General features: G+C 44.7%; 1 protein-coding gene and 1 non-coding gene across 2 annotated transcripts; one reads left to right on the plus strand and one right to left on the minus strand.

Annotated features, from left to right (window-relative positions):
• Window positions 1-12,433: 12,433 nt before the first annotated feature.
• Window positions 12,434-54,371, minus strand: LOC122447277 (protocadherin-8-like). Its single transcript, XM_043477791.1, is given in 7 exon segments — window positions 12,434-12,785; window positions 26,270-26,377; window positions 35,922-36,036; window positions 48,258-48,391; window positions 49,166-49,250; window positions 49,355-51,419; window positions 54,324-54,371. Coding segments are annotated over 7 exon segments (2,907 nt in total).
• On the plus strand, window positions 26,247-26,386 carry LOC122447682. Its single transcript, XR_006271341.1, has one exon. It is a non-coding gene; the product is annotated as a U8 small nucleolar RNA (small nucleolar RNA).
• Window positions 54,372-72,089: the final 17,718 nt, after the last annotated feature.

Here is a 72,089-nt window from a genome sequence, read left to right on the forward strand (position 1 = left end):
CCTTCAGCTTGTATTACATACTCTAAAAATGGGAAACATTTTCAAATATTTTAAATATCACCGATAATTTTATTCAGCTCATAATCTCCTTCTGGAAAGATAAATAAAAATAATTTTTTCTAAAAGGCAACATTGTTCTCCGTGCTTGCCTTTTCATAAATAGCTAAAATCTGCCACCTTCTGGATTTTCCAGGACGGCTAAGACATCAACTAGCCTTATTTTCTGGAACCCCCGCCTAGATCTCCCTCAGCTATGCAGTGACATTGCCATCTAGTGGGCCTTTCCCAGACTGTTCATTCAGTAGAAACAAAAGAACAGGGTTTTTAGAGGGAAGCAAATATTCATTTAGGGCAATTTACTCAAATTACAATTACTAAAAGAAAATGAAACTTACACAGTGTATTGATATTTGCAACTAAAAGTTGGCATTTATTAAATAAATTTGCAAAAGGAAAGTAAAAGGATATGTTTGCTCAAATTAATGCAGCCTCATCTGAAAAATGCATTTTTACTTCAAATTGAACAATACCTGTATTAGAACCACAGTAAGCTCATTCATCCTCCACATTAACCTGAAAGAAGATGGAGAAATTGAGCTATTTCTCAGTCTTTCTATCCTCTTTGTGTGAGGCATAGATGGAAACATTCTGGTTTCTATTCAATAATTTTTAGCCCTCCTATTGCAAAGAAAAGAAGACAGACACTTCTGCATTTTTAACAGTTCCTAGGCTCTGCAGTTGAAACCCTTCCTGGAATCTCCTCCATGCCGGGGAGAATCCATTTGGCAGAACTCTGGAGACTGACTGACGGCGTGTTCATTACCCACCGCCTCATCCCCGGGATCCCAGTCACAGTGAGAGCAGAACTTCGGATCAGATGGGTCCCTCCTTGTGAGGTCTCAGGGATGGAATTCCATTGCTCTCTCTCCTCTGCTGTGTTTTGAAATCTCCCCAGAGTCCTCCTTTAGTGAGATGAAAGGGTGTGGGGTGGGATGGATTATTTCCCCCATAGTCAGAAGCTATCTCTGCAGTGAGCTCCATTTGGGGGCCTGTCAGGAATCTGACAAACGATCTCCATGGCTGTAAATCTACTTTGTGCTGAAATGCTGTGAAGTGCCTACTGTAGCTTCGCCATGTGGTACCAAATTTAGTTTCAGAAAATCGAAACCAGTTTAAAGCTCTTACTGAACTGAAGGGAACCTCATTACCCCCGTCCTTTCTCCTTCCTTCCTTCCCTCCCTTCAAGGCATCCCCCCACCTCCTCTTCCCACGGGCCCCAGCCCTGAATGTGGACCGGGAAGCTCTGCGCTTCACAGTGAACGTTTGATGCTGGAGATGAAAATTGATGGGCGTGTCCTTCACGGATGTACAGGTAACCGCAGGTCATCGGTCAGCCCCACCAAGGCAGCTGCAGGAAAGGCTTTCCCCTTGGTGCCAAGGACCTCACCAAATCCTTATGTGTTTGTTGTTTATTGGGTGGGGTGGCGGGTTAGAAAAGGACTGAGGCTGAACCTAGGAAGTCAGTTGATCTGATCGCCCCAGAGAAAGAAATGCTGCATCTAAACCCAGCCTCCAACCTCACAGCCCTTTAAAATTTGGCACTCCAAGCTGCAGAGGCCTGGTCTGGCCCAACTCCCAAGCTGTTTGGGAACCAGAGCACAAGATTTCAGTAATGCTCCTGGCTAGGATACCATTAGCAAGACCATCTCCAGGCGGACATTGATCACAGAGGAACTACTCTAGGGTATTCATCCCCCGCTCTCTCCCCCCTCTCTCCCCTCTCTCCCAGGCAGACGAGCTGCCCCATAGCACCCTCAGGCCAGACTTGGAGGAGGATAAAAGTACCAGCAGAATGGGATGGGGGACCAGGGAGGGGACCTGGGGCTGGACCAGCAGCCCCAGAGCTTGGGTGACATTCCGACTGCGCAGATGGGGCTTAGAGTTTTAGCTGCTGCCGCTGTCTTACCTGGGATGGCTGGAGCCTCCTGCTCTTGGGGGCCAGGGTCCTCACACATCTGCGTATCTTACCACACCCTCCAAAAGGGAGAGTCAAACAGAGGCCAGAATGTTACTTCAGTTCACTAAACCTTAGATGCCCCTCCAGCTCCTGGCGATCAGATCAATTGGCTCTTGTAATGGAGATGAGAGACACAAGCTGGAGGCAAGAATACATTCTATGGACCAGAGACTCAAGAGCTGATGCCCACAGTGGGCTGAGCTGGTGGCAAGAAGGGTCAGGGCCTCAGAAAGTGCTTTTGCTGGAAAGAACATGATGTCATATAGAAACATACACGTCTAATGTACATATTAGAAATCATTCTTCTGTGCCCACTCCTTCTGCACCTGCCTCTGCTAAACAGCAAAGATTCCAAAAACACAGAAAGGGGCAAAGTGCTTTCAGGCTAGAAGGAGACACAGCAGTGATATAACCAGCTGAGGAGCAACACAGTCAATAGAGAAACAAAGGCCACAGGAGGTAAATGGACCAAGGAGTTCATTTTGGGGGGAAGGGTCAGGGAGAATCTTACTGAGAAGGTAATACCTATAGGGGCTTGAGGAACAAGAGAAGGGAAGGGAAGAAAATGCAGGAAAAGCCCCAGAGCAAAGATGGGGAGACCAGGACAACCAAGCAGGTCCATGGAACTGAGCAGAGTCCACGTGGTGGGTGGCAGGCCTCCAGGAGTCAGCCGGTCCATGCTGGTTGGAAACTGTCTTGTCAAGAGGTAGTAGCAGGGAGCTGGCAGAACTCTTTAAGCAAGGACGCGCTGCAGAGATGAACTTTGGCAGTAGTGATGAGCAAGGTGAAAGAGGAGAAAAGCGGCCAGGAATAGCAGGTAAGACGTTGCCAAGCGGGAAAGGGTGAGATCCTTCACCGAGGACAGAGATTTAGAAATGAAAAGAAAAACAGAGATCTGGGAGAGAAATCTGAAGCCAAACTGGAAGAATCTATTGAAACTGAGGAGAAAGGACATTCCACATGACTAACTTGAGTAGAACAGAGAGTAGCAGGCGTTGCGGGGTCTCGGGGGGCGCGGGGGGCGGGTAATGTCCTACTTTCAGAAGGAGAGAGAAGAGTTGGGTTTGGGTCCTAACGAATTGTGGTTCAGATGTGATGAGCTTGCAGGGCATGTGGGGCCTTCATTGGGAAACCAGAATTACAGCTCTGGAGGCCAGGCAAGGAGCTGAGAGCAGAGATCTGATCCCAGAGAAACATCGTCTTAACACGGGCGTCAATCCCTACATACTTTGTTCACTAGTACATTTCATGCCTAGAGCGGGTCTTAGCACAGACTAAGGACTCAGGAAATGTTTGTCAAACAAATGAATGAATTCGATGCTGATCGATCTATGGGGGAGGCTGAGTGCACCGGAGGTGGACAAGATTTCTCAGACAATGGGGAACAAGGATTCGGGACAATCGAGAAGGACAGCTTAAATATGTGCAGGACACTTCGGGAAGCTTGCTGTGAAGAGAGGATAGAGAAAATTCTATACACTGAGGTTTCTTTAAGATAGGCACCATGTAGGGTTCATCTGGGTGCTTCCCAGGTGGCCCAGTGAGTAAAGAATCCACCTGCAATGCAAGAGATGCAAGAGATGCATGTCCGATCCCTGGGTTGGGAAGATCCCCAGGAGGAGGGCACCCACTCCAGTATTCTTCCCTGAGGAATCCTATGACAGAGGAATCTAGTGGGCCACAGTCCACGGGGCCACAAAAAATCATACATGGCTGAAGCGACTGAGCACACGGCATTCATCGGTGTCCCAGCAACCACAGAATTCCATCAGATAGCTCAAGTAAGAGACTTCACTATGAGATTGTTTGCGGAAGTCCAGGGACTGTTAAGGGAACCACAAGGAGTGACGTGTCACCAAGAGATGAAACAGCAAGAAACCACTGCCATTCCTGAGTCTGAAGGAGCAGCAGGAGAGGGCATCCCCAGAGCTGGAGCCTTGAAGCAGTACCATCAGGCTGCAGCTACAGAGGTAGGGGGATAGCTCCATCGCCAGACCGCGGTGCCAAAGCAGAGACTGAGGGGGACGAAAAACCTTCATCTACCATCTCCCACCCTCTGATCTCTTGCCAACACCTCACACTGGCAGGACCCAAGCGGTGACCAAAGGGCAAGGGGCCAAGGGTGGGGCCAGCCTCCCGGGGCACAGGGCGGGATGGGGAAGGGAAGGAACCCGGAGCTGGTGGAGGGCAGGGCAGATGGAGGGGCACCAGCACAGACTGAAGAAAATCAGCCAGGAAACGTGGCAAGCTTGCAGGTACCAGGATGAATGCAGGTGCTTGGAATCAGGGGACCTTCCTAGGAGGTGGCAGACTCAGGAGCCCAAGGGCAGATGACTGCAGGTCAGGGAGAGGTCGAAGACACCAAATGCCCCTCTCCAGACTCTGCAAGTAATGGCACCCCCGAGATCTCGCACCTGCTGCCCCAGAGGACACGGATGCTTTGAGCGGCAGGCGTGTGGTTCAACCGGCTCATTCCAGGTGCCCCTCTGAGTGTATTCTAAAAGCCTCTCGTCTCCTCCGAAGGGCTTCCCAGGTGGTGCTAATGGTAAAGAACCCAGCTGCCAGTGCAGGAGGCATAAGAGACGCAGGTTCGATCCCTGTGTCAGGAAGACACCCTGAAGAGGGCATGGCAACCCACTCCAGTCTTCTTGCCTGGAGAATCCCAATGGACAGAGGAGCCTGGAGGGCTGCAGTCCATGGAGTCACATCGAGTCAGACATGACAGAAGTGATCTTGCACGCACACACACACTCCCCTGAAACCACCACCACCTGCAATCTCTCTAGAGCCCACACAGGCTGTATCTTCAGAGTGAGACAAGGAAAAGGCAAAAACCCCCAAAAGCCCTGCTGCCCCCACAGGTCCTGAAGCTGAGGTTCTACCAGCAGATCCCCAGCAAGCATCTATCTGTGAAGGATGCCGGAGGCGGGAACCAAGGCCATGCCTCAGTTCTTCAGATGTCCTGAAGAGAAGGCTAGAAAGTCACTGTATCGCCATTCCTCACTCAGGGATGCAGGAACTGCTGCTGAATATTATTAAAAACTTGCCCGAGGGCACCCTTGAACAATCTCGTTTGGATCCCTTTCTTTCAAGCAACTCGTATTCACTGCACACCCAGGATGCGCCAGGAACAGCCGTGGACACTGGGAAGGGAGAAGTGAACAAGGCGGACAGCTTGCCCTCCCTCTGAGAGCTCCCATCCAAGCTGGGGCGGGCAGACAGCACGCACGCAAGCAAGCAGGACTCGCCGTGAGCTTCTCCGAAGCCTGGCCGTCCACACTTGGACACCCTCTGAAGCCAAACTCCGAGCATGCCCCATCACACACCGAGCCTGTTTGTTCCGAAGGCAACACACCCACACAGCAGGCCCGTCTGCTGTTTGCACCGCACCCTCCCACCAAGCCCTTGAAACACGTTAAATCATCACTGCCATTCCACTGCGAGTGCATTTCTCTTTTATTTTAATCCTATTATAGAATTTTTTGATGGCAACCTGCTGTTAGAGTACATCTAACTATGTTAAAGCTCCCCAGGCCTTGAGCATGAAAGAACCTCTTTAGAACACACGCTAGGACAGGTCTGCCTTGTTAGCATGGAAATGAAAATAAAAAGAGCTGCTCTGGGGCGAAGAGGAGGAGGCGGGTGTTCTAATACCAACACTTAGGAGGCCATCTGGCCTTGTTCTCGCCGTCAGGATTCGGGTGGTGGAGGCCGGATGGCGACAAGCCTGCTCTGTATTCTGCTCATGCCTGGCACTTGGTTTAGAGCCCCCGTGGCTAGCAGCATAGCTTGCAACCCTGGCGCTAAAGGGCATCTCTGGTGCATTTAGGCCACAGTTGCATTTTGGTGCAAGGGCATCAGTCGCCAGGAAAACCTGTAGGTTCCCTCCTGAGCTTTGGTGACACTTCATTAGTGAAAAGGAAATATATATAATTGAAATAAGCAGGCGGGCACCTTCCTTCATCTGCAGTTATGCAAACAGGAGCCACCCCGGCGTGGTCCAAGTAACAGCGTCCCAGAGAAGACTGCCTCCACAGTCCTTAAACAAAGTTCCACTTGCGGGCTGCCACAAGAATGTGTACCTTGGGTAATTATTTCACTCTAGAAAATAGTAATACGCACACCATCGTTTCTTGGCGGTATGAATTAGAAATATGCAAGGCAGCAGAGCCTTCTGGGCCTCAGCCTTCAGGCCCAGAAGAATAGCGTGGATGCAGTAAATAAAATCAATAATCGAAGTCTGTCTGAATAACAGATGGGTAGACTTGTTTGCGCTAGTGGAGGAGGCGACGGTCATTAGCCACCCCTCACGTGTTCCAGAAGGCCAGCCCCTGTGGAAATTGTCTGTAACGATCAGCCTCTCCTGGGAGGATGATGCGTTTTTTAGGATGTTTGGGGTCCAGGATCCAATGTTAGGTCTCGCTGTTCATTCAGGAGTCCATATAAGGAGTTAGAATCATTAACATCTTCTAAACATTGTTTATGGACTTTTTATACTATTAATAACAACAGAAATTGCACCAAGAAGAGCAGATTGTTTTCGAGAGAGTTTGGCCAAATGATTTCCATGTGTGGGTGGGCGTTGTATGTATGCACGCAACCCCAAGACTCCTCACTGATATGGGAGAGCAATATACAATTCATCCCCTTAAAGGAAAACATACTGAGTCAGTCCTTCAACCCAGGCGGGGGCGGCGGGTGGGGGGGCATGTATATTTAACAGCCACTGAGGCACGAGGCATTCAGAATGGACTCTGGCCTTACCAATACATTTGTCATGAGCACAAGTCCTAAATTGTGTGTCCCCCCTAAATTCCTATATGTTGAAGCCTGCACTCCCACCCCCCCATGATAGTATTTGCTGGTGGGGCCTTTGGTGGGCAATTAAGTGTTGATGAAGTCATGAGTGTGAGGCTGCCATGAAGGGATCCGCATCCTTACAAGAACAGGAAAAGCCCAGAGCGGTCTCTCGCCTCCTTATGCGCACACATAGCAAGACGGCAGCTGTCTGCAAGGCAGGAACCAAATCTGCCGTACCCTGATCTTGGATTTCTCAGCCTCCAGAACTGCAAGGAGCCAATATCTATTGTTGAAGGCACCCAGTCGATGGCATTTTGTTCCAGCAGCCCAAGCAACCGAAGACAGATGTGGACAGGCGGGAAAATGAGCATCCCAGGGGAGGGACAAATGGAAGCAGTCGTACAGAAGTGGGAAAGCGCTGGGGCAGATTCAGAGGGAGCGATTCAGCTTGCCTGCCTCCCAGGACTCGCGAAGCCTGGTAATCAGAAACTCAACTGGGCAGGTGGATGGGGGTCAGACCGTGACGAGCCACGAACAGCAAGGGAAGGCTTCTGACCTGGCCCTGGAGAGCCTGGAGCACAGTCAGAAATTATTTCAGCGGGAGAGTAACGCGATCGGAGCTTCATCATCAGTCAACTCAACCGTATTTTCACCTTAACAGGTAGCAGTGGCAGCGAGCTGACCCCAGAGAACCAAGCTCAGCTGCATAAGGTCAGGCAGTGGGTGGCCTGTGCCCCCACACGCCTGAGCCGGAGAAATAACCGCTTATTCAAGCTGTCAGTCACCAAGTCGCTCGAAGCACCCTCCACGTGGGAATGACAGGGAACACTTCTCCTGCTTAGTTCTTAGCAGCAGGATTTGCCCTGCTCCACGGCTGTCATCCGGGACCAGGACAAAGAGGAAGCTTAAGAGGATCTGAGACAGGAGCCTGCAGACGCTCCCATTCTCACTGGCCACTTCCGTGAGCTTGGCTGACCATGCCGGTCAATGTTGACTTTTTTTTTTCCTGCATGAAATAGAAAAGCAGAACTCTGTTGATTTTTGTGTTTTATGGCTGATCGATGTGGGTCAGAGTGAAGGCTTTGAGACATGCCGAGGGGGAGGAACTGGGCTGCTTTTTGATGGCCTCATTTGTGGCGTGTCTTCTTCTGGGAGAGAGGGAGGTCAAGGTGAATCCCTCTTTCAGACTCAGATGACTCAGGCGACGTCACCCCTGGGCAGAAGAGGCAATGGTGGGGGCGTTTCCAGCCAGGCTGAGTGAGGCGAGGTGACATTTAAGGGCTTTGAAGAAACGCAGCACTTCCGGCAGAGGGACCCTAAATTGCACCTGCGTTTCTGCAGGCTCTTCACTTGCTTTTTATATCCTTGCAGGCTGTCTCTGGAATTGCTGAAAGGTGGAAAAATCTGCACACTCCTTAGGCGTTTGGCAGCCAGGCGGGGAAGAGAGTGGTGAGAACCAGGCTCTTCAGGAAACAGGTACATATTATTCTAACCCCAACCGTGGTACCACTGGCCAAGCCTCAAAATCTTGATTTCTGGAACAACACTGCTAATAATAATAATAGATTCCAACTGTTATTTAGCCTCTAGACTAAGTGTTTTGAAAGAAAAGTGAAAGTGTTAGTCACTTAGTCGTGTCCAACTCTTTGCAACTTCACGGACTGTAGCCCACCAGGCTCCACTGTCCATGGGATTCTCCAGGCAAGAATACCAGAGTGGGTTGCCATGCCCTCTTCCAGGGGATCTTCCTGAACCAGGGATCAAACCCAGCTGTCCTACATTGCAGGCAGATTCTTTACCGTCTGAGCCGCCAGGGAAGCCCCAGTAAATGCTTTGCTGCTGCTAAGTCACTTCAGTCATGTCCGACTCTGCGACCCCATAGACAGCAGCCCACCAGGCTCCTCTGTCCTGGGATTCTCCAGGCAAGAACACTGGAGTGGGCTGCCATTTCCTTCTCCAACTAAATGCTTTACTTATGTCCAATTGCATTTAATCCTCCAAGTAACCTCTGAGGAAGTGATGACTGCTTCCACTTTATGGGAGAAACCGGAGCTCTGACAGGTTGCGTCGCTGATCCAAGGTCACAGGGAAGCAAGCTGCAGAAGGCACTTGCGCCCAAGCCCCACCCTCTCAGCACCAGCCATGCTGTCTCCTCGCTTCACTCTTCTCACCTGTATTATGGGGATGACCATCACAAGGATCAAAACCCCACACAGCCACAGTGTGAGTCAACAGACCCTGCAAACCATGGAGGCTGGTGAATACACAACATCACCGCCCTCCAAGCCACTCTGCTCTCTTTTGTTAGGGACACATAGGATTTAGATGAGAACGTGCTTCCAAACAGCAACCCACTCCAGTATTTTTGCCTGGAGAATCCCATGGATAGAGGAGCCTGGCTGTCTACAGTCCATAGGGTTGCAGAGAGTCAGGCAAAACTGAAGCAATGTGGCATGCACAGGTGCTTCCAAAAGCCAAAAGGTGTTACAAACACAAGTGTTACTATCATGCACATTTCAAGATTCCGCGAGCCTGACGCTCTATTGTATGAAGGCAACAGGGAAGCAGGAGGGCCTTCTCTGGGATCCCCAGGAATCATCTGACTAGGTAAGGAGGTTAAATGGCCTCTTGAGCAAAAGCAAGAGGGAAGGGACATGTGCAGAGATCCATCTGCTGCATTCGACAGATGGAGCAGAGACGGATGCGCCTGGACCCCAGCATCGCCCTCCCCTTCAGCCCAGTGGAAGCTTTTTCCATTGTTCTATCCCCTCCACACGGTTTGCATGGGAACCCAGCACGGTATGGACATCATTAAAAGTATTGTGACTGGAGGCTGAAATGAGACACTGATCATCCAATTAAGCAACGGATTTCATAAACAAATGCGATTCATTCTGCCTGCAGCCTGACATCGCTGTCTGAGGAGCACTGCTGAAAATAATGTGTCTGCCTATGTTCTACTTAAGCTTTCCGGTGCCGAGGAGCCCCACTAAGTCACAGAGAAAGGAGTCTGCAGATGGCTTGCTGCAGCCACGCAGCGGTGAACGAGCCCACACTCCCACACATCAGCCCCCCTTCCCTGGCCCCCCAGAAAGCCTCCAAGTGTCCCAGTTGCTGTTACACTGCCATGGCTACAAAGCCACCGGTGCAGCCAACTGGAGCAACGGCCTCCCGAGAAATGACAGATTTAAAGGAAGAAATACCGTGCACTTGCTGGAGGCGAGTTATTTTAATATAATGCCAAGATGACAGCTCTCCACATTTAATCATCAGACTCCCGATTTTTTTTTTTTTTTTTCCACGACATTAGACTTTCTCACAATTTGAGAGAAGGCATCTTTTCCACTCATGCCTGACAGTTGCATGTTGGCAAGAAATGTATGTAAACTTCTCCAATTATTTTTAATAAAATGTAAAAGCCTGTCTGCAGAAGCCCCCTCCACCCCTCCGCAGCCCTCACCCACAGCCAGGGGTAGCTATGGGCCGTGCCTTCAGGGCGAGGCCCCCGCGGCTTTGTAATTTTCCTGATGGCACTAACTTGCCACTCAGAAGCCTTGCCTCCCTGTCACCCACCACTGTGACCATTTCTTTTTTTAATGGTGTCTGTGATCAGCAGCTGTCAAAGAGACTGTGTGTTTGATTCTCTCTTCCTAAATGGACCAAAGCCGCCTGCTTGCCTCCTGATCGCAAGCTCAGCCTCCTCTCAAAGTCCAGCAGCCATTACAAGGGACATTTGCATGTAAGTCCCGAGTTTGTTAATTCACACAAGGCCCCCCTCAGGTAGGTCTGGACAGTTCTCATGCCTGTTTATTCTTAACAGATGAGAAGCCAGAAGGGAGACAAGTTATGTCTTAATTAAGGATGCACAGCCGGATGGAATCACAGCCAGAACCCACACCCAGTGCACAAGCGACTGTGTATATCTTCTTTCCCCAAACTTTCAAAGGGTATCTACTGTCTGGAGGCCCCGAGGATGCAAAAATAAATAAGATAGATATGGGTCCTTCTCTAGAGGAGCTAACAAGGTAATAGAGCAGGCAGACAAGTAAATAAATAATACTAGTACATGTGAAAGGCAACACAACCCAGGTAAGCTCAAAGCGCGTGGAAACGGTTCCAAGACCTAGCAGTGCCTATGGGGTTTGGGGAGGCGTTCACGGAGATGACCGCGGAGCCAGGCCCTGCAAGGACGGTCAGGGAGGCAGGAGGGCCTCCGCCCGCCGACAGCGAAACCACAGGAGCAACAGCAGGAGCCCTGACCTCCTGCACGTGGACCTCCACGACCTCCACGCAGCGTGGAGTGCGTCACAAGCAGAGCATCTTTAGGGAGGAAAGGGCCCAGTCCCCGCCATCCGGAGTGGAGGGAACGTCCGGGCACTCGGGAGGCGGAGGGAGGAAGTTGGCGGTCAGAAGACGGAGGACTGGAGCGGTTCTCTAATCGCCGCTGCTCTATTAATAATGATGCCCGTCCCAGAGAAGGCGGACTAAGTCCTCGTATGTCAGCAAGCCTTCTCTGCCCTTGCCCCAAGAGGGGACAGCGCAACCCGCGGGTCGAGGGGCCACTGCCCCGGGTGATAAGCCAAGCAGGGTGCCCCCGAAGGACACAGCGGCCTCCGAGACCAAGGAGCCCAGGCTGCCCCGGGGTGACTGGGAGAGGACTGTGCTCTCCGCGGAGGAGCCGCCGCCCACGAGCCACTCAGAGCCTCGCGCACCTTCGTTCCCAGCCTTCTCTGTTAACTACTGTGAGGGTCTCTCAAGAGAAAGGGGCTGCATGAGCACCCCGTCCTTGTCGCCTGACTGAGCAGTGCTGAGGGAGGGCTGGCCGACACCCCGGGGAGCGGGCTGGGAGCCCCCCGAGCCGCCCTCTCCCTCCTGGCCCACTTTTACCTCTCCCCAGGGTGCAGAGCAGGGGCTTGGGCCGCAGCGCTCTGGGTCATGACAGGAGGCGTTTTGCAGACCTAGGTTAGCTCCTGGCTTGTGTTCTGGGTAAAGAACCAGTGCTTCTTCGCAGCCATCTGGGCTCCAAAGCGCCACTCCCCAGAGACAACACGCGGGGAGTGTTGGAGTCTAGTAAGGGTGTCCCCAGAGACATTCCCAGCCCGGTCACCAGCCGTGTTTGACAGCCGGCACCCCGCCCAGCACCCCGGCAGTGCTACTGGAAAATTCACCCTGCACTCACAGGCCGTTCTTGCTCTGCTAATGCAAAAATAACATCCCAACAAAGCCCACGCCTGCTCCCGGGCGACGTCCGGGATCCCGCTCCGCACCCATCGCACCTGGGCTGTCTTTGCAGCTTCCCTTCCTTCCCCTTCCACGTGCTAAACTGAGATAGGGAGGAAGCTGAAAGAACCCGCCTCTTCGACCTGCGCTCCACTTCAAAGGAAACATGCAATCTCTTGAGGTGACTGCATTTATTCCGCCGCAGCTCAGTATAAGCACCGCCCTACCAGCTCACCGCAGGTTCCAAATGACAAATTTTGAGGGCTATTGAACACGCTACGAGTTTGCCGAGCGGATCCGTGGAAAGTTCCTTAGCACAGCTGTCTCGGTAATTGTGACACATTAGAGGAGTGTGCCCGGGCCTGGGGCTCGCCGGGGCCGTGGGACAGCGTGGCCTCAGAGATTGGGCTCCACAGCCCATGAGACCAGCAGGGAGACCAGCCAGGCTTTGCAGCTTAATCCTATTTGGTTTAACGGGTTTGTTTCCCGTATCAGGAGGTCACGAACAGAGCAGGGATAGAACCCGTGTTGCGGTGATGCTTTTGAGCAGGTCTGGGTGCCTATCAAGTGAGCTGCCCCCCACTTATATCCAGCTGCCTGGACAGCCGAATGCAAGCTGTATGCACCATCCGTGTCCTTCTCAGCCTGGAAGCAACTGGAGTGTTTCCCCTCTACCACCTTCACGGCCCCCTCGCTTCTCACCGGCACCGAGGCCCTGGCTTCAGGATCTAGTTCATCAGTCAGGCTCCTAGGCAAACAAGGGGCTAAATGTTCTAACAGACACATTTTTTTCCTGCGTTCCTCATTCAGCTAAGACTGTGTGAATGCCCTTGTGCTCCCTAACTGACTCAGGAAAGGACCTGGCATGGAATAATAATAAGAATCAAAAGTGGCAATATAGCCCATGCTAATTAACTATGGACCAGGCAAACACCAAGCTCATAACCTGTCACTGACTTTTTTCCTCATAACAACCCTGTGATAAAGCTATGGTTTTTATCCCCATTTTGCAGGTAAGCAAACTGAGGCCAGAAAAAATTATTAAGTAGACATTAGTGACTGCAAAACAAGGTGTATTTTTATAACAATATTGATGACAATGCTGGTAGTGGCCAGAGTCCCTGCAGGCCCAGAACTCAACTTGTGGAGCAGAGGAAAGAACTCAAATTTCAGAATCAGACAAACTTAGAAATCTCAACTCCACTACTTATTAGCTGTGAATTTTATACCATTTTACCATTTCTTTAAATGTATCTGGGCTTCAAGATAATTGCATCTAGATTGGATTTTGTAAGTATTGCATATAAAAAAATATATGGCGGTTTAGCAGACAATAGGCCCGCAGAAATCCACGTCTGTTCCTTTCTTTCTCTATCTCTCAATCCCACATCTTATGAGCCAGCCCTCCCTTACCCACAGGGCATGTGTTGCAAGACCCCCAGTGGATGCCTGAAACCACAGATAGCATTGAACTCTAGCTATACCACATCTTTTCCTACCCATACACACCTGTGATAAAGTTTAACGTGTAAATTAGGCACATAAATTAAAAGAATATCTGAGTTGCCAGTATCACTACTCTTGTATTAATACCTTGGGGCCATTATTAAATAAAATGAGGGTATCTTGAACACAAGCCCCAGGGTACCACAGACCATCAGTCTGACAATCCAGATGGTTACTACGTGACTAACAGGCAGGACCAAGCAGTGGTTCACGGGTGAGGAAGGATGAAGTAGGATGGCAGGAGATGTCATCATGCTACTTAACGACAGCATTAAAACTTATAAATCGTTCATTTCTGGAATTTCCCACTCAATGCTTGAGGCCTGCAGTTGCTGCTGGGTACATAAAAGCACAAAAAGTGAGAACCCCGGATGAGGAGGAATGATTGGACTGTCTGCTGAATTGCTTGCTGTGATCCAGATTCCCTTCATGGATTTATCTCATTGCTAAGACATAAAACTCAAAGTGGGGTGGGGAGTAGAGTGCCTACCCCCTTCTCTACTCAGAATGAGTCTACTCATCTCTACTCTAGGCGTGAGTCACCAAAATGCCTAGAATGACTATCTGTGCATGCAAAATGTTTACAGAGGAAAGCTGTAACCAGGACCCAACCGTGGAATCAGTTAGCTAGTCTTTCTTCTCTCTTGACCGAAAGAATTATGAAACAAGAACAAAACAAATGGTCCTAACATAGAATAGAACTAAAATAGAATTGTCCTAAAAGAGCTACGTCCTCAAGTAATGATCTCCCTGTCACTGGTTGTATTCAAGCAAAGGCTGGACAACCAACCGTAAGAGATGTTGCAAAGGAGATTAATGCCTAGGCCAACAGCGGTTTGGTGAAATCAGTGATTTTTCATATGTTTTTAGCAGCAAAGCATAGAAGAAATAAAAGTCAGGTTGCTCACAGTGAAGAAAGGTGGGAAGCTCTGATCCTTCCATGGAAGTGCCAAGGAGTCCCTGTGAAGTCTTAGGACTCAGGAATTAAGCCAATAAGAAAAGCCAGCATTTGCACAGTATCTTGCAGTTTACAAAGTTTTCCTGTGCATGCAGGTTATCTTGCATGTATGTTACAGGTGAAGTGCAGACTAATATACCCTGCACTCTCTGAGAATATATACCCGGTAGCCCAAATAAAGTGAGTGTAAAATGGTTAAACTGTAAACACAGTGATATCATAGCGTCAAGGGAGAAACACCCTGGAGGTCTGGGGTGGGGCAGAGGAGTAGAGAACTGCAGGTTCACCTATTTATAATTAGAAGTTATCCATTGCTTCCTTCAATAAACACTGTAATGGATATTGACTCTGAGCCAGGCTGTAGTCTAGGTACTGAGATTGTGACAGAGATTAAGAATAAAACCCCAGCTCTCAAAAAGCTTCGAGGAAGAGGCAGACACGCAAACAATATTAGGTACCAACAGTGACTGTGTGAATACACAGTTATTCAGTTAGATAACTTTAAATAGGGTGGTGGTGGAAGGCTTCCTGGAGGAGGTGGAAGGCTTCCTGGAGGAGGTGGTATTTGAATAAAGGAGTGCCAACCACACCAAGCTCTGAGGGAAGCATATGCTGACAGAGTCAACAGTGGTGTGTGGCACAGGAAGAGTTGTTTTCCAAGCCCCAGTGAGAATTCACACCACGTGGAGAACAGCAGAGATCAGAGATGCCAACCACCAGCGGTAGGCACCCACAGGCCACAGCCCACCACCTCTCCTACAGGTTCCAAGGCTCCAAGAAGAACTCAACATGCAAGACACTGGTTGGAACAGCACTCGCAGAAAAGAGAAGTGATGCAGTAAAACTGCAACTAGGGACTCCCTGGGAAGTCCAGTAGTTAAGACTCTGCCCCCAATGCAGGGGGTGCAGGTTCTATCCCTGGTTGTGGAATTAAGAATCTACATGCCACAGGGTATGGCCCAAAAAAAGGAATTTAATTTTTTAAAAATGCATCTGAAGTGGGTGCCAGTCTTGGCCAGTGGGTCCCAGGCAAAGACTCTGTCCACTTTCCACAGAGGGAGGGGTCAGGTATACCGATGGAACCGGCCAGGGGCCTTCCGAAGCACAGGCTTAAGTGATAAAAGAAATTTCATCCCAGACCCAGAACGAGGGGAAAGACCCAGAAGAGAAAGAATAATCTGGAGCCAAGTGACAGCTTGGCACCCAGCTTCCAGTTGGGGGAAGATCCCTTGCCCTGGGCACTGATTGAGCAAGATGCGTGGAAGGTACAAAGCCCTAAGGTGAGGATAGGCACAGACAGAGGCTCCACAGATTCCACCATGCAAGGGAGACTGAGCTCATTAAAACTAAGGGTAACATCTAGATTTGGGGCCTCCGTAACTAAGGAGATGATGGTTCCATTATTCAGATGGGAACAGTTAACAGGTTCAGTGGAGGAGGCGTTAAGAATTCTATTTCGGAAACATGATAGATCAGATACCTATTAGGTACTCAGAAGCATAAAGTGTGTAAGATTCTTTTTTTCTCTCCCAACCTACTTAGAGACCATTTTCCAAAGGATGGTCTCGGAAAGCCATCATTTTTTTGGATGAGAGATAAAACTAAGGATCCATACACCACCAAGTGACTAAAATATACTCTGGTCCCCCAGATGAACTATCCCTAGAGTCACAGGCACAAACAGGGGATGCAGTGGAGGCTTAGTTGAGGACTTGAGGGCTGAGTCCTCCTACAGCTGTTCGATTCTTCAGAGGTTCAGTTTCGGGGACCATGCTGATCCCAGGGCTGCTAAACCTCAGGCAGCCCCCTGCTTCAACCAAGAGGCAAAGCTGGTAGCAGGCTCAAATACCAGCCCTAGCTTTGTTCTTAGAGAAAAGCATCATAAGCCCAGCTCATAAGACTCATCAGCCATATCCCTTCCCATTGCTTCCCATGTCTAATCAAGCAGGATGCCAGGCATTTGTTGTTTAGTTGCTAAGTCATGTCGTACTCTTTGTGACCCCATGGGCTGTAGTCCACCAGGCTCCTCTGTCCATGGGATTGCCCAGACAAAAATACTGGAGCGGGTTGCCATTTCCTTCCCCAGGGGATCTTCCCAACCCAGGAATCGAACCTGTGTCTCCTGTGTTGGTAGGCAGATTCTTTACAGCTGAGCCGCCAGGGGACCATCTGCCTAACCTTGAGATCATGTTGCAGAGATGCACACACATGAGTTAATACGTAAACTCGAACTCGCCATTTGGAACATGGAAAACTGCCTGTGAAATAGTCAAGGGGTATGTTATTCTGACTAAGAAAAAGTGTTACCTGAGGTATTTGAAGTCAGGTAAATATGTGGAGTGTTGCAGCATTCCCATTTCCCCACTCCCCATTCTCCTTATGCTCGTTTCCATGATGTGAGTCCATATGAGTGAGGAGCCATAATACTGATAGAAGCTGATGGTGAAGGAAGAGTGATGTTTCTAAAGGGCATGACCTCCAGAAGCTCTGAATGAAATACAAGGAAGGAGACAAACACTGGTGTGCACGCATCTTTTTGAATATAGTTACCTCCAGACATATTGCCCAGGAATGGAACTGCAGGACCACATGGTAACTTTACTGTTAGTTTCTTAGGGAATCTCCACACTGTTCTCCATAATGGCTCTACCAATCCAGAGAAAACTGTAATTCAAAAAGACACACATACCCCTATCTTCGTAGCAGCACTATTCACAAAAAGCCAAGACACGGAAGCAACCTAAATGTTCATCAACAGATGAGTGGATGAAGGAGATGTGGTACATGTATATTATACAACAGAATATTGCTCAGTCATAAAAAGGGATGAAGCAATGCCATTTGCAGCAACACAGACTGACCTAGAGATTATTACACTAAGTGAATAAGCCAGAGGAAGACAAATATCATATGGTATTGCTTATACATGGAATCTAAAAAACGAAAAAGGATACAAATGAACTGAGTAACACAACAGAATCTGACCCACAGACATAGAAAAGAAACGTATTGTTACCAAAGCGGGGAGGGAGGGAGGGGTGAATTGGGAGCTTGGGATTTACGTATTTATACTACTATATATAAAATACATGCCCACCAAGGACCTCCTGTACAGCGCAGGGAACTATGCTGAATACTTTGCATTAAAACTATAAAGGAAAAGAATTTGAAAATGAATATACATAACTGAATCACTGTGCTATACACCTGAAACTAACACAGTATTGTAAATCAACTATACTTCAATTAAAAAAAAAATATGAAGGAGGAAAGTACTATACTTACTCCATTCTAAGAGACTGAATTGACCAGCCTGTTGAAAGACATAAATGCTGACTCATGTGAGAGTTCCAGACACACATCTTTGTGGTTGCCTGTGGTTGATTTGAAGTTATTTATCAAACCACATCAATCCAACTGGTGACCAGACTACTACTTTCACCAGCAATATTTCAGATTTCTTTTCCACTCTCTTGACAAAGCATAAGCTTCTTAAACTCCTAAGTGATCAGGTTTCTCATGACAGAGGATTATTAATTCTGATCCTTTTACAATTTGGAACTTCAGTGAAATCTTCCCATTTGTCACCTCTTTAACCCAGCACAGATTTGACACCTCTCAGATTAATTTTGGTGATGAATCCGATTTCAAAGAACATTCATCCAAAGTTGAACCTATGCACCTGCTAATGTATTTCAGTACTTTTACTAATAGCTTTAGAGAGCTTTTTAATTTATATTTCACTGTATATTAAGATATCCTCCTTCAGTTCGCCTGCCTCTCCATGAGAACATTTTTCATATTTCAGATTAGGACACCAAACACTAGAACTAAATGGATGAGATAATTTTAAATATTATGCAGATACCCACGCAGGTCAGGTATTTTAATATTTTTCTCATCTCTAATTTATTTCTGTACTTGTTGAATGTGGCTTCTCATGTGTCCTTTTAAGTATCTTCTTAATTTTAATGACATTTCTGAAAGTTGTTTGAGCATGTTCTGAGTGTAGACATTTTTATGAAATGAGAAGAGGCCGTGGCGGTAATGAGGTAGAAGCTATTCTGGCTGGGAGCTTTCAGCACAATAAGGACACATAATGTGGTCATCAGTCTGTTCACTGATCTTGCGCAAATCACTTGACCTCTACGTCACATGGATCGAATGATGGTCATCTCATCACCATCTGCCCAACTGTCCCAAGGCAAACCTCATCAGAGTCATCGTCTAGTCTGTCCTCTTCCACGTCAATGAATGGAGCCAAGGGATAAAGATGCTGGGAGGACCTGGGGTGGGCAGGGGCCATAAAGGATGGGACACAGGAATATCAATACTCTACAACTTCTGCCCAGGAGGAGGGGGTGTTTCCGGAAGCTACTCTTTTGAGTCACAGCAAACACAGTCTTTAAGTCCTCTCCCAGTTCTCCCGTCCCCATTGTTTTCCAGCTTTGGTCCCATTGCTTCACCCCGATGGTCCCCTTCCTGCTCAAGCCCAGATCACCCTGATGGCTGCCTCAGCTTCCCGTTTGGTGTTCCTGCCACAGTTCTCTTCTCCTAAAACAATTCTCTTCGCCCAGATCTGATCACCAACCACCTGCCAACAAACCAACCAACCCACCATTAGTGATTTCCTTCCCCTACATGAGAGTCAGTTCAGTTCAATCGTGGTTTCTTGAATACTTCCCAAATGTCGGGCAGTCCTCAGCAATGCCACGAAAGACCTTCCAAACCTACTTGCTGGACTAAAGATGAGAACCAGATACACAGGCATGAAGTAGACACCACTGACCAAGTATCCATCTTCACTAATTGATATGTATTCAGGGATCTTTTTTAATTGACAAAAAGGGAATAAAATGGTGCATGAAAAGATGTCCCACATTGCTAATTATTAGAGAAATGCAAATCAAAACTACAATGAGATACTACCTCCCACCAGCCAGAATGGTTATCATCAAAAAATCCACAAACGATAAATACGAGAAAGGGTGTGGAGAGAAGGGAAACCTCCTACACTGTTGGTAGGAATGCAAATTAGTGGAGTCACCATGGAGAATAGTATGAAGGTTCCTTAAAAATTTAAAAACAGAGCTACCATATGACCCTGCAATCCCACTCATGGGCATATAGCTGGAGAAAAACATGATGCAAAATGAGGTGTGCAAATCAATGTTCACTGCACCACTGTTTACAATAGCCAAGACACGGAAGTGACCTAAATGTCCATCGACAGAGGAATGAATAGAGAAGATGTGGTACATATATACAATGGAATATTTCTCCATCATTAAAAAGAGATAATGCCATGTGCAGCAACATGAGTGTCATACTGAGTGAAGTCAGTCAGACGAGAAGGAGAAACATATGACATCCTTTATATGTGGAATCTAAACAGAAATGATACAAATGAACTTACTTACAAAACAGACTCACAGACTCAGATAATGAATTCAAGGTTGCCGGTGAGGGGAAGGAATAGATAGGGAGTTTGGGATGGACATGTACACTCTGCTACATTTAAAATGGATAACCAACAAGGACACTGCTATATAACACATGAAATTCTCTCCATGTTATGTGGCATTCTGGATGGGGGAGGAGTTTGGGGGAAAATGGATACATATGTATGGCTGAGTCCCTTTGCTATTCACCTGAAACTACCACACATTGTTTGTTAATGGGCTATACCCCCAAAAGAATATAAAATGTTAAAAAAAAAATAATGACACCTGTGTAATAGTGTAAGAGATAAAGTCAGAGGAGAGAATGAGATGGCAAACGCCTTCCCTTTATGCCTGGGGATGACTTGAAGCCTAGTGAAGGAAGAGTTCAGGATATAAGCTGATACGTGTTCAGGGATGTCTACAAGATTCTGACTTGAGAACTACAGTCCTGTCTGCAGGGCTAATAAAGCCCTAGAAACCTGAGCCTAGGTGTTCCTGATGGTGAAGCCCAAATGCTCCAACTCCATCCAGCTGCTTTCTTTAAGATGCCTTCCATCACCATCTGTCATGAGTTCTATCACGTTAAGAAATACCTATGGGATTTCTTTGGTGGTCCAGGGGTTAGGGCCCGGCACTTTTATTGCCATGGCTCAGGTTCAATCCTTGGTCAGGGAACTAAAATCCCTCAAGCCACATGGCACAAGCAAAAAAAAAAAAACAAAAAAGAAAGAAGTATCTATGGCCTCAAACATCAAGGTCCAGACCAGCTGTGAGCCACTTTTCTCTTCCCATAACTAAATAAGCTTATAGAAAAAAGTATCCTAGTACATTATATCCATAAATTAATATGAGGTTCATGCCTCTGTAACATGAGGAACATGAAATACTAATGTTTCCAACCTTCTCTTGAACATGCACTTTGGAACTGCACATGCATTTCCAAAATGAGTCACTAATAAGGGAAGCGGTGGGGAAAAAAAATCCGTGTATCCATCAGATAGATAAACAAACAAAGAAAATGCGGTGTGCACACAAGATGGACTATTACTCAGCTTTAAAAAGCAACTCCAGTACTCTTGCCTGGAGGATGCCACAGACAGAGGAGCCTGGTGGACTTCCGTCCATGGGGTGGCAAAGAGTCGGATACAACTGAGTGACTAACTCACTTTACAAAGGAAGGACATTCTGGCACACACAGTGTGGATGAACCTTGAGGACGTGAGGCTACGTGAAACAAGCCAGTCACAGAAAGACACGTCGCTTGTATGAGGCAGCTAGAGTGGTTACAGCCACAGGGGCAGAGAGAGGAGCCGTGGTTCCCGGGGGCTGCTGTTGAATGGAGACCAAGCTTCAGTCACGCACGACGTGGAGAGTTCTGCAGGTGGATAGTGGTGATGGCCACAGAGCAATGTCAATGTACTGAATACTACTGAGCCATACACTTAAAAATGGTTAAAGGGGTTAAACGTGTATTTTACCACAACTAAAAATGTTTAAAGAAAAGCAGACAGGCATACCAATTCCTCAAAATGGAGAGGGGTAAAAGTCACCTCCAAAATTCCGGTTATCACCCTCTATATATTTAACTGGCTTCCCTGGTGTCTCTGTGGTAAAGAACCCAACTACCAATGCAGGAGCTGACGGTTCAGTCCCTGGGTCAGGAAGATCCCCTGGAGGAAGAAATGGCAACCTACCCAGCATTCTCGCCTGGAAAATCCCATGGACAGGGGAGCCTGGTGGGCTACAGTCCAAGGGGTCATAAGGAGTCAGACACGACTTAGTGACTGAACAACAATATACTTAGCGGATGACAGCTCTCACCTGACAGGGTTCTGAGGGCTCTGGTGAGGGGCAGAGGGGGTTTAGACGGGGGATAGGATTTTCCAAGAATGGATCTGGGCAGCTGCAGCAACAGCAGAAGGCCTCAGGGAAGAGGGAGGTGATTTTCCCAAGTTTTTTGTTTGTTTGTTTGTTTTTAATTTAGAACTAATCCATTACCCTGGTGCTTGCAATCCTAAAAATAGAGGGAAAAAAGCTATTTGTTTCAGGAACTAGGTTTTTTTTTTTCCTACTTTTCTCTTTTTCTTGGTAAATAACTAGATGTACGACCCTGAGCAAGGCACTTAAGCTCTCTGGATCTCCATTTCTTTATGCAAAATAGGACAGGAGAGGACGTGATGGCATTTAATTTTCCTCCGAGCCACAAAATCCTGATTCTATGACAAATTACCCCATTTCTACTCCCTCCCACCACACAAAATATAATTTAACTTATCTTTCTTCCTTTCAATATTTCAAATTTTCCTCAAGCAAATTATCTCATTAAATGGAAAATATTTTTCTACATCTTGAGAAGCATAGTTCCTTTTTTTTTTTTCTTTTTGGCCTTGGATGCTTTCTTTTCATTAATACAACCACATACTTTGTTTCAATTTCAGTGATAAAGGAAAACACCGAATTATCTCCTTGTTCACATTCCTCTTCCTCAGAAGTCACCCACTACTTCATTACCCTGGAGACTTCCTTCAAGAAAAAAGCAGGAGTGTGATAAGATGAAAAGTTTTTCTTTTGAAATTCTTTTGTAACTTGAAATAAATTGTACTAAGAAAGCATTTCACTCATGGCCATTTCTGTTTGAAATATCTGGCAACAGAATAAAACTTTTTAAGACAAAGAAAAATGTAGTCCATCCTATAATGCTGCAATATGACCTGGTAGGAGAATTGTTTTAGCTTCTCATTTTCTTACTTTTTCTCTGTCAAAAAAACATGGCGGCCGTAACCCAACTTGCTGTTGGGCTGCTCTGTCAGGAACAGCCGTGTCTTGCTCATGTCTGATCCCTTTCCTGATTGATCAGGCAGCTCACTGATCAGTCATGTTCTGACTGATTGATACCCATGTCGTTAAATATTTCATTATTCCCCTGCCTGTAATTCAACTATGGATTCCATGCTATGGAATACATGCTCAATCACCTCAGTCGTGTTTGACTCTTTGTGACCCCATGCATTGCAGCCCTGCTGGGCTCCTCTGTCCATAGGATTCTCCAAGCAAGAATATTGGAGTGGGTTGTCGTGTCCTTCTCCAAGGGATCTTCCCAACCCAGGGATTGAGCCTGCGTCTCTTATGTCTTCCGCATCGGCAGGCAGGTTCTTTACCATTATCACCACCTGGGAAGCCATGGAAGTACTATGGTTGCTGACTAGTTTGTCTGGAACAAGTAATGGAATGACACATGATGAGTAAAGGAAATGAAGTCTTCTTCTAGAAAGAGGGAGGCAGGAGGGGGTTAGTACCGGCATACTTTGCTATTTTATGCTTGTCACATCCAAATTCGAAGAATTAGATTTTGAAATTAACATGCTTTGTAAGCTAGGATGCATATGACTCTCTTCCTTAGGCAAATAAACTGTATTAAACAATACCTTGTTCTCATTCTGTTAATACTAGAGTTGATCATATTTGAATGGGCAAAGATAGTTGTCAAAAAAACCCTAAACTGTAGAGTGTTAGGGATAGCATAAACCTCCCTTCTGTCACTGAATTAAGTGTTTGTTCCTGATATTTAAATACCATTTTTTTTTCGAGGGCATCAGTGAACTCTGCGGAGTCTGGAAAGAAGCAATTTATTACCTGGAAATCCAGATTTATCCACTTTTCATGGATGAATACTATACATTTAGAAAATAGTGTAGGTTGTTCATCAAAGGATTTGACCAATGTTACCCTCATTTTGTTTAAAAGATTTCTTACAAATTATAAAACTCATTTATACATAAATAATATATACACAACTTATGCTATATATTATATTATATATAATATATAAAATATAATATATGTAACATATAATATATATAACATATAATATAATATACCATGTTCTCAAAAGGCATCCTCACGAGAGACTCAGACTTCTTGGACTATGACAGAGTAGCTTGTATCAGACTGACCTTCCTTCTAAGAACAAATATAAAATGAGTAAAATGCAAAAACATCTCTTTATAGGCATCAAAAGCATCTGGGAACAGCCAAAACAAGATCTTGGACAAAAGAAAAGTATAAGAAAGTAAACCACACTCCTCCCAAAATATCTGCTAGTTCCGACACTTCCAAAGACAAGAAGCCAAGCATAAAGTATTTAAATAAGGCCCAAATGTCAATAAGGCTTGTGTGTGCTAAGTCGTTTCAAACTCATGGACTGTAGCGCGCCAGGCTTCTCTGTCCTTGGGCTTCCCCAGGCAAGAATACTAGGGGGGGTTGTCACGTCCTGCTCCAGGGGATCTTCCCGACCCAGGGAGTGAACCCGTGTCTCTTACATCTACTGCATTGGCAGGCGGGCTCTTTTCCACTGGGGCCACCTGGGGCCCTCAGGTGCAACCCCGAGTATAGCTCCTCTCAATCTGAAGACCTACGAATACAAATCACTCACCTCACATGCTTAACACACCAGAGCACGATACCTGTGATAACACCAGAGTACTGTAACTGACAGACACTGCTGCTCAAAAGCAGGGGTCAGAGGTCAGGTTGGGGACAGAGAGAACAAGAGTCACGTCACGCAGCAGCCACTAATCCTATGCAATTCTGAAATCCACTCGGGCATATGTTGCCAGTTCCCTGATTAGGGCTGTTTGGGGAGTTGTTTACTAAGGCTCTTGGTTCCACCCTCCGGGATTGGGTCTCCTCCTTCTTGATTATTATTGCAAACTTTCTTTTTCCACAAGAAATGATCCGTGTTTGCAGGTAAGTAGCAGTCTCAGCCTGCTTCCTGCTTATATAAGATTAGGGACCCAGAGGGTTTTTTTCATTTTGAACTACTTCCACCCACTGTGGTCGGAGCTTATGACGCTTCTGTCAGTACAATTGTCTTAAAGATTTGGGCTTCCTGTGACAGTAGTGGGATTCACTCCACTAGACAAAACTCCACTCAGAAATCTTTTTTGTTCCAGGCCCCAGTCTGCCTGTGTTGAAAGTCAGGAAGCTGAAGAATAACACCTTTAAAATTCCAAGAAAAATTTTGTCTAATTCTAATGGAGTGCACCCTTACATCATTCTGAAATCTTAACAATGTGCTTTATAGCTGTACCCTTGAGATAATCTCTATCCTGAGACCAGGACTGATGAGAGCCTTTGCCATATGTAGAGGCTGGAAATAAGATACAGTTTTATTTTTACACTTAGTAAGCCCTGGATCCTTTATATTTTCTCTAATTTCTGCTAGAAACTGAAAAAGTTCCTCTATAGCTTCTTTCCTGCTCTTATATAATATTTTATCATACATGGCTAAAAATAACCAACTAGCACTATTGACATTCTTTCTGGAACTCTCCTTATGCAGGTACACTATTTCGTTAGGTACATTTCCTATTGTCCATGTTACACCAGGCATCAGTCACTCTATATTTTCTGCCAGTACGTAACACACGTTGCCCTTCCTCCAGCCTCTGGTAATAGCCTCTTCCCTGTCTTTCCAGTTGCTTTAACAGTTCCTTTGAGGATCTTCCAGGATCCTCCTTCCTCCTAGTCCCAAAGGTGATGCCACATGCATTAAGGTTTTATTTCAATCATACCTACTTCTAGTTATCATTTTCAGTTCCATTTGTCTCTTACTATGTAACTACCACCCCATAACTTGATGTCTTAATTTATTCCCAGATCACATAGCTCTGTATGTAGATTGACCAACGTCAGCTACACAGTTCTTGCTTAGGGTCTCTTGCACAACAGCCATTAAACAATGGCAGGGCTGCGGTCATCTGAGATCTCGCCCAGGCCAGACCGCCTAAAAGCCCAGTCACTCTTCCATCAGGCTTCTCACTTCTCTTTCTTTCTCTTCCTCTCCCTCTCCAACTCCTGCACCCCTTTTCTCTCTCCCAGAACTGATCTTCCAGTGCCTCTCCATGTGGCTTGATTCTCTAAAAGCATTATGGTCCCAGAGTAATTTCACATCTTAACAGTCAGGTTCTCAGAGTGTGTATCCAAAGAATGAGCGTCCCAGGGGGCCAGATAAGCAGCAAGACTTACGCCTTACGCCTGAGCCCCAGAAATCACAGTGTCAAAGCAGATGTGCCCTATTGGAGGAGAGTGAGTTACAAGAATCAGTTTGTTTTCTGTTTCCCAAAGGGGAGAACAAAAATACTAGGAGGATGATTCATTACAGGGACATCTTTGGAGACTGATACAGTAAAACCATGAAAAACAAAGAGAAAACTTTAAAAAACAGTCAAATAAAATACAACACATCACCTTCAAGGAGCAACAAGAGGACTGATGCTGGCTTTTCAAAAATAAAATGATATCGTCAGGTAGGATAATCCTTACCTGTTCCTCCTTTTGGAGGGCAGAATAGAACATGATGATTTGGAGCTCGCATGATTCGTGATTAACGGCTCTGCGTAATCAGGACTTGCAAAAATAAAATGATAGCATCTAGGAGATAATGGAATAACATGTTTAATTTAAATCCAGTTACTTGCTCAAAGAAAATAACTGCCAACTTGGAATTATATATCTAACAGAAACAACCTACAAAAATGAAAAATGTGAAAAGATATATTTTACCATAGCATCAAAGAACATCAAATTCCTAGAACTAAATCTGAAATATGTGCAAGACTTCAACACTGAATAAGAGATATTTTTAAAAGACTTGCAGATTCAGTACAATCAAAATTAAATTCAAGCCACTGTTTTTACATAATTCACCAGTTCCTCTTGTGGAAATGAAAAGAGTTAAAAGTAAATGCAGTAATTTAGAAGAACAAAACTGGGATCTTATTCTACTTATATTAACCCCTGTTAGAGAGTCAAGATGGTAATGATATAAAAATAGACTGACCTATGGAATATAACAGAGATGTCAGAAAGAAACCCACATACACATGGTCCCCTGATTAATAACAATAGCAAAGAGGCAACAGTGCAAAGAGGCAACTCACTACAAAAAGATTTATGTTTTCAATAAATGGTCTGGGCCACTGGATATCCATATGGAAGGAAAAAAATATGACCTGGTTTCTCCTTACTGCTTATAGTGAAATGTGAGAAGAGAGAGATACAGTAAAGAAAAAAAAAATTGTTAAGCAAAACAGAACCAGAAACTAAAGATATGGTAGATCCTCAGTCGATCCACATTGCCGAAAATGCTGGTGTGCCCACACCAGCCACAGGTGTGGCTGGACAGTCACACATAAAGAGACTGTCCAGCAGCCAGCTCAGTAGAGGCCAGGAACAGAGACGAGATTACACCAGGAGAAACACTGCCAGGCTGGGCTAGAGGATACAGTGGACAAAATGAAGGAAGGCTTCTGGGCTTCTGGGTTTCTACAAGACAGAACCATAGAGCTATTTCACTGTGAATATGCCTTATCCTGGGCTTCCCAGGTGGCACTAGTGGTGAAGAACCCAAGTGCCAAGGCAGGAGACATAGAGACTTGGGTTCGATCCCTGGGAAGGGAAGATCCCTTGGAGGAGGGCATGGCAATCCACTCTAGTAGTCTTGCCTGACAAATCCCATGGACAGAGGGGCCTGGCGGGCTGCAGTCCATAGGGTCACAAAGAGTTGGACATGACGGAGCACACACACGTGCCTTATCCTTCAAGAAAAGGGATGAATACACCCGAAGGTGATTCAGAGATGGGCGGTCGCCACTGTCACTGCAGCTTCAGAGGGCACAGGCCCGGGGGACAGAGCTGTCTTCTCCTTGGCTTCAGAGGGCCAGGCTGCTGTCACTGGAACCTTCGCGACCAGCTGTCACCCAGAGCCTTGGAGGCAGGGCCCCGAGCCAGAGGCTCAGGGGCGGAGCTGCCATCCAGGACTGTGGGAGCAACACCGCTGCCCGCAGGAGCTCAGGGGGAGGAGAGTCAAGTCACAAAGGATTGTCCTTGAACCTGAAGATCTCATGGAACCGGCCTTGCTAGGTTTCAAATTTGCTTTGGATTCATCATCTTTCTTCTTTCCAGTTTCTCCCTTTCAGAATAGAAATGTCTCTCCTGTGCTTGCCACACCATTGTATTTTGGAAACACGTATTGTATTGTATTTTGTATTCTAAGCATTGTGTTTTGGAAGTAACGTGTCTAGTTTCACAAGTTCACAACTGTTAAGGAATTTTGCTTCAAGAGGTATCACAGTTCAAGTCTCCCCCACGTTTAGATGATTCTGAGGAGAGCCTCTAGACATGGAGTTGACGCCAGAATTGGTGAGGATTTTTGGAGCTGCTGGGATACAGTGAATGGATTTTGCATCTGATAAGGACAGGAAGTCTGTGCTAAAAATATTCATAATGGCACTGTATCAATCAACCAAAACTGTCAACTATCCAAAGGTCTATAAATAGTAAAATGTATAAATGGATATTGGTGTATCCACACAACAGAATGCCACAGAGGTTGGCAACCACTCTTTATGACTAAATGCAACAATAGGAGTGAGTCTCACAAATATAACTGAGAAAAGAAGTTATCCTCAAAAGAGCATCTTACATATGATTCCATACACACAAAACACAAAGGCAGCCCAGTGTAATCCACGATCTCAGAGTCGGGAGGGTGAGCTCGCTTTAGGGGGAGCAGTGACTGGAAAGGCGCGTGAGGGCTCCTGGAATGCTGGTCACGGTCACGGTCAGTATCTTGAGCTGAATTCCGTTTGTAGAAATCCCCTGAGCTGGATGCTTATTATGTGACCCCTTTCCTGTATGTATATTATACTGTCATAGAGTTTTTGCTTTAATGAAGAAAAAATAAAGATGCTTTTAGATAAATTAAATACAGAGAGTTCAGAGCCAGCAGGTCTAGAGTAAAATAACTACTATTGTGAATTTTTTAGGCAGAAGAAAATGATTCCAGGTGGAAGAATGGAAATGAAAGAAAGCATGAACAGTAATAGACTATATAAGTAGGTATGTCAAACCAAACAAATATTGACTGTATAAAACCATAAGAATAGTGTCTTAAGAATTATAAAGTACATGCAAAATTAAAATACATGACAATAGCACAAACAAATGGGATCAATGTAAAGTGTTCTATATGCTTACATTTTCCAGGAAATGTTGAAAAAGTACTAATTCATAGTAGATTCTTATTAAGTCTAGTATGCATGTTGTAATCCCTAAATACTAAAATAAAATAAAGACTACTATTTTACTATTTGTTTTCTTTGTTTTTCCTCTTTTACACCATCTTTGGAACTAATCAACAATATCAAAAACTTGCTATTCCATGTTCCTCCTTTATTTACTTGCCGTTGGTTACAATTTACTTTATTTTATTTTTTAATAAAATAAATAAAGGCAAGTAAATAAAGGAATAAAGGAAGAAAATGGAATATCAACTTTTTGAAGTGTTGACTAGTTCCAAAGATGGCGTGAAAGAAGAAAAACAGAGAAAACAAATAGTAAAACAATAGTCTTAAGTACATGAACTAGTTAATTATACCAAGAAAAATGAACTACATATTCTAAGACTAAAATTGCCAGGCTACATTTTTTTTAAAACTATGCTGCTTATAGTGGACATACTAATACAGGAACAGAAACAACAAAATTAAAAAAATTAAAACAGATATACTATACAAGCACTAAACAAAAGAAAACCACATGTTACATGAACATCAGGCAAAACAGATTTTAAGAAACAGCACAACCATAGCATAACAATGTGAATATGCTTAACATGACTGAACTGGAGCCTTAAAAATGGCAAGATGGTAAATTTCATGCTATGTGTTTTTTCCACAATTAAAATTCCAAAATTTTTAAAAAAGGAAGAATGTTGCTAGAGATTAAATTGGGGCTTTGTAATGATAAAAGGGTCAATCCATAAGGAAGATAAAACAATTCTTGGTTTGTATTTATATAGCATTTCACCAAAATGGGCTTGCCAGGAGCACTAGCAGTAAAGAACCTGTCTGCTAATGCAGGAGACATAAGAGTCACAGGTTCAATCCCTGGGTCAGGAAGATCCCCTGGAGGAGGGCATGGCAACCCACTCCAGTATTCTTGCCTGGAGAATCCCATGGACAGAGTAGCCTGGTGGGTTATAGTCTATAGTCTTGCAAAGAGTCAGATACAAATGAAATGACTTAGCGTACAGGCTTCAAAATATATAAAACAAAAGTTGAAACAACTAAGAAAAACAATAAATGAAAATATCCTTATGATAAATATAATTGATTTCATAACTTTTCTTATTCCAAATTCTCCCCATGTTGGCCTTTAGGAATAAACCTAAAGGCTAGTTTGCTAAGAGAGAGCTCTTGGGAAGGCAGAGTAATTAATTTCAGGTATGCAGATCAATAATGGTTTGACTTGGCCTACAGATACTTTTCAGGGTATCTAGAAGCCTGCATAACCATCTGATAATCAAGATCCCTTAAAAGGAGAAAATAAACGTTAAAACAAATCACATCCAGCTTGCTGGGGAGACTACTGAAGCTCTTTTTTTTTTTTTTTTTGACACCTGACCTTTTGAAACGCAGCTGGCCATGATCCAAGAAGAGGCCTTAGTCACTGGGGACACACTGCAGTTACTGACATATGTGTGAAAAATTGTGCTGAGTGGCGCACAGTTGTTGTGTGGCTGTGTTCAGTGATATGTGTGGGAAACACTTTGTTTAATGGTGCGTGATACACTTACTGCTGTGCTTATTGATGTATGTCTGAAACTCCAGATCCAAACAGTATAAATAGTTTGACTGCTGGCTTTACCAAAAAGACAGAAACGGGTGGAGAAAAAAGGAAAAAACATTTGGGCTTTCAAATCAAACATACAGTGATTAAAATCCCAGTGTGAGGATTTTGAGACTCTTGAGAGTCCCAAGAGCAAGGAGATCAAACCAGTCAATCCTAAAGGAAATCAATGTGGAATATTCATTGGAAGGACTGGATGCTGAAGGTCCAATAGTTTGGCCACCTGATGCAAAGAGCCAACTCACTGGGAAAGACCCTGATGCTGGGAAAGACTGCGGGCAGGAGGAGAAGGGGGTGGCAGGGAATGAGATGGCTGAATGGCATCATGAACTCAATGGACATGAGTTTGAGCAGACTTCAGGAGATGGTGAAGGACAGGGAAGCCTGGCATGCTGCAGTCCATGGGGTTGCAAAAAGTCGGACATGGCTTAGCAACTGAACAACAACAATACCCTTAGGCAAGTCACTTAACTTCACTGAGCATGTTTTCCTGTCTTCAAACGGAACAATGATGTCTCCTTTCAGATGTCTGCAAGGATTAGAAGCGACATGGAACATCGGGCCCAGGCCTGTCACACAGACTGATCATCAAAGCCCAAAGTCACTGCTCCTTGTGGAGGATCACACGGTTTCCAAGCCAAGCTCATCCTATCCAAGTTCAAGCCCAGCACCTAATACAAGCTCTACAGGTCTCCAGAACACGGTCTCCTCCACAGTAATCAATTTATGCCAAAGCTTTTGTAACACAAACAATGAACTTAAAACATACTGACATTCAAAGGGTAACCGAGTTATACAGAATATCATTTAAATTTTCCCTCGTCCTTTGGTGAAGAAGTGGTAAAGCATTGACTTTCCCTTTCACCCAGAATTGGTCAAGAAAGAAGTGTGATCTTTGCCTTCATCATACTCATATTATTTTTAAAAGAAACTATGGATGTAAAAGAGCACTAAATCTATTCAAATAAAATTTTCATTCACATAACACTCTTCTCTGATAAACTCTCATTATTTAACAAGAATTTCCTGAAAGCCTACTGAAACAAGATGCTCATTAAAGCCCTAGACAGACAGAAAAAAAAAAGTTGCCCTGCTTTCTCTCCAGATGGGCTGCATAAGGACCAGACTTTTGATATTCCCTAATCTGACCAGATCTGAAGAACAAAAGGAAACAGGAGAGGGAAATACGAGTGGAAGAAGGTCACAGTGTATACTGTCCATTTCCAAACCAACCCAGCCCAGGTTCACACAAAACTACACGAGAGGTTATCTCAACCATCAGTCAACCATCTCCACTCTCAGAAACAGTGGGAAATCCATCATCTTCTCAGGCCACCGTACACTCGAGTGTTTGAGGAGAGTTCAGTCGTCATGGATGAATGTGAGAATTGGACCATAAAGAAGGTTGAGCGCTGAAGAATTAATCCTTTCCAACTGTGGCGAAGACTCCTGAGGGTCCCTTGGAGAGCAAGGAGATCCAACCAGTCCATCCTAAAGGAAATCAACCCTAAACATTCATTGGAAGGACCAATACTGAAGCTGAAGCTCCAATACTTTGGCCACCTGATGCGAAGAACAGACTCGTTGGAAAAGACCCTGATGCTGGGAAAGATTGAGGACAGGAAGAGAAGGGGACGACAGAGGATGAGATGGTTGGATGGCATCACCCACTCGATGGACATGAGTTTGAGCCGGCTCCGTGAGATGGTGAAGGACAGGGGAGCCTGGCGTGCTGCCGTCCACAGGGTCACAGAGTCGGACACCACTGAGGGACTGAACTGAACTGAAGAGATGGTTTCTGACAGACACCTGGGTCCCCAACTGTCTCCAAGCTCAGCTGTGCCCTTCCCCTCAGGGCAGAGCAGATGCTTAGCAAGAAGGGAAGCTCTGTAAAGGGGTTTTCAAGTCCAATCTAATGTGGATAAGCTTTAGGGCTGAGGGAACATGTGTTTTACAAGCTTTTTCTCATACAGTAATTTTAGTAACTAAAACTGAAAAGTATGAAACATTTTTGTTTCCACTAAGTCATTCTTTGGTGTGCCTTGAAAGCATGGATTCCCGTCAAGATAGCTGTTTAAAAAACAACACAACAAAAACTCAAGACATAAAACCGGATTCTTCCAGTTTTATCTATATTCACGGTTAAATGGAGTCTATAAATGTGACTCTTGAAGTCAATAATCTTGAAGCTGTTTTAAAAACACAAACTTTAATATCTAGCTCACTTATTTCCCAAGTTTATCTTTTTAAGGGAACGTGGGCAGTTAAATACATGGTATTGTAAGTATGACAGTTAGGACCCTAGGAAAAAAAATAGTCGCCTTAGGGAGTAAGTTCATAATAGGAGATGAAAGGTAATATTCATATCTACTCCCTACCCCATCTCCCAGAAAAAAATTAATAGAAGCTGCAACTCCAAATTGTGTGCCAGTTGCTTGATTCATCTGACACTTTTCTAAAACACTGGTTTGGTCAAACTGCAAAAGAAGTCAAATGTATCTGTTTGACTTTCTCCACCCTCCTATTCTGGTTTCAACACCAGAAAAGTGCTAATGAGTTTTTTAAAAAAAAAAAAAAGAACAATATTGAGTAGCAAAAGAGAGAAGAAAGGAGACTTCCCTGGCAATCCAGTGGTTAAGACTCCATGCTTCCAACGCAGAGGACTTGAGCTTGATCCCTGGTTGGGGAATTAATATCCCACATGCCTCTAGCTGTGGTCAAAAGATAAATAAATAATTTTTTAATGGTAAAAAAGAAAACAAGAAGGCAGATTCAGATAATCCATAAATCTTCAATAAGCCTCAGAATTAATTATTTCAAATTATATATACATCGAGTGAGGTGAAGATTAGGCCACCAAGATGTAGACAGATAGATATAAACAAGGCATACCATCAGTGGAAGCATTTTAAAGCTGCTCAGGTATATAATGAGCTATCTTGACTTTCGTCATCATACGTTGGGCGTTTTCAAAATAGATGTTCATCATTTCTCAGCCTGCAGAGGTTCTGTTACCTTTAGGGAACATTATAAAAAAAAAGAAAAATCAAATGGCATTACCATAACCAGAGAGAGGAGGGCAAAAGAAAGTTAAATACCTTAGGCCCTTTATATTTATAAAAGTGGTTTTCTTTTACATGAGAAAGCTAGCAGTTTTTGAAATTCAGAAGAGGGGACAGGGTTGCAAAAGGGTTAAAGTGACCTCAAAGAATCACTGAATCACAAGCATAACCTCTGACCAGGCCAGCTGACTGTTTTCTAGTGTTTTATGTAAAACTCAAAATTGAACTTGCCAACAGACATGGAAAATTAAATTCCCCTGAGGAAGTTGCAAGGGCCTACATTTTGCTACAGTAGAAATAGAACATTAATGGAAGTGGCACAATATCTGTCTTTTTTAATCAAAATCTCAACAGGGCCCTGAACAGTAGCATGCTTCAAAGGAAGCAGCGCTGAGAGTGGAAGCAAAGCGCCCCTTTGTGCGAGGCTGCCACCTCTATTAGGAGCATGCATGATGGATGAGGGACACGCAGCCAGGGGACAGATCACATCTTTGAGTGGCTGAACATGCATTTAGATTGTTCATCCGCTCCTGGTGATTCGAGCAGAGAAACTACCAAAATGGGTTTTTAAGTACTTGGCTTTCTAGACCTATCGACCTAATAAAATGAAGAACTAACAAGCTAAAGGAAAGGCGGTAAGGCAAGATGGAACATGCCCTGAACCCAGAAGATGCGGTCTGGCACTGAGGCTCCACCGCTCCCTAGACTGTAACTTCTTTAAGTAACTTCAGTTTTCTTACATGCAGAAGACATTAATGCTGCCTGCTTCTCAGGATCGCAGCATCATTGTATACATGAAGAGCCCGACGGCTGTCAGTTATTACTACATCATCAGCCAATGCAGATATTTAATTAGGAAGAGCTCTGACATGGGCAAGACAGAGATCGTGGTTGCATACTGCCTGGGGAAGGACCAGAGGCTAGGAGACCCTGGGACTTGCATTCATTACCTTTGTCAACTTATCATCATACAGGGTCCAGCCCTCAGAGAGACAGATTCAGATCCCTGATTCTTCAGCACTATGAAAACAGACCCTTTTCTGAATAGCAGAATCACTTCAAGCCACCTCATGATTCTGAGGTATAAAACCAAAACAGCAAGCCAAAATTCCGCAATGCAAAGCCTAATTTGCACAGGAACAGAATACATGTTTCCATAAGGCCAGCCCATTCTCTCCCTGACAACAAGCCTACATGGAAAACCAAGCTACCAGAAGGAGGAGGCAGGGTGCTCGGGGACAAGGACTCAGGTGCATAGATAACAGGCACATTCCAGGTGTCCATTCCCTTACCAGGAGTTACACAGGGCTTCCCAGGGAGCGCTAGCAGTAAAGAGCTCACTTGCCAATGCAGGAGACATAAGAGTCGCAGATTCAGTCACTGGGACAGGAAGATTCCTTGGAGGCGGGTTTGGCAACCCACTCCACTATTCTTGCCTGCAGAATCCCATGGACAGAGGAGCCTAGCGGGCTACAGTCCATGGGATCGCAAAGAGTCAGACACGACTGAAATGATTAAGCACGCACACAAGTGTAATCTAGCCTCAGGGCCAGCTGAGAGGTAGGCCAGGCTTCTGGCTTGGGATCAGGGCTTGGGTATTGTCTATATGGCTGTCTCATCTCCATTTAAGGGGAGGCAGACCTAGAGACCGGGACAGGGAATACAAGCAGGAAGGTGGCAGGAAATAGAACTAAAAACTAAGCGTGGACTAGACCACGTTGTTGTTGTTGTCTAAGTCATGTTTGACTCTTTTGCCACCTCATGGACTGCAGCCCGCTAGGCTCCTTTGTCCATGGGATTTCCCAGGCAAGAATACTGGAGTGGGCTGCCATTTCCTTCTCCAGGGGATCTTCCCGACCCAGGAATCGAACCTGAGTCTATTGCGTCTTCTGCATTGGCAGGTGAGTACTCTACCTGCTGAGCCACTGGGGAAGCTGGACTAGAGCAGACACCTTCTATAAAATATTGAGTTGGCCAAGTTCATTCAGGTTTTTCTGTAAGATGTTATGTACTAACCTGAAAGGACTTTTTGGCCAACCCAATATGTCTACCAGAAGATCTGTCAATGTCTGTAACTGCCTTCCGGTCCTGACACGGAAGGAGTTCCAGAGGTTTTCCTGGCTCCAGGTTGGAAAGAAAATACCTTCAGGCCGCATCCTTTCTGGAAGTCTCTCTCTCATGGCTTACAGATGTCTGTCAGTCACCTCCCCAGCTACACTGGCCTGAGAGAGAAGCTGGTCACCCGCCTCGTTATCACTTCAGGCCTCTGGCAGGGTGTCATGACAGCACCCGGGGCTGATGGGAGGGCACCGGGCGCAGAGCGGGCGGCCGACAGGCCTAAGTGGCACATTACCATTCACCAAAGCAGGAGACAGTGGGCCGCCAAATCTCTGTGTGTTTTCCAGAGAATTCTTGAACTAAAGAAGGAGTGAATTTATTATTACTAGAGTCTAACCCTTGCATGTGACTGTCAAGTTCACTGCTGCCTTGAAATATAGCCCTAAGACAAAATGATCGACTAATCTACCTTTAGAAAAGTGGAAGGGTTAGTTGCTCAGTTGTGTCCGACTCTTTGTGATCCCACAAACTGTAGCCTGCCAGGCTCCTCTGTCCATGGAATTTCCCAGGCAAGAATACTGGAGTGGGCTGCCATTCCCTTTTCCAGGGGATCTTCCCAACCCAGGGATCAAACTTGCATCTCCTGCATTGGCAAGTGGATTCTTCACCATCTGAACCATCAGGAAAACTAATGTTAGAAGAACTACTGTAAAAAATGCTTCTGCTAAACCATTGTTTTTTGGTGTGGTTTTTTTTTTTTTTTTTTTTGGTAAATCAGAGGCTTATACAACTGTCAAAGAAATTGCAACCCCTGGGGGACTTTAATATTGTTTGTGTACTTGAAAAGTTAGTTTTAAAAAATAATAGCCAACCAAGAGAGATGTAAAAAGTGAATTACACCAACAGAAAGGAAAAAAAGAAAAAAAAGAACATTTGGAATAACAAACTATTGACACATCGATTTAAACAAGGCAAGAGGGAAATGAAAAATGTTTCTGATGGTTGTAATAAATATTTGTTAAGTGCTAACTATGGGCAAAATGCTGCTTTAAGCATTTTATATGTGCTATCTCATTTAGCTATCACAAAATTCCTATAAAGTAGGTACTGTTATCCTCATTTTAGGGGAGAAGACCGAAACCAAAGAGGTTCTAGTATTTCCTTTGATAAAGAAGGCACGATGTTCACTGTTCCTTTTGGTTACTTTTTACATTGTTGGAGTACAGGGCAAGATTACGTATTCTGTGTTACAGCAGGTCAGAAGGCATCACAACTTGTCAAATCCTATAGAAATACCATCTGAGCAAGGCAGCATGGATTACTCTTTAAGAAAAGCAGACACATTGTGGAAAACTGTTCTGTAACGCACAGGTCAAGTCATTACCCTACCATGTAACACGGCATTGTCAAGAGTTCAAGAAAGCTTGGGAGAATGCAGGTAGCGTGTAAAGTCGGTTTTAGCCCTGTCTTCCATCATCACATTAGAAAAGGGCTCCTCTGTACCACAGCCAACAGTAAGAATCAATGGACAGGAATTGAGATGAATAAGCATCTGAAAGAGGCTTATAGGACAGGCAGCTGGCTGAAGTTTTTCCTGCCACTATAGCTAAATATTTCATCTTCCTCAAGCAGGTGAAATGACTAGCCCACACCTAATTAAACTGCACAGTGATTGTGCTGGGCTGCCTTCACAGCATGACAGACACGTGGCCTCATCAGCAGTCAGCCACAGAAATCAATAGCTGACATTTACTCGATGAGATACAAATTGAGATTAGCTAGCTTCACTTTTTATTCAGCAAATTCAGGTCTGCAATCAATTCCTGTGCCTGTGTAGACTATGGAAATTGGTAGTCTCCAATGGATTTGTTTCTTCCTTAGCTAATTACAGGACACAAGTAAATTCATAATCAATTGCTACCTCTACTTTTACTGTATACATTTCCACAAGCAAAAGAAGTCTGTCAAAGGTGGATATTATGATGGTCTTTACAGATGGATGGAAGTTACTAAATGTTCCACATACATTGTAATACATCAACTAGTTGATGATCATTTAAAAGACTGGATTATTTGTTGAGCAAATACAAAACTTCCCATGTGGTTATTAGTTAAGCATACAAAAAGTTCTCAATTTTATCAAGAGCCTGTTTAGAAAAACAGAGCTTTGTAGAGTGTCTGGCACATCACAGAGACCACTCAGCCAATGTCACCTGTTTTGATGTAGTGGCTGGTGTACAATGGGTAGCAGTGAAGTCGGAAAATTTGACAATCATATTCTAGATCCATCACCTGGTTTTTAGTTTTTAAAAATTACATTTTAATTTAAGTATAGTTAATTTACAATGTTGTGTTAGTTTCAAGTATACAGCTAAGTGATTTAGTTATACGTGTGTATGTGTATGTGTTTATACTTATTCGGGCTTCCCTGTTGGCTCAGACAATAAAAAGAGCTGACTGAAATGTGGGACTCGAGTTTGATCCCTGGATGGGGAAGATCCCCTGGAGAAGGAAACGGCAACCCACTCCAGTGTTCTTGTCTGGAGAATCCCATGGACAGAGGAGACTGGTGGGCTACAGTCTATGGGATCACAAAGAGTCAGACACAACTGGGCAATTATATACATATGTATATTCTTTTTCAGATTCTTTTCCATTATAGGTTACTATAAGACATGAGTGTAATCGCCTGTGCTATCCAGCCCCTATGGTTCATCTATTTGCATAGAGTACTGTGTATCCATTAATCCCAAACTCTTAATTTATCTCCCCCACCCCTGCCATCTCCTTTGGTAACCATAAGCTTGTTTTCTATGTCTGTGAGTCTGTTTCTGCTTTGAAAATAAATTCATTTGTATCTTTTTTTAGATTCCACATGTAAGTGGTACCATATGATTTTTGTCTCTTCTGGCTTACTTCTCTGAGTATAGTAATCTCTAGGTCCCTCCAGGTTGCTGCAAACGACAGTTCATTCTTGTTTATGGCTGAGTAGTATTCCGTCATACACCACATCTTCTTTATCCATCCCTCTGTCAATGGACATGTAGGTTGTTTCTATGCCTTAGCTATTGTGAATAGCACTGCTCTGAGCACTGGGGTTCATGTACCTCTTAGAATTATGGGTTTCTCTGGATACATGCCCAGGAGTGGTACTGCAGGATAGCATGGTAGACTTACCATAGTATCACCTTTGACCTAACAGTTCTACTCCTGGGTATATGGCACACAGAAGAGAGTGTTACACCCACCAAAAAATGTGGGAATGAATTCACAAAAGCCAAAACTTGAACTCATCCTAATGTCCATCAACTGTAGGGTAGATAAATAAATTTTGGCAAATTCATAAATGAAATAACTACACAGAAGTGAGATAGAATGAACAGCATGGATGAAACTCACAGACAAAACAGTGAGCCAGGCACCAAAGAGGATATGCCGTACTGTTCCGTTTATATGAAGTTCAGATACAGGATATACTCAGAGGTGAAAGAGGTGTGAATAGCAGTTACTTTGGGAAGAGTTACTGCCTTGGGAATGTGCATGAAAAGCTCCATCAGAGGAGCCAGAAACGTTCTATTCCTTGATCTGGTTGGTAGTAACATGAGTGTGTGCACAAAAAAATCCATTCAGCTGTAAACCTAAAATTCATGTATTTTAATGTTATATCATACTTCCTTCACAGACTACATGACCTCAGACAAATCATTCTCTCTACACTTCCATTTCCTCATCTGTAGGTTGGGAACGCTAATATAACTACCTCCTAGGATAATTATGAAGTATAAATACAATAATTCATGTAAAGCAGTTAGAACAGAGTCTTGTATAAGAGGGTTTGATAAATGTTGCCCACTGTAGTGTCTCATTGAGGATGCAGTCATAAACAGGCAGGATTCAGGAATCATAAATTGTCTAAGGAATCATAATTAAGGTAGAAGCTAACATCACACATGCATATGAACTGGTTTTGAGAAAAGCAAGAACATCTAATCCTATGTTTATAAATTTGAGGGGAAATCTTAGATTCTCAGCTTCTAAATAATGTTTCCCACAGAATTCATTTGCATAACAAATTACTCTAATGAAGTTGAAATATTATTTAATGTAGACCAAAACATGCAAGTGCATTTCACTTTGAGGGCAGGTCTTATGTAATTCTAGGGACATTCATTCATATTTGCTCCACTCTCCCTGGGACCTGGAGCACCTGTTCTGGAAAGCTGATGCTTGGGACCACAGACTGACTCTCGATCCTAAAGGAAATCAATGCTGAACATTCATTGGAAGGACTGATGCTGAAGTTGAAGGTCCAATACTTTGGCCACCTGATGCGAAGAGCTGACTCCCTAGAAAAGACCCTAATGCTGGGAAAGACTGAGGGCAGGGGGAGAAGGGGACGGCAGAGGATGAGATGGTTCGATGGCGTCACTGACTCGATGGACATGGGTTTGCGCAAACTCCAGGAGATAGGGAAGGACAGGGAAGCCTGGCGTGCTGCGTCCATGGGGATGCAAAGAGTCAGACACGACTGAGTCACTGAATAAGAGCATCAGCTGCCTCTGAAGACATCACAGGACCTGGAAACCAATTTCTACAGCAGTGATTTTCCAGGGGAGGCCAGCAGTCAAAGGAGTTTAAAGGAATTACTGGCTTCTTGCCTGAGTGTAGCTAAAGAACGAATTACTGATCATGAAAATAGCTGAATCATTTCTCAGGAAAGTTTAGGAGTAAGAGCAGGCTGATTTTACCATGACCATTGCTGCAAAACCTCTAAGGTTATAGGACTGAATACAAAGACTATAAATTTAAGATGCTGGCTAGAACAGCAGAGGAACCTTTAGAAATTCCCCAGACCTACAGAAAACCTTGTAGCCTTGGGAACTCTTCTTTTTTTTTTTTTTTTTTTTAAAGATCAAGGGATTTCCCTGGTGGTCCATTTAAGACTTCCCCTTCCAGTGTGGAGGGGAAGTTCAATCCCTGGTTGGGAAGCTAAGATCCCATAAGCCTTGTGGCCAAAAAAAAAAAAAAAATCCTAAACATAAAACAGAAACAACATTATAACAAATTCAATAAAGACTTTAAAAATGGTCCACGTAAAAAAAAATCTTTAACAAAAAATATAAATAAATAAAGATCCACCCACCAAGGCTTCTGGGATCTTAGTTTCCCAACCAAGGATCAAACCCCACCCTGGCACTGGAAGACCTGGAGTCCTGACCACTGGACCTCCAGGGAATTCCCAGGAGTTCTTGCTACTAGACATTTTTCAAATATCTTATAATAAATAATAGAGTGTGTTGGTCCACTTTGAGATACTTCTATGAGTCAATAAAAGACTGACTGTCATGAACCGGGCAAGCGAGGAAAACTGCTGAGAACCCAGTCTCCCGGTAAATGTGACGAGCAGGGACACTGAGTCGCTGACCGCCCTCAACACAGCCAGCCCAGCTCTCCTTCTAGTCTCACCAGAACCGTGAGGCTGGGATAATTGCTGTCTAGCTTCTCCGCCCAGTACAATAGCCATTGGCCACACATGGCTAATGTGACCAAGGAACTCAATTCTTCATCGTATTGAATTTTAACTCGTTTAAATTTCAGCGGCCACTTGTGGCAAGTGATTATTGAACTGGGCGGACGGCCCATGCTGGTCAGATCTTGATGAGTCCAGACTGTCTGGGGAGACACTAGTGGCCTGCCCTTGCAAAGACTCTGCTATCCGCATGGTCTGAGACAATCCCGGCGCAAACAAGTTACAGCCCATCCTTCCATCCCATCACCCAGCCTTGCTGCCCCTGGGTCTCGTCAGCTGTTCATGGAGCCTGTCAGTCACTGCACTGGGGGTCTGAACTCTCTTTTTTCCCTCTGGTCTTCTGTCTCACGGTCTGCCTAGCTTCTCATTCACAGCGAGACGAGGAATCCTGCTGGGAGCTCTAGCCCAGATGACTGAGGCCTTAAGACGTGCTCCTGCCACCCCTGTTCCCTGCAGCCCTGCGTCTGATGGAGCTGCTGCTGTGAATGAGCCGAATGCCCAGAGGACAGCATCGCCAGCCACCCATGTTGGTTTCCGCCCATGGCCAAAATCGGCCACCGCTCCACCCACTAAGCACCAGGCAACTCTCTCAGATGTCAGGCTGGAGAAATAACCTGGGTTCCCCATCACTGTGGCCACCTCATGCGAAGAGCTGACTCACTGGAAAAGACCCTGATGCTGGGAAAGATCGAGGGCAGGAGGAGAAGCGGGCAGCAGAGGATGAGATGGTTGGATGGCATCACCCACTCAAAGGATGTGAGTTTCAGCAAACTCCGGGAGATGGTAAAGGACAGGGAAGCCTGGCATGCTGCAGTCCATGGGGTCGCAAAAAGTCGGACATGATTTAGTGACTGAACAACAACCCCAGTGGTGTTATACCCAGCTTCTCTTTCCTTCCTACTGGGCCTCTGTTTACAGTTGGGGTCCAGATTCTTCATTCAGCCTAAAGTTATTCGAAGCTAAATTATGTTCCCAGTAGAACTGTAAACACTCAAATGTACATGAACAGCTAGTTAAATATTTTGTTTACATTCATAAATTTCCCTATAAAGTAAAATATAGATTCACTTATTATATTTGTGGCCATAAAAAGACTGCATCTAGAACTCTTCGGTAAAACAGCCTGGATTATATAAAATCCTCATGTACTCTGACATTGACTGTTCATATAATTTAGGGAAACATCTATCAAAACCAGGAGGCTCATGCGGGCAACTTCGCTTATAAACACTTGACAGAAACATAAATGTGTATATTCCCCAAATGCAACTGTCTATATGAGTTGCAGCATTTCAGAAAGAAGTGGCTGTTTCCGAGGTGTGTGAAGGTGATTCATCCTCTACAGGATGATTTAATCCATCATTCTGCCCGAGAAGGTGGGGAGGTGGCACGCTGGCCTGCGGTTCTGAACTCTGTCATACACACTTGGCGGCCCTTCACTTGCGGAGGCACGGGCTTGAAAATAACATCCTTTGAGTTCTGAGCGTTCTGGTTGGAAACTCATATTTCTCAGCAGGGAAACGTGAGGGCAAAGGGTACTTGAAGCAAGTGCAGCCTGTAACTGTTTTCATGATGTGATGAAAGGGTCTTGATCCCTTGAGATACCTAGATTAATCTTTCAGGATGCTCATATGTTTTTGGTACTGAACAATCTGGAAAAACTTGGAAATATAAAATGAAATAGCTTTAAATGTTTTAAATAATCTGCTACTGGCACTAGTAGTAAAGAATTCCATGCCAAATAGAAGACACAGGCTCGATCCTTGGATTGGGAAGATCCCCTAGAGGAGGAAATGGCAACCCACTCCAGTTTTCGTGCCTGGGAAATCCTACTGACAGAGGGGCCTGGCAGGCCACAGTCCAGGGGTCACAAAAGAGTCTGACACGACTGAAGTGACTTAGCACATGCACACACATAGCAATATACTTAAAAACACAAACGGCATTCAGACATCCAGAGACTGGTTCTCTGGTTGCTTCTTTCTTTTTCCTCCTCTGGATTTTCTACCAATGACTTGTGCCTCCACCTGCTGGTGTACTGAGGAAATGAAATGGAAATAAAATCCAAGCAAGTAAATTATTAATAAATATTCTGTGGGAATCTCTGATACAGGTTTGGAGGGAGGAATGGTTCAAATTAGTCTAAAACGAAACTTCTGAAGATGATCAGGTTAACCCATTCATCCTCTATGTTAACGATTAAAAGTGAGGTGCAAAAACAAACAAAAAAATACCTTCACCAAACTTCTGATCTCCAACTGTCAACGTCTAATTTAATTATCCTACCATCACCCGCAAGTCATTCGATCAACACTCCCACTAAAAGTTTTACAAGAAAATGCAGCAGAGAGATGGAGTATGAACCAAATCGTAAATCAGAACATCTCATTTAAAGTCAAAGAGAGAAACATCCTCAGGAATGTAAATCAGTCCTAAATCTTCAGCAGACCCATAAAAGAAGTGTTTAAAGCCCTTTCTGAAAATACTGCAGAACAATAAAAGCAGAGCCAGACTTCCAGAGTTGGAAGCCCAGCTCTACCCCTTATAGCTAGGTGGCCATGATCAAACTACTCCAATAAGACTTATCCTCAGTTTCCCCATGTGTGAAATGGGGTTAAATGACAGCATCTACTCCTTAGCATTATTATGAGGATTAAGTGGCTTAATGCTTGCAAGGCACCAAGAACAGTTTCTGGCACATAGTAAGTCTCATTTAAATGCTCACAAAACAACTAAAATGCAGCTGGTCCCTACTGGTAAGAGGAAATGTGATTGCTATTACCGAGAAATGGTATCTTCTCAGATACCTGATCACATTATTGTTTGCTAAAGCTACATGCTTGAGAGATCACGGATTCAGACAGCCTGCCTACTACCACATAGAGGAAACTGAGGTAAGGCAAGAATAAGCTGGTAATTTCCTAAACAGTGAATAAACAGTAGGAATTCTAGGAATTTGTTTTTTTTTTTTTTTTTGGAAAAGGCTAATTTCCCATTAAATGATCCAGAAAGGTAAATTTACTGTAAAATCTTCAAGTTTTAAGATGACACAAAAATGTTCCATGAAATAAAGCAGTACAATGGAACTTGTAAAAACACCAACATTATTTTACCCTCTTATAAAATGTGATAGTATCATAATACATGTAAATCTGTGGCTGATTCATATCAATGTATGACAAAAAAAAATTAATTAATTAATTAATTTAAAAAAAAAAAGAAATAGTCATACAGTTGCAATGTGTGTTCTGGTTAAGTCACATCTTCATTCAACCATTCATTCAGTAAAAAAAAAAAAAAATGCCAGTGACTCAACATGGAACAGGGAATAAATAATAAACAAACAATGTAAAACATTATCATTCATTCAGTGATTAATGCTATGAAGGAAAATGAATCAGGGAAGAAAGCGACAGTGACGGTGGTTAGAGGCAACCTGCCATTAGGAAGACTCGTTTGAGAAGATGGATATTTGAGCAAAGAACTAAATGAAGGAAGAAAGCAAACAATATGGATATCTAGAGAAAGAGCTTACCAGGCAGAGGGAGCAGCAAAACTCTGAAACAGAGACATAGGTGGTCAGTTCCAAAAAACAAGCAAGTCGATAAAAAGACTTAAACTATCAAGGGGAAGAGTGATGAGAAATCAGATGGGAGAAGCAACTGGGAGCCAGGTAATACAGAACTTTCGGGGCCAAGCGTGGCTTGTTTACAAATATGGCCCCAAAATTCTTTCGTAACTTTTCAATGTAGAGGTGGGGCCTCTGTCTCCTTCCTTTAAATCTGAATGGGCTTAAGATTGCTTAGACTGGTAGAATGTGATGGAAATGACTATGTTTTCTGAGACTGGTTCAGAAAAAGAAGACATGTCTTTGTCTTGTTTGGTGGAACATTCATGTTTGCAACCATAACCTTGCATGTGACTTTCCAAGGCTACCATGCTGTGAGAGAAATCAAGCCACATGTAAAGGGCACGTGGAAACCCTCTTCCCACCTCCAAGTCTGCAGTCCTAAACTTGTAGTCATTCTAGTTCACACGCCAGACACATGACTAAATACGCCTTCAGATGATTCCAGCTCCCAGCCATCACACCTTCTCAGCTAAGCCCTCAGACACTGGAGCAGACACAAATTATGTCTTGTCCAAAACAGCCCAGAGAATCCATAAGCCTAATAAAATGACTGTTGTAAACTGCCACATTTGGGACTAGTTTGTGACCCAGCAGTCATAATGAGAAACCATGATAGGAATTTTAGACAAGTGAGAAATCTTTGGAGAGTCAATTAACATGATCTGATTCATGAAGTAAGAGAATCACTCTAGTTTCTGTAGGGAAAGCAGTCTGTAAGAGGGCAAGCGTGGAGGCAGAGAGGCCAGTCTGGAGACTACTGCAGTCATCCAAGCAAGAAATGTTAGTGCCCTAGGTGGGGCAGCAACAGGGAAGACAGTAAAAAGGCCTTTGATTGACAATATAGTTTCAAAGTGATTCCAATAGGATTTGCTGCTAGACTGGAACTTGTGTGTGGGAAGATACAAATCAAGAATGACACCAAGGATTTTGACCAGAGCAAGCAACTAAGTGAATAGAGGTGTCATTTCCTGAGATACAAACATTAGAGGAAGAATGATTTTGAAATCAAGGGTTCAGTTTTAAACATGTGGCAAATAGAAACGAATGAGGAGGAAGCAAGTAGGTATATGAATTTGGAGGTCAGGAGTATAGCTGGTTCTGTGTTCAACTCTAAGTGCCTCATTTTAGGAAAGATACATACAAACTAGACAATATTCAGAAGGGGACCAGGATGCAGATGTTTTTAAATGCCATATCATGTTTAAAAAAAAAATTGAAGGAAGTTAACCGTAGGGTAGGTAAAAATATCCATGATGGTGAAGAAGCACTTGAATAAATAGGACACAACATCAGGACTCATCTTCAAGAGTGCAGTATGTGCTTCAGGGGACTAAACATCTAGTGCCCACTTTTGTGGAGACTAATATGAAACACGTCAAAATTGACTACACCTCTCCCTACCGAAGCTACCATTCCAGAACCAGACAGCATTACAGAGATTTTGACTTAAACACTACAGGAGATGGACTGAATAGCATCTGGTTGTGTTGGTGAAGAATTCTCTAACCAGAGCAAAGCTAGACAAAACCAATCTCCCCAAAAAATGAATAAATAAAATTAAAAAGGATACACACACACACACACACACACACACACACACACACACACACTCCATTTCCATATGTTCCTAGTAAAGGACAAACTGGCCTATACAAAACTTATCTATTCATATCCTGTTCTTATCAGGAATACCCACATGGAGGAAGTTACCCTTAGTGCTGTGGCACTAAGTTATTTTAGCATTAATAATCACAATATTCTGCTTTTCCAGCATTTTAATCCTTTGCATTGATAGAGAAAGTTTAGTAGGGTGAATAAGAGCAGGAAGCCTAGAGCCAGAATTCCTGGCCTAAGATCTTAACTCCAACACTTAGGTGAGCTACTTAAACTTTCTATGCCTCCATTTCCTACCTCATTGGATTTATTATGGGGAATAAATAAGTCAATCTGTATGCAGGTCAGGAAGCAACAGTTAGAACTGGACATGGAACAACAGACTGGTTCCAAATAGGGAAAGGAGTACATCAAGGCTGTATATTGTCACCCTGCTTATTTAACTTATAAGCAGAGTACATCATGAGAAATGCTGGGCTGGATGAAGCAAAAGCTGGAATCAAGACTGCCAGAAGAAATATCAATTACTTCAGATATGCAAATGACACCACCCTTATGGCAGAAAGTGAAGAACTAAAGAGCCTCTTGATGAAAGTGAAAGAGGAGAGTGAAAAAGTTGGCTTAAAGCTCAACATCCAGAAAACTAAGATCATGGCATTCGGCCCCATCACTTCATGGCAAATAGATGGGGAAACAGTGGAAACAGTGGCTGACTTTATTTTTGGGGCTCCAAAATCACTGCAGATGGTGAATGCAGCCATGAAATTAAAAGACGCTTATTCCTTGGAAGAAAAGCTGTGACCAACCTAGACAGCATATTAAAAAGCAGAGACATTACTTTGCCAACAAAGGTCTGTCTAGTCAAGGCTATGATTTTTCCAGTGGTCATGTATGGATGTGAGAGCTGGACCATAAAGAAAGCTGAGCACTGAAGAATTGATGCCTTTGAACTGTGGTGTTGGAGAAGACTCTTGAGAGTCCCTTGGACTGCAAGGAGATCCAACCAGTCCATCCTAAAGGAGATCAGTCCTAGGTGTTCATTGGAAGGACTGATGCTGAAGCTGAAACTCCAATACTTTGGCCACCTGATGCGAAGAACTGACTCATTGGAAAAGGCCCTGATGCTGTGAAAGATTGAGGGCAGGAGGAGAAGGGGACAACAGAGGATGAGATGGCTGGATGGCATCACTGACTCAATGGAGATGAGTTTGAGTAAACTCCAGGAGTTGGTGATGGACAGGGAGGCCTGGCGTGCTGCAGTCCATGGGGTCACAAAGAGTCGGACATGACTGAGCAACTGAACTGAACTGAAATAAGCCAATAATTGCAAAGCATTTATTACATAGAAACAGCTATATAGTCAGTGATTTAAAATACTAGCTCTATTCAGCGTCCAGCCATCCAGCACATACTCAGTCGTGTCTGACTCTTTGGGACCCCATGGACTGTAGCCCACCAGGCTCCTCTGTCCATGAAATTTTCCAGGAAAGAATACTGGAGTGGGTTGCCATTTCCTCCTCCTGGGGATCTTTCCAACCTAGGGGCCGGACCTGAGGTCTCCTGCATTGCAGGCGGATTTTTTAACCCTTGAGCCATCAGCATCATCCCATCTATGAATGTACAGTAGAGACCCCTTTGTTTGGTTCTTTTATTATATAATTCATTGAAGCATACAGCATTATGACTTTGAAAAGAAGAGCTTCAAAGTCACAGGTATGAACTTACCCTCTTGCTTTGCAATCATTCCAAAAGGCACTTTCTTGAAGCGCTCTCTACTGATATCAGAACTGCTGCCATTTGTTTCACTGTCTCCTTTTCCACTATCTCTGACACTAAATTCATCTGGATTTGAATGTGTACTTGAAGTGAAAAGGAAAGAACGACTCTGTTATCCATAAAAATGTACAAAATGTCAAACCCATGGCTTAGAGACAATGATAAATATTCTGCAATTACCTTAAACTTGCAGCAGATTTATCCTCTCCCCATCAGGATGGGGGGTGAAAGGGACCTGAGACAGAACCCTGATTAAAAAGAAGGGTGAGAGCAGCAGCTGATAATATGTCACCCTTAGATATCAGGGCTGACGGCAGGCGCAGCATCCGTCATCTAAAGTGCTGCAGGAAAGGGAACCTGTTAGTGGCTCAGCCCTGCGTGAGTCTTTGTGACCCCATGGACTATTGCCCCCCAGGCTCCTCAGTCCAGAGAATTCTCCACTGGAGTGGGTAGTCATTCTCTTCTCCAGGGGATCTTCCTAACCCAGGGATGGAACCCAGGTCTCCTGCATTGCAGGCAGATTCTTTACCAGCTGAGCCACCAGGGAAGCCCTGAATTGCTAACAGGAAGACACCACTTAAACCCTGAAGGAAAGGACTCAAGCTGGACTCACAAGAAAATTACCAGGGGCCAAACCAGTAGGAACAGGCATGGGCTTCCAGGAACACGCGACCATCAGGGCTTCTCCTGCCCTCGTCTGTGATGAACTTTTCCTCTCAGAGAAAATACTTAACAAACCCCGAAAAGTCAGCCATTTGCAGTCCCGAACCTGATCTGCACTGAACCTTCACAAAGCTTCCAGGGTGAAAATCCACTAAAGGTTAGCAATGGGTTTAAGAGACCTGGGGGTGAGCTACCCGGGCCCCTCCTGAGCTGAGGAGCTTAAGGACACCCCGCTGTCCCCGGCCTGGGAAATCTCTGCAGACTCGCCCTCCCGGGCCTCTGAGGAAACGGAAAGCGGCGGTGTCTCCACGAAGCAGCTCAGGCCGAAGCCCCAGAGTCACAGCCCCTGACCCTCTGCGACTTGGAGCGGCCTGGCCATTCACTGCTTGCGTTGCACCAGTTCCGGTCGCGCTCCCAAAGCTTCCTCCTCCGCGGCCCGGGCGGGACCAAGTCACGGTGACCACGGCCACCAGGAGAAGGCCGCAGGGGCTGGCCGAAAGCCGCTCTGCGCGCCCCTTCCGGGTTCGGCGGCGGCGCCGGCGCCGGCCGTGGCACCAGCACCATTTGTCCGCCAGGTGGTGCAGGAAGCGCGGGTACCGGGAGCACCGCGCGCGAGCGCCGCGGGGCCAGCCGGCCTTCGTCCAGCGCCGCGACGACCGCCGTCAGCGGACCGGCGGGCTGCGGGGACCGCAGGTGCTGCAGCGATAGCTCCCCGGGGCCGCCGTCGCTGCGGAGCCGGAGGTAAGTCAGCTGCGCGTCAAGGCCTTTGTCCGCGTCCCTAGCCTGCTGTCGAGTCGGCAGGGAGCCGAGGGACGCGTTCCAGGGCAGAGGCAGCAGGGCTGAGCCATCGACGAGTCGCGGGGTCACCAGTCCGGGCGCGCGCTCGTCCCGGCCCTGCATCTGCAGCCCTGCCGTGGCCCGGCCTCGCAGCGGCGGCGAGCCGCCGTCCAGTGCCTCCAGCCCTAGCTACAGGCTGGCCAGTTCCTCGAGGTTGAAACTCCGTCGTGCGCGCAGCCGCCCCGTGACGCGGTCCCCCTAGACGTAGGTGGACACGGCGCCCCCAGCCCGGCCCACCTCGGCCTCCAGCAGCCTGTAGGTGACCTGGCCGTTGCGGCCCAGGTCCGGGTCCCTGGCGGCCACCGTGGCCAAGTAGGCCCCGGGCGGGTTGTTCTCGCGCACTGACACCTCATAGACCGGCCGCGTGAAGAGCGGCGCGTTGTCGTTCTCGTCGCCCACACGCACCGTGTAGGGCCGCACGGTGCGCAGCGGGGGCGCGCCGCGGTCCTCGGCCACCAGCGTCAGGTTGTACTCGGAGATGCGCTCGCGGTCCAGGGACGCCGCGGTCACCACCAGGTAGCTGCCCGCGTAGGCCGGCTGCAGCCGGAAGTGCTCGTGCCCGTAGAGGGCGCAGCGCACTTGCCCGTTGGCGCCCGAGTCCCTGTCCGAGGTGCTGACCAGCGCCACCAGGCTCTCGCGCGCCGCCCCCTCCGGCACCAGCGAGACGGCGCTCGCCTCCGGCGTCCCAGGCCCGGTCGAAGAGGTCGCCTCCGCCCCGCCAAGAGCGGCGGCGGCGGCGAAGGGCGAGGCAGCAGGCGCGCCCGGGGCGGCCAGCGGGGTGATGGAGATGTCTGGAGCGTTGTCACTGACGTCGCGGAGGCGCACGATGACCTTGCAGGTGGCGGCGCGGGGCCCGGGGCCGCGGTCCTGCGCCCGCACGTCCAGTTCGTAAGTGTCCTGGCGCTCGTAGTCCACGGGCCCTGCCAGGGTGAGGCGGCCGGAGCGCGGGTCCAGGCGGAAGAGGCGGCGCGCCTCGGGCGGGGTGCGGGCCCCGAAGGCGAACACCACGTCGCCGTTGGGGCCCTCGTCGGGGTCCGCCGCGTCCAGGTCTAGCAGGAGCGAGCCCACGGGCGCGTCCTCCGCCAGCTCCACTTCGGCCACGGCGCCCTGAGGGAAGGCCGGGCTGTGGTCGTTGGCGTCCAGCACGCGCACGCTGAGGGCGGCTGTGGCGGAGCGCGGCGGGCGGCCGCCGTCCTGGGCCACCAGCCCCAGGCTGTAGGTGGCCTGGCTCTCGCGGTCCAGCTCCTGCAGCAGCACCAAGTCGGCGCACTGGGCACCGTCCGCGCGCGTCTGCAGCTCCACTTGGAAGGGGCTGTGGGGCTCGGCCAGGCACACGCTTTGCAGCCCGTTGGCGCCCACGTCCTCGTCCACGGGCACCTCCAGGGGGATGCGCGTGCCCACCGCAGGGCCCTCGGACATCTCCACTGGAATCTGGGCCCGGGGGAAGCGCCGCGCATGGTCATTGATGTCCCTCACCTCCACCTCCACGTGCACCAGCCAGAACTGCTCCTGGGAGAAGCTGACCACGTCGAAGGCCAGCACGCACTGAGGGGCCTGGCCACACAGCTGCTCTCTGTCCAGGCCCGTGTCCCCGACGGTCAGCCTGTCGCCCTAGCACAGCGAGCTTAATCAGGCGGAACCGGCCGGGTACCTAGCGCTGGGAATTAAACAGGACGTGGTCACACAGAACACTGATGAAGGTGCTGGGGGCTTCTTCCTCACAGGTGTAGAAATTGACAGTTTCAGTTCAATACCCTGACACCACCAGCAGCCACGGAAGCAGCAGGGACTCCAGTCCACCCCTGAGTAAAGTGTCAGCGGGGAATCTGAACCTGCAGTGAGACATTCTGGGCCTCACCCGCCCTCCTGAGCGCACAGTCAGGAGACACTTGCCCTCTCAAATACTTCTGATCACTAAACCCTCTCTGCTGTGTAATCGCCTTTCTCTCCCTGGGCCCAAGCATGCTTCTTCTGAACCCTACCAGGGAGGCTGCCGAGAGAAAAATATGCAAATAAGCCTCCGCCGGAGCTAATCCACAGTCTCCTGGCCTCTGGGTCTTGTTCCCTTGAAAGAGCTCGCAGGAGGGCCTGGAGAGCTGAACAGTGGCCAGGGCAGTGCAGTAGGTCGTTGAGATTCCTCCAGAAGTTTACACTATAAAAATGCACCCCGCTTGCTCTGCCAGTGTGCCGGAGTCTCACTTTGACAGCCGGAGCAGGGGAGCCGCAGCCTCTTTATTCCTTCCTGAGCAGGCATAGTTGCCGGATAGAGGCACAGTTTCTCTTCTGCTTCACCACTTTGAAACAAACGCATATATGTATCCTTGGCCACCCACAGTTATCCGTCTATACTGGGTTATCATTTCCTGTATTGAGAGATTGTAGGGGAACAGCTTCTTCAGAACCGGGCAGTGTCTAATCAGAAAAGCACGGTTTTCCAGAGCAATCATTTCTGAATAGCTTTTCCCTAGCCAAGAAACCATTAATGGCGAAATTTCCACCCCTTCCTCTCCTTTTATGTCAGTAATTGCTTATACATGAAGACTCAGTGTCAGTCAGGGAGGTTTGTCAACGACAAACCACTGTAAGGGATGGTTAAGGGTAAGAAAAAGATTTAAGGAAATATATTGCAGTCAGTCTTGTTAGAAAATTGCTATAGACCAATTATTTTTAAAAAGCCCTTGGCTGAAGAAAACCACGGGTGGCCTGATAGGCTGAAGGCTAAAGAAACATTAAACCATCTGTCTAAAGCACAACAGGCCTGTGTGAGGTTCCCTTTATGTGTGAAGTGTTCTAAATGCTAAACAGCCCCACATGGTAATGATGACATTGTTCCTCGTGCCATGGAGCTGTCATCAAGGCAGAGTGTTCTTTAACCAGTCATATCCAATAAAATCAGTGAGCAGGCTGAGTTATTAATATGCCCAGGCTATTCTTGGCTCCTACATGTTCTGTAATGTTACTGATTCCTGCAGAGGCATGTCAGTAAATGACTTTTTTTTTTTTTTTTATCACTCTTAAGAAGGAGTTGCACTTATCTCAGCACCAGGATCCCTGAACCCAGTTCTGAAACTGAGCCACCTTTGATGAGATAATTAATTTCCAGGGGTTTTAATTTAGTGGAGCATTTGGCAATGAGTCTAATTACAAGTACCAGCAACCAATGGAGAAGTACAGCGGGGAGCATGGGTTGATTTTTGTCGGGTACTCTGAGATTCTGAAAAGGGAAAGAGCTTCATTTTGTTTAGTTTTTTATAATTTTATTTTTTTATTGCAGTATAGTTGGTTTACAGTGTTGTCCCAATCTCTACTGTTATAAAGGGACTGTTATACACATATAGGTATTTTGAAAATATATTTTTTTCCATTATGGTTTATCATGAGATACTGAATCTAGAAGGACTGGGAGTTTGGGATTAGCAGAAGTAAACTATTGTGCATATAATGGATAGACAACAAGATCGTACTGTACTTTGTTTTTTTTTTAAGCTTTATCTTTTTTTTCATTTATTTTAATTAGTTGGAGGATAATTACTTTACAATATTGTAGAGATTTTTGCCATACATTGACATGAATCAGCCATGGATTTACATGTGTTCCCTATCCCGATCCCCCCTCCCACCTCCCTCCCCATCCCATCCCTCAAGGTGGTACTGTACTTTGGATTTTTTAAAGTTTGCTTTTTAAAATTCAGATGAGGCATTCATCTGAAGAAGGATACAACCACCTTTCAGTTTAGTGAGACTAGATTTCTTGTAAACCAGTATCTTCAATGGGATTAGGACAGTGTGCTCCTTATCTTAGAACTGGGTATTTCAGTGAAGCATCTGGTTATTCTGCCTCTGGGTCTTGAGGAAAACAAGAGGACCTGATCTCTTTACCCAGCTTCTTAATTCCTAGTGCAACCTTACTGGAAGACTGAAAACCGATTCAACCCATGCCTTTTAAAAGGCACATGCTTCCATGCACTTTCGCCAGGAGAGGGACCCATTTAACCACAGTACAAGTCTTTCACACAGTCCCTTGCCAGGCCTGGCTCTTGACAGTCTTCAGCATATTGTTGCCATTCACGATCAGAAAAACTGCTCAGCATCCTGAAAATGAAGAATAGTCCATGACTCTATCTACCGAACGTCAAAAGACCCAGATAAAATATTTTAGAAGGCAGGCAATCATACACATTACCTCCACAATACTAAACATCTGGCCACTTAATGTTTGAAAACATCTAGCTATGATGCTTAAATGCTTGATTGCATTTTCCCCACTTTTCCTCCAGCTGTTTGGCAGCAAGGAGAAAATCTATAAGAAAAGTGTTATATTGTCAGTGATTCATTATTAGTGTTAGCTTCACTTCCTAGTAAACAACCACCTTATTAAAACACTGCTTCATGAATGAAGGACAGCTGGAGTTTTGAGAAAGAGACATTTTCTGAGGCAAAAATCAGTTCTGTGCCCATAGAGTGACATGCTGAATAACAGAAACTGTATGATCTGTGCCCCTAGGGATGTGTCACCCGGAAGCCGTTTACAGCCTTGAGCTCCATGGCACTCTCACATTCCATTCTGTTGACTCTGTTAGATGAAAATCTGTCTCAATATTAAAACGCATCATGGCAGAAATTTGCTTTATGTTGCTTGTTTTCCCATTTGCCAGAATATTGCCAGACTCTACGTCCATAAAATGTAGTTTTGATCTCTACTGGGGGCAAACGTGGATCAAAGTAAGCAGTGGGACCAAGGGGACCACCGCCACCCCAGGAAGACCAAAATGTGAATACAGCGGTAACTTGGTCCCCTTGCTCAGTTTGGTTTTAAAAGGGGTGAAGGGGGAGGATTTGGGTGGACTCCCTACTGTGCTCACTTTTGTTCCTGAAACAAAAGCACCAGACAGACTAGAGTTCCGCCCCCACCACCAAATACCAGGAAACCAGATCAGTAGAACAGGATTTGAATTCCAATCATCTTAATAAAAGATTTTCTTTTTGGCTGAACAGGTAACACCGGTATCCCTTGCACCCTAAAACATGCTGTATGTAAGCTCAGGTCACTTTCACCATAAACATGGGAGGAAGACTGCCCCTAATTCAAATCAGTGCCTGGGCTTTGGCAGAGTTTTGCCCATTTCCCTTTTACTATTACACAAAACCAATGACATATGTTTAAGGGGAGAGTTCCTAATATGAATATTTGGCTAGATCAAGGTGTCTACACGTCAGAAAAAGCATCAACTTTTATAGAACCTTGCACGAACACTTGTGTGGCCCAGAAACAGTTTTCATACCATTTAGAACAAATCACTCTGTGTACTACACTGAGACCCATTTTCATTTCTCAACTGAACAAACATTCTGGAGACGAATGAGCAAAACATTATCAAGTGCAATGTTTCTATCTTCAAGGAGCAACTTCTAGAAATTGAAGCTATGAAGACTGTTGGAGAGAAAACAAATCAACCTAACAGCTGGGTGGTTTTTTTTTTTCTTCCTGTTTTTAAAATCATACCTTGAAAAAACGAGTCGTTCTTCAGCAGTGTGAGCCCCCCAGATTGAGAGTAACTGTTCTAAGTGCTCCCAGAAGAGGATTCATTATCTCCCATTCCTGTTACCCCACTGCATAATCAGTTTGTTATTAGGTCTTAACTGCACAGTCATTTATAAGAAAAGTTATCAGCAAATTGACGGTCCTTTTTGGAAAATGATTTTCGGGAAAATAATTCAGCCCTGAATTCAGCCAAAATGCTGTCCTCAAGCATAGCCTTAAAAACAAATGCTATTTATCAACTTTTTAAGTACTTTAACCTAGAGAAAATCACAGGGCAACACTGTAGGGTAGCAACACTGATCACAAACTCCCCTCAACATAAAAGACCGAATGACGTAATCTTCACTTAGAGAAAAGTTTCCTCTAGGATCGTTATGTTAATAATGATATTATCAAAATTACGTAATCTTAAATGAGTGGATAAAACTAGTTTTTAAATTGCTGATTTTTATTAGTCTGATTCTATGAGGAAACTAGGGCTTTGTTGGTGGCTCGGAGGTAAAGAAATCGCCTGCCAATGTGGGAGACAAGGGTTGTATCCCTGGGTCAGGAGGATCCCTTGGAGAAGGAAATGACAACCCACTCCAATATTCTTGCCTGGAGACTTCCATGGGCAGAGAAGCCTGGCAGGCCACAGTTCATGGGATCACAAGTCACCACGACTTAACGACTAAACAACAACAAAGTGAAGGAAATTAAGTCAATGAATAATGAAAAATTGTTTACCTTTTGGGTTCAGGGATACCTTAATCCCCAAATGAGCCAGAGAAATTGACTTTGGTACTTGACTTTGGTCACTGGCTCAAGGTCCATACTTTGCATTCTTACCACCCTACAGGAAGGAAAACCGCCTCCTACTCAGCAATATTGCAAAGCAAGAGAATAAAAGAATATGGATTGAGAAGCAACTTTTTATCTGTCTTATTTTAACTTCATCTCTCTTCCTCTTACCGAAATCTTTCTATTCCTACCCTGTAATAAAACCTATGACCATCAGTAATCAGAACACTTTGAGGTCCTTTATCAACAGATATTTGATCAAGTATCAGTGACACAATAAAGCTCACAGTCTTGTCAAAGAAAATGTTGCTGTTGTTTAGTCGCTAAGAGTCACAACTCTTTTGTGACCCCATAGACTGTAGCCCACCAGGCTCCTCTGCCCATGGGACTTCTCAGGCAAGAATACTGGAGTGGGTTGCCATCTCCTTCTCCAGGGGATCTTCCTGACCCAGGGATCAAACCTCTGTCTCCTGCACAGCAGGTAGATTCTTGACCACTGAGCCACTTGGAAAAGAAAATAGTTAAACATGAAAAAATAAACCATCAGAGTTCAGACAAGACATAGTGCCAGATGACACGGAGAAAGTTACATCAAATGCAACCAGGAGGAGATCGCAGACTTGACAGGTAAAATCACACTCAGCCAGAACTACCGGGAATGTGGAGAACCTGGGAGTGTTGTTACACGCTGTAGAGAGAGGCAGGAACAAAAGCCTTCAGTGGGTGAGTACACCAGTTGGCTAGAGTGGATGGTTTTAGGAGGACAAGCTTGAATGGGTGGCACAGCTGAGGAGAACCTTGATGCTAAGCTGAAGAGTTTAGACACTTTTAAAGGAGCAGTGAGAAAACACTGAAGTTTTGGAGGAAAGAGCAACAACCTTGAATACATATCAACAGTGATATGTAATCTATTATTGTGTGTGTTAGTTGTTCAGTCGTGTCCAACTTTTTGCAATCCCCCTGTAGCCCATCAGGCTCCTCTGTCTATGGGATTCTCCAGGAAAGAATACAGGATTGCCATTCCTTCCTCCAGAGGATCTTTCTGACACAGGGATCGAACCCTGGTCTCCTGCATTGCAGACAGATGCTTCACCATTTGAGCTACAGGGAAGTCACATTCTATTACTGTAGTTCTCCCTAACTAAGGAGCACATGTTCCACTACCCATTCTGGATGCCTGAAATCACAGAGAGTACTGTTTTTTGCTATACGTACAGCTTCAGTACAGTTCAGTTCAGTTGATCAGTCGTGTTCAACTCTTTGCAACCCCATGGACTGCAGCACACCAGGCCTCCCTGTTCATCACCAACTCCCGAAGTTTACCCAAACTCATGTCCATTGAGTCGGTGACGCCATCCAGCCATCTCATCCTCTGTTGTCATCTTCTTCTCCAACACCACAGTTCAAAAGCTTCAATTCTTCAGCGCTCAGCTTTCTTCACAGTCCAACTCTCACACCCATACATGACCACTGGAAAAATCATAGCTTTGACTAGACAGACCTTTGTTGGCAAAGTAATGTCTCTGTTGTTTAATGTGCTGTCTAGGTTGGTCATAACTTTCACTTTCATCAAGAGACTCTTTAGTTCTTCTTCACTTTCTGCCATAAGTGTGGCGTCATCTGCATATCTGAAGTTATTGATATTTCTCCCAGCAACCTTGATTCCAGCTCGTGCTTCATCTAGTCCAGCATTTCTCATGATGTACTCTGCATATATAAACAGGGTGACAATATACAGCCTTGACATACTCCTTTTCTGATTTGGAACCAGACTGTGTTCCAGGTCCAGTTCTAACTGTTGCTTCTTGACCTGCATACATATTTCTCAGGAGGCAGGTCAGATGGTCTTGTATCCCTATCTCTTTAAGAATTTTCCAGTTTGTTGTGATACACACAGTCAAACTCTTTGGCATAGTCAATAAAGCAGAAGTAGATGTTTTTCTGGAATTCTCTCGCTTTTTCGATGATCCAGCGGATATTGGCAATTTGATCTCTGGCCCCTCTGCTTTTTCTAAATCCTGCTTGAACATCTGGACGTTCTCGGTTCACATATTGTTGAAGCCTGGTTTGGAGAATTTTGATCATTACTTTGCCAGAGTGTGAGATGAGTGCAATTGTGCGGTAGTTTGAGCATTCTTTGGCATTGCCTTTCTTTGGGATTGGAATGAAAACCGACCTTTTCCAGTCCTGTGGCCACTGCTGAATTTTCCAAATTTGCTGGCATATTGAGTGCAGCACTTTCACAGCATCATCTTTTAGGATTTGAAATAGCTCAACTGGAATTCCATCACCTCCACTAGCTTTGTTCATAGTGATGCTTCCTAAGGCCCACTTGACTTGGCATTCCGGGATGTCTGACTCTAGGTGAATGATCACACCATCATGATTATCTGGGTCGTGAAGGGTTTTGTGTGTGTGTGTGTGTGTGTGTGTGTGTGTGTGTGTGTGTGTTTTGTACAGTTCTTCTGTGTATGCTTGCCACTCTTAATATCTTCTGCTTCTGTTAGGTCCATATCATTTCTGTTCTTTATTGTGCCCATCTTTGCATGAAAAGTTCCCTTGGTATCTCTAATTTTCTTGAAGAGATCTCTAGTCTTTCCCATTTTATTGTTTTCCTCTACTTCTTTGCACTGATCACTGAGGAAGGCTTTCTTATCTCTCCTTGCTATTCTTTGGAACTCTGCATTCAAATGGGTATTTATTTCCTTATCTCCTTTTCCTTTTGAATACCACAATCACAGAAAACTAACCAATATGATCACATGGACCACAGCCTGTCTAACTCAATGAAACTATGAGCCATGCCATGTAGGGCCACCCAAGATGGACAGGTCATGGTGAAGAGTTCTGACAGAATGTGGTCCACTGGAGAAGGGAATGGCAAGCCACTTCAGTATTCTTGCCTTGAGAACCCCATGAACAGTATGAAAAGGCAAAAAGATAGGACACTGAAAGATGAACTCCCCAGGTCAGTAGGTGCCCATTATGCTACTGGAGATCAGTGGAGAAATAACTCCAGAAAGAATGAAGAGACAGAGCCAAAGCAAAAACAACACCCAGTTGTGGATGTGACTGGTGATAGAAGCAAAGCCCAATGCTGTAAAGAGCAATATTGCATAGGAATCTGGAACGTTAGGTCCATGAATCAAGGCAAGTTGGAAGTGATCAAATGAGATGGCAAGAGTAAAAACCGACATTTTAGGAATCAGCAAACTAAAATGGACTGGAATGGGTGAATTTAACTCAGATGACCACTGTATCTAGTACTGTGGGCAAGAATCCCTTAGAAGAAATGGAGTAGCCATCATGGTCAACAAAGGAGTCCAAAATACAATACTTGGATGCAGTCACAAAAACAACAGTCAAAGTAATCCAAGTCTATGCCCTGACCAGTAATTCTGAAGAAGCTGAAGTTGAATTGTTCTATGAAGACCTACAAGACCTTCTGAAATGAACTCCCAAAAAAGATGTCCTTTTCACTATAGGGGACTGGAATACAAAAGTAGGGAGTCAAGAAATTCCTAGACTAGCAGGGAAATTTGGCCTTGGAGTACAGAAAAAAGCTGGGAAAAGGCTAATAGAGTTTTGCCAAGAGAAAGCACTGGTCATAGCAAACACCCTCTTCCAACAACACAAGAGAAGACTCTACACATGGACATCACCAGATGGCCAACACTGAAATCAGATTGATTATATTCTTTGCAGCCAAAGATGGAGAAGCTCTATGCAGTCAGCAAAAACAAGACTGGGAGCTGACCGTGGCTCAGATCATGAACTCCTTATTGCCAAATTCAGACTTAAATTGAAGAAAGTAGGGAAAACCACTAGACCATTCAGGTATGACCTAAATCAAATCCCTTATGATTACACAGTAGAAGTGACAAAAAGATTCAAGGGATTAGATCAGATAGACAGAGTTCCTGAAGAACTATGGACAGAGGTTCATGACATTGTACAGGAGGCAGTGATCAAGACCATCCCCAAGAAAAAGAAATGCAAAAAGGCAAAATGGCTGTCTGAGGAGGCCTTACAAATAGCTGTGAAAGGAAGAGAAGTGAAAGGCAAAGGAGAAAAGGAAAAATATACAGACAGCCTATGGGGTCACAAAGAGTCAGACACAACTCAGTAACTAAACCACACCATCACATATCTATGATAAAGTTTAACTTATAAATCAGGCATAGCAAGAAATTAACAACAATAATTAATAAAATATAACAACTTTAACAACACCATAATAATGTTATGTGAATGCTATTTCTCTCTCCCTCCCTTTCCTTCTCCTCCCCCATCTAACTATCTTACTGTACAAATTTAATGCATTTTCCATGCTCACTAAGCATTTCTCATGCACTGTGGCCATAGCTTTTGCAATTTGAGGCACAACAGCAAAACTAGCAAATTTCTTTTTCCTTTTTCACGATTTTATGGATAGAAAATTTATTAATACCATAGATGTTAGCAACCTCAGCATACAATTTTTTTTTTTTTCTTATTAAGTGGGGCATATTTCACCTTTCCACTTTAAGGAAGTGCGTTATGGCTACTCTTTCACATATTCAAATTGCCAGCATCACTACTCTGGCAGTTTGGAACCACTATTAAGTAAAATAAGGGTTGCCTGAACACAGCACTGTGATATCGACGACAGTCTATCTGATAACACGGTGGCTTCTAGATGACTCTGGGGCTGGATATAATAGTCATAGGATGATTCTCATCCTGGGTGGGATGGAGCAGAATGGCACAAGATTTTATTATCCTACTCAGAACAGCATGAAATTTTAAAAAAAAAACAAAACAAAACAAAAAAAACAACTAGGAAGTGTTTATTTCTGGAATTTTCTGTTTAATATTTTCAGACCTCAGTTGACCATAGGTAAGTGAAACCAGGTGAAACTACAGATGATGTGGGCAGGGGGACTACTGTACAATAAATCATGTTCAATGATTGCTTTCCTTGAACACTGGTGAAATGCTTGAAAACAATTGTTTTGTCATATGGTGGTAGTTTCATTCCTAGCTGCTGGGCATATACCCTGTGTGTGTTAGTTGCTCAGTCATGTCTGACTTTTTACAACCCCATGGACTGTAGCCCACCAGGCTTCTCTGTGGGATTCTCCAGGCAAGAATACTGGAATGGATTGTCATTCCCTTCTCCAGAGAATCTTCCCGACCCAGGGGTCGAACCCTGGTCTCCTGCATTGCAGGCAGATTCTTTATTGTTTGAGATACAGGGAAGTCTGTAAGGAAACCATAATTGAAAGAGACACACACACTTCAGTGTTGACTGAAGCACTGTTTACAGTGGTTAGGACATGGAAGCAACCCAGATATCCGTCAACAGATGAGTGGGTCAAGAGTCTGTGGTACATACACGCAGGGGAATGTTGCTCATCTATAAAAAGGAATGCAGTTGGGTCGGTTCTAGTGAAGTGGTTGAACCTAGAGCCTATTATACAGAGTGAAGTAAGTCAGAAAGGGGAAAATAAATATCATATGTTAATGCATATATATGGAATCTAGACAGATGGCACTGATGAACCTATTTGCAGGGCAGCAGTGGAGACAGAGACACAAAGAACAGGCTTGTGGACGCAGTGGGAAAGGGGAGGGTGGGACGAATTGAGAGCGTAGCATTGAAAGGTCTCTATTACCATATGTAAAAGAGATGACCAGTGGGAATTTGCTCTATGACACAGGGAGCCCAAATCCAGTGCTCCGTGACAGCCCACACAGGTGGGATGGGGAGGGACATGGGAGGGAGGTATGGACATATGTATACCAATGGCTGGTTCATGTTGATGGATGGCAGAGACCAACACAATATTGTAAAGCAATTACCCTCCAATTAAAAATAAATAGTTTTTTAAAGTGTTAAAAAAAAATAAAGGGTTGTTTTATTGGAAGCTTTAAACCATAATCGGCACAATATTTGCCAAATAAATGATCAAGGCAGTATGATATGGTACACAACTTCTGCCCACCTCAGAACACACCTGGTGGGAGAACAAACTAGACAGGAAGCAAGAAGAAGACCGCTTTAGCTGCCTCTGCGATCTACTGGTGGTGGTGGTTTAGTCACTAAGTGCATTGTGCTAAGTCGCTTCCGTTGTGTCTGACTCTTTGTGACCCCACAGACTGTAGCCTGCCAGGCTCCTCTGTCCATGGGATTCTCCAGGCAAGAGTACTGGAGTGAGTTCCCATCCCCTACTCCAGGGGATCTTCCTGATCCAGGGATCAAACCCACATCTCCTGAGACTCCTGCATTGACTCTCAAATATTGAGGAATATAATATTCCCAAATAGAATTCCCAAAGGCCCCTGCTACATCCCAGCTGAATGACCACATGCAAAAGACTTTATCTCTACAAACCTCTATGTCCTTAGAGAGGAATGTTTGCTTTGAGGGACTGCCCTGAGACTTAAGTAAGAAACTGTGGAAAGAGCAAAAAGCCCAGTGCCTACCATTTTGTAGGATTTCAAAAGACAACTGAATCCTTTGTTATAGACACTTGCATATCACACTATGATTTATTTACTTAAAGGTATATTTCTTACCTCCAGTTATGATTCCTTCCAGGTATTAATTATGTCTTCATCAAAGTTGTGTTCCAAGGCCCAGTCCCTTGCTGACCACATGAGAGGGACTCATGAATATTTTGAAACAGTTGTAAAGGTCCCATCACCCAAGAATGCATAATTCTTATCACATTATATCATCTGAATTCTAAACCAGAAGACTGGCTAAAGGATCGTAAGATCCTCGGAACTTGTAGTTTGTGTAAGACTTCTGCAAAAAGCTATACTTATTAAATAATATGGGCTTCCCAGGTGGTAAAGAACCTACCTGCCAAATACAGGAGACATAAGAGACGTGGGTTCAATCCCTCGGTCTGGAAGATCCTCTGGAGGAGGGCATGGCAACCCACTCCAGTACTCTTGCCTAGATAATCCCATGAACAGAGGAGCCTGGTGGGTTACAGTCCATCCAGTCCATCGCAAAGAGTCTGACACGACTGAAGTGACCTAGCATACACACACGCATTGAATAACATACAAGACTCAGTGCAACCACATGTAACAAAACTGGTTTCTTGAGTCAGTTTCAATACTGACCTATCAGCGCACGTTGGACATTCATTGTTTTTACCTGCTCAGCATCCAATCTTCTGTGAGAAACTACCCCTTTGCTAAATCAGTCCATGTGAATAGGGCATTATAGATGCCCCTACCCTTGGTGCTAGGATGGCCACGTGACCCACATTGAGCCAAATTAAAACATCCCATCCTCCCAGCTACAGAGATTGACTCAAGTAAATGCATGTTTCCCAACTCAGGCCAATGAAGGCCACTAAGCATCAGCTCCAGGATTGTAGAAACAGTTACTAAGAAAGAGACTTCTTTTTCCTCTGAAGTTGCTAAAATGTAAACCGGATGTGAGTCACCAGGTTGGGAGTGTTGGCCTGAGTTTGAGGTCAACATAAATAAAAAAAAAAAAAAATGAAATGGCTCTGAGCACTTAGATCCAATCATGCCTGAACTCCCACTGAACTTTTCATTTAAGGGTAACAGCAACTTCCCTTTTATGTACAAAAAAATTAGCAGCTGTAATTTCTGTTGTCTCCAAAACAATCATAACAAATTCCAATATTAGAAAAGGAATTGTCAGTAACAGACTCTAAAATGGATAATTTGCCGAGGGCACCCTGGGAGGAGGTCCGTGGAGACTTATTTATATGCTAAGTCAAGCAATTACCCTGCATTCTTATTGTCCAGCTTCTGGTAGTGACTTACACTTTGGGATTCAGATCATGTGCCTATCAAAGCCACACAATAGGTCAGAGGTTGGAAGGGCTTGGCTCCACTTGAACGCAGTCCCTCTGAGGGCAGAAAGGGAAGAAAATCTAGTATCACTAAAGCAGTTCCATTTCTGGCTGAGGCCAACAATCAAAGAAGGCTGAAAGTTGGCAATCTCAGCAAGTCTTCAGGGTTAAAAAAAAAAAAGCAAAAATATTTGTACCAAACTAAAGTTAGTGCAAAAAAAAAAAAAAAGATCATTGGCAAATATAATCAGGAAGATTAATTGAGGTCTCACAGAGCCTTCATGAGCCCCTGTCCCTCTTAAAACTCCCCTTAAGTCTGGAAGATCCAAGTTAGGAAAAATTAAAATTACCTCACGGCAAAAAGCCATCCCTGGAGATGTAATTTGGGAGCAGAGGGGCATGTATTAGCTGTGACTCCCACCCTAAGAAGTTGTTCTGAATGACCCTGGAGAGGCCCAGGTAGAAGTCATTTAAGCTGAGGGTTAAGGGCATGAACGGAACATTCAGGGCTGTTGCTAGGAGACAGAAATCCCTGGGCTGGGAGTAAATTTCAGCACTGTCTCCAGCTTTGATTATGGAGTTGATCAAATGCAAATAAATACTAACGTACTACCTGGCAAACAAAGGACTGAGGTTCCTGAATTCCTAATTAAAACAAAAAAATGATAAAAGTTCCTGTAATATCGCCAATGCCTAGGTCAGATGTGGTCACAGAGGAGAAAGACTTGTGACCAGGATCCAGGAAGACCATCCTGGCCAGCACAGGAACACACATCTCAGCAGCTTAGGGAGTCCTTGCATCTTTTGGCCAACAGGATATGCTTATGTGCTATGGACAATGGTCGCTGTGTGTGACTTTCCCTTTTCCAGATGGGCTTTTTAAATTTCTTGTCACTGATCTGTTGGGGGATGTTAAGCGTATCAGATAAGTTGTCATATCATGACAACCCTAACTAAGAACACTGTAAATCTCCCCAAGATCCGACTTATTACAAGACCCAGTAATTACCTCTTATATTGATCTTTAAATTTCCGTAGACTGATTAAGTCACCAAGTGGTAATTTATTTTGAAATGAATTTTTCTGTATGGTATGGAGTAGGGGCTGTGGTTTATTTTTTTCTCATATGTTGTTCCAGTACATTTGTTGAAGATTATCCCTTCCCTATTAAATGATCTTGCTTTTGTCAAAATGAACACATCCGGGTCTATTTCCAAGTTCTCCGTTTCTTCCATTGATTATATGCCTACCCTTATGACAATTCCATATTGTCTTGAGCACTGTAGCATTTATAAAAGGTCACGAAACCAGATAGTATAAGTCCTTTGATCTTGTTTTCCTTTTTTTTAGAATTGTTTTGATTATTCTAGATCCTTTGCATTTCTGTGTAGATGTTAAAATCAGCTTCTTAATTTCTACAAAAATGACCTCTGCAATTCTGGTTGTAATTTCATTGACTCTGTGTTTCAATTTAGGGAAAATGAACATCTGAACAATATTTAGTCTTCCAATCCATAAATATGGTATATCTCTTTATTTTAAATTTTAAAAATTTCTCTTGGAAATATGTACTGCTTTCAATACACAAGTCCTTCCTGTCTTTTGTTACATACGTTTAAAAGTATTTTATGCTTTTTGATACTGTCCTAAATATCTTTAATATTTATTTTTATCTATTTGTTACTAACATAGAGTCACACAGTTAATTTTTTAAGTAATAAACTGTACATTTATATGTGATGATTTGATTGTTATGTTATCAGCAAGACTCCTTTTGGATTTTGTTCAAATTACCAGTCATTTTCTATCACATATTCAATACATATTTGCTGACTCTTGTGTACTGGGTAAGAGTCTCTTGAGGTTGTTTATTTTTTCATCTATTTTTTAGTGGAGTGTACTTGCTTCACCATGTTGCTTTGGTTGTTGTGCAGCAAAGTGAACCAGCGCCATGTACACATACATCTCCTCCTCCCTGGACCTCCCTCCCACGCCCGTCCCACCCCGCGAGGCCGTCACAGAGCGCCGTGTACACACACATCTCCTCCTCCCTGGACCTCCCTCCCACCCCGCGAGGCTGTCACAGAGCGCCGTGTACACACACATCTCCTCCTCCCTGGACCTCCCTCCCACGCCCGTCCCACCCCGCGAGGCCGTCACAGAGCGCCGCGTACACACACATCTCCTCCTCCCTGGACCTCCCTCCCACGCCCGTCCCACCCCGCGAGGCCGTCACAGAGCCCGCGCGGAGCTCCTGCGCTGCCCAGCAGCTTCCCACTCGCCGTCTGCTTCACACGTGGTGGGTTATACATGTCAGTGCTAATCTCCCAGTTCCACTCACCATCACCTTCCACCTCTGGGTCCACGTGTTCCTTCTCTATGTCTGTGTCTCTGTTCCTGCCCTATGTTTGCATGTATCCTGAGGACATCCTAACAAATAGGTTCATTTGTTTGTTGAGTTTAGTTGATTCTTTATTTTTTTATAGGCTCCTTAGTTTTTCTATCATGTCTGCCGTTAACAGAGACAGTCTTACTCTTCCTTCTGAATCTTTATCCCTTTTAGTCCCTTTTCTAGCTTCATCCTCTAGTTTCTCTGAGAGCTCACAGTACAATATTGAAGAAAAGTGAAGAGAGCAAACATCCTTGCCATATTCTCACTCCTAGAGAACAGCATTCCCTGTTTTATTATTAGCTATGATATTTTTAGTAGATATATTTTAAATGGTCTTCATCAAATTTGGAAACTTCTCTGCTAGTATTAATTTGCTGAGAGATTTCATCATATGTGGGTGTTGGATTTTGCCAAATGTTATTTTCTGTATCTACTGACATTATCATGTGATTTTTCTTCTTTATCTTGTTAGCATGGTGAATTACATATATTAGTTTTTAACTTTTAAAACAAGCCTTGTTTTCCTAGGGTAAACCCATTGCAGTCAGGATGTATTATCTGTTTTCTAGCTATTATTGATTTGATTTGCTAACACTTTTATTTTTCCATCTGTGCTAATGAGAGGTATTAATAGGGACAAAATGAAGGGACAAAGTAGGTGACTAGTTAATCCCACTACGGGACTATAAGTAGAAAAATATGAGAGACACCTGTAAGTTAGTAATTACTCAAGAAAGCAGGTTTGCTTAACCACAAACCAAGCAGGCTTGCTTAGCAGCAAAACCGTGCAACGGTCGCACAGGACATGCCCCAGAGCAATGAAACAATGGTGGCTTGAGACCCACACTCTGCCCAGTGAGGTCAGTAAGGTAGTGATGCCTAGGACATGCTCTCTGTACAGATAAAAAACAATTTGTGAACCTTGCTTGACAGTGTACGGACAAGAAAACTCCCCTGCTCAACCTAGAGAAGGAGCTGAGGATGGAAGCATGACATCTACTCAAAAAAGACAAAGAGCTTCTTCCCCTTCTCCTCAGTTCTTGGGCACGGCATTTCTCACCCACGGGCTTGTAAATCTCACAAGTGTCCTATTCTAATAAATCTCTTCTTATCTACCACTTTGCTTTTGCTGAATTCTCCTCTGCACTGAGACATAAAGGACTCTGGTACCAGAGTTCTTCGGACCTCCCGCTGAAATGACCCCAGTCGGTTTCAGTATTTAGTTTATAACTTTTGTCTTCTTGCAATGTCTTTGACAGGCAAATTAATGACTGTTAACAAATTTAAACTTGTTAGCCTGGCTTTTCTACCATGGAAACCTCTAACGTTTCTCATTTCCTATAACTTAGTGAACTCAACTTTCAAACTCTGTCTCACCTGTGGAACTTGTCAAAGCTTGGATTTTTAGGCTTTAGTAAGTTGGGTCTGGGCTTCCCTGGTAAAGAATCTGCCTGCAATGTAGGCGACCCCGGTTTGATTCCTGGGTTGGGACGATCCCCTGGAGAAGGAATAGGCTGCCCGCTCCGGTATTCTTGGGCTTCCCTGGTGGCTTAGATGGTAAAGAATCCGCCTGCAAGGTGGGAGACCTGGGTTTGACCCCTGGGTTGGGAAGATCCCCTGGAATAGGGCATGGCAACCCACTCCAGGATGCTTGCCTGGAGAATCCCATGGACAGAGGAGCCTAGCGGGCTACAGTCCGGGGGATTGCAAGCAGTCAGACATGACTGAGCGACTAAGCATAGCACAAGTTGGGTCTAGAGTAGTCTTGGGCTTCCCAGGTGGCACTGGTGGTGAAAAGAACCTGCCTGCCAATGCAGGAGACACAGAGATTCAGGTTTGACCTCTAGGTGGGGAAGATCCCCTGGAAGAAGGCATGGCAACTCACCCCAGTATTCTTGCCTGGGAAATCCCACGGACAGAGGAGCCTGGCGGGCTATAGTCCATGAGATTGCAAAGAGTTAGACATGACTGAAGTGGCTTAGCGTGCATCGGGTAGCCCTGACCTCAATGCACGGTCCTGTCTTCTGAGGTATGGCCATTCTGGTATCTCAGATGAATGCCTGGGGTGTTAACAAGAACTCTTCTCAGTCTGGATCAGATTTGCAGCTTGCATCCACTCAAGTGATCCCAAACTCTTATCTCTGCCTCTTCAAGCTGACTGGAATTCACCAGCCTCAACATGGACCCAACTTCCTGGGCTACAACTGGCAACCTGGGCAGAGACTCAAATGTACATGTGGAGAGAGCTCCCTTCTCTTGAGGATTATACCCTTGTTATTCAACACCAAAAAATAGTTGCCTCATGTATTTGTTCAGTTTTAGAGTCATTTTTGACAAAACACAGCAGTCTTCAGGGCTTTGTTTTATATTAACTCTTTGTTTTGACTTGCAACCACCAGAGGCAACATATCAGAAACTCTAGGACAATGATAAAATGGATTTTTTTTTTTTATTATTGCCTCAAACTACGGCTGAAAGCAAAATGGTTGCAGGTTTTATATGGACACTTGAAAAACATTATTTTTTTCTCAGTCGTTTTATTTTTCTCAGGCATTTAAAAATCTTATCTCCTCACCTCTTTCCTAAGAACTCTTCATTCTGGTAATATTTCATGAAATTTCTTTGCCAGCAGCCACCCACTGAATCGATGATAAAAGGACAGGTCAAATGATCTTTGTTGTGTTTCAAAGGGGAAAAATTGTGACTAAGGAAGTGTAAGAGGGAAAGTGTGCTTTACTAAGAAGAATTAGGAAACTCTAGCAGTGTTTTCCCAGAAACTGTTTGACAAGAAAGATGGGCCAGAGGAGTTTTCTGGTCCATTCAGGAAGCAAGAATCTGTAAGAACTAGGCACAAACCTTTGATTCCAACTTCAAAGAAGAAAATGGTTGAAGACACTTCAAATCCTTCCTTCCATCAATTCTTGGGAAACTCCCTTCCCTACTCTCAAACTGGAGATCCTTTTTCTGTTGTGTCAAGTGTAATATACTGTATTTCAATCCTGTGTGTGTGTCTGTGTGTGTGCGAGTGTGTGCTCAGTCGTGTCCAACTCTTGGCCACCCCATGGACTGTAGCCCCCCAGGCTCCTCTGTCCATAGGATTCTCCAGGCAGGAATACCAGAGCGGGTTGCCATTTCCTTTTCCAAGGGATCGTCCCAACCCAGGGATCAAACTTAGTGTCTCAAATAGTTACCATTTTACTTGCTGTGACTCTGTGGGTCAGCAATTCAGGCTGAGGTCAGCCGGTTGTTTCCTTGTCTGGTCTCATCTGAGGTCACTCATGTTTTCATGGTCATCCATCAGCTCAAATGAAGCTGGTTAGTCTAAGCCTCATTCACATGCCTCGTGAATGGTGCTGGGTGTCAGCTGGGCCATGTGTCACCAGCAGGCCAAGAGGCATCTTTATGTAGTGGCTGTGTTCAATAGCAGCAAGAGATGGGGCAAACCCTAATGAAAAAGTGTTTGTTTAGACTGTGCTTGAATCGTACTTGTTACTGCCAAAGCAAACCACATAGACAAGGTGAGTGTCAATGTGGATAAAGAACTAATAAAGAGTGTGTATATAGGAAGGTATGATTCATCAGTGCCGTTACTGTATCAGTCCACTGCATCCACTGAGATATTCAATCATGTCCTTAAGCCTTTTATGTTGGAATCATCTTTCTGCAACAGTTCTTAAATATCACAATGTGCTTCTTCTAACAGAGGATGCAATAACCAGTAAAATGAAGAATATGAACCAGTGATTTCTGAAGTCTTTTCTGCTTTCACAATTTGACGCCAATAACTGGGGCTCCATTCCCAGAAGTGGAGTTAATAATTATCTGGCACATACTGGTGAAGTTGTTTATCTCAAGCCTTCATTTTGCACTGCAGGGCTGCTAAACACTCAAAATAGCAACCCTGACCATATATGTTGGTTACTTTCAGCTTGCTATTCCAAGCCTGATTAGTACCCTAGGCATAATTCACAGACTCACACTCCTTAACGTTGTCCCAAATCTACAGGCTACACTTGAAGAAACTGAGGCCCAGAAAGACCAAGTGACTTGCTTTAATTAAGTCATATGACAAGCAAATGGAAGAACTGAGCTTGGGACCCAGGTCTTTCCATGGTTACACCAGTGTGCTCTTTGTTGAGCAGCATCCCAACTGATTTTCATGGGATTTAGTCTTGCCTTCTAAACTGCTACCTTAGCTCGTGTATTTAAGATCTGCATTCCAGCCACAGATTTTATTTTTTAAATATTTATTTATATTATTTTCGGCGTCTCAGGCCTTAGTTGCAGCACTTGAGATCTTTAGTTGTGGCATGTGGGATCTGGTTCCCTGCCCGGGGATCGAACCTGGGCCCCCTGCGTCAGGAGCACAGAGTATAAGACTCTTAGCCACTACCGCTAGGGAAGTCCCCCAGCCACAGATTTTAAATGCAAACTTTCCTAATTGATAACGAGAAGATATCTGGAATTTCCTAGTTTTTACTCCTTATAGAGTTTAATAGGAACACTTTATCAGCACTGCAATTCCACCTCATGGTTTAGGAGTGGGTGGGGATGAGAAAGGAATGTTATTGCAAAAACCTGCTTCTGAATTCTCTCCCACCCATTATTCCAGTAAAAGCATCCCTAAGCCCTGACTTCACCAATCAGCCCTGACTCCAAGGAATTTCTGCAACTCTTTCATTGCTTTAATATGACATTCATCCTCAGAAATGTTTTCATTCCGATTTAGTTACCTATTAATGTGTGCCCCAGAACCACTTCAGTCTCAGCACATTAGGGTCTGTGATGTTTTTCTCCCGAAAGCAATCATTCAGTGTAGGTCTGAACCATCCTCTGAAAGAAGAATCGAATTGCACTCTGTAATAGGCTAAAGGGCAAGACACTGAAAATAGAACTATCTTCTGCATCTTACAAAATTCAACTGAGTCTTTCAGAACTAACAAAGGAGCACAGAATAAGAAAAGGTCAAAAACCTGGGGCTGTTTGGGGCCACTCAGACTTCCAAGACCTTAGGATTTCACATGGTCTGGCTTACTTGTGAATTTTACAGCTACAAAGCCATGAAAACTCCATGCAACTACAAATCACTAAATAAACCTGTACAAGAAGACATTGAAAATCCAAATTCATCTTTACCAAGTGAAGGGTATGCTAACAGGAGGAAATATAAACAGCGCAAGGAAAGAGATGCATAAGAAAGGTACTAACACACCAATTTGAACTCCTGTCAAACGTCTCTTTAGAGCTCCCGACAGCAGGAAGCCAATTACTTGGGAAAGGATGAAGTTTGTTTTATGAGCACAATATTACAAATGAAGCCCCTTCATCCTGACATCAAGGAAGAATTTTGCATTTCCAATATAAGCCAGCAGTGTTTTGCAGTTGATGCGCTGGTAGTTTGCCTTGGAGGTTAAAGCTATGGGAGGAATTAACATCTTAACGCCCTGATTTAGCCCTGGGTGATTAATCTATGACACTTAATTTGTGGGCATCTGCAACACAAAACCAGGGCCCTCAGCACAGTAACTCAAGCCACAGCATAACTTCTGGCCTCATGAGCTTCTAAAGGTCTCTAATGTGAAAAATCTTTAAAGCTTCTGACATTGAAAGCTGTGATCTTCATCAGAGGCGTATGGAAAGAAGCACAGAGCATCATCTCCCATGTCATAACTTCTGGACATAATTGTATTATTATTTCATCAGGTAATATTCCCTTAGAAGAAATAATTTTCTTGAGTTTG

This window comes from Cervus canadensis, chromosome 9 (assembly GCF_019320065.1).
Source record: "Cervus canadensis isolate Bull #8, Minnesota chromosome 9, ASM1932006v1, whole genome shotgun sequence".
NCBI classification, from domain to species: Eukaryota; Metazoa; Chordata; class Mammalia; order Artiodactyla; family Cervidae; genus Cervus; species Cervus canadensis.